At 39.2% G+C, this 53,095-nt stretch overlaps 1 protein-coding gene across 2 annotated transcripts; it reads left to right on the top strand.

The window, feature by feature from the left end:
• The first annotated feature begins 16,445 nt into the window (after positions 1-16,445).
• Positions 16,446-36,720, top strand: LOC140212517 (interferon regulatory factor 4-like). 2 transcript variants are annotated; one of them, XM_072283410.1, is made up of 9 exons: positions 16,446-16,482; positions 27,443-27,645; positions 29,148-29,334; positions 29,547-29,632; positions 29,731-29,866; positions 31,113-31,220; positions 33,638-34,000; positions 34,373-34,488; positions 36,063-36,720. In XM_072283410.1, exons 2-9 carry the CDS (start codon positions 27,445-27,447, stop codon positions 36,201-36,203), a joined length of 1,338 nt encoding a protein of 445 aa, XP_072139511.1. In that variant the 5' UTR covers positions 16,446-16,482; positions 27,443-27,444; the 3' UTR covers positions 36,204-36,720. The 2 variants fall into 2 exon arrangements, with proteins under 2 accessions (XP_072139511.1, XP_072139510.1); XM_072283409.1 differs by lacking the exon at positions 16,446-16,482 and adding an exon at positions 26,897-26,988.
• Positions 36,721-53,095: the final 16,375 nt, after the last annotated feature.

Below are 53,095 nucleotides of genomic sequence, written 5' to 3'. Positions count from 1 at the left end.
TATACCTACATAATGTCCATATCCTTCCATTCCCTCCACATTCATGTGCTTCTTGAAAACTCCTGTTGTACTTGCCTCCACCACCACCCCGGGCAGCCACAACTTTTTGTGTAAGAAACTTGCCCTGCATATTTCCTTTGAACTTATCTCTTCTTACCTTAAATGATACTTAGTTCTTAAATAACAACAGAAAATGCTGGTCGGGGCATGAAGGGATACGGGGAGAAGGCAGGTTTGGTGCTGAGAGGAAAATTGGATCAGCCATGATGATATGGTTCTATATCTTATGGCCCTATGGAAATACTCAGTGGATTGGGCTGCATCTATAGGAAGAGAAATAGTCAATGTTTCAGATTGAGATCTTTTATCAGACAGATAATTGAATTTAAAAATTTGTCTTCCTACAGATGAGGTCTGACCTGTTGAGTATTTCCAGTATTTTTTCTATTTATATTGTAAGTTTGTAATGTTTACAGTTGTTTATCTTGATTTTCAGTTGGGAGTTCTGTAAGTAGAAATGTACAAGGTAGTGTTTTGTGGAAGAGAAACATAAAAAAGCATGCAGCATGTTGGTCCTCTCCCACATTTACTCATTCCCGATACTCGACATATGCAATGCACCTAGATGACATGCATGTTATGCCTGATTAGCTGGCAACATGTGGAAGATATGATATGTGGAACTGAAGGTTGGAGTAGCGGAAGATTATCAGGGGGTGTTGGATGTACATATTTGATCAGAATCCAGATGGATAGAGATAGTTTTTAAGCCAAGATAAAAGTTATAGTGAAGTAGGTATAGTGGTAGAACATTGAACATAGAAAACCTACAGCACAAAACAGGCCCTTTGGCCCACAATGCTGTGCCGAACATGTACTTTAGAAATTACCTAGGGTTACCCATAGCCCTCTATTTTTCTAAGCTCCATGTACCTATTCAGGAATCTCTTAAAAGACCCTATCGTATCCACCTCCACTACCATCACTGCAGCCCATTCCAGGCACTCACCACTCCCTGCGTAAAAAACTTACCCCTGATATCTCCTCTGTACCTACTTCCAAGCACCTTAAAAAGGTGCCCTCTCGTGTTAGCCATTTCAGCCCTGGGAGAAAGCCTCTGGCTATCCACATGATTAATGCCTCTCATCATCCTATACACCTCTATCAGGTCACCTCTCATCCTCCACTGCTCCAAGGAGAAAAGGCCAAGTTCACTCAACCTATTCTCATAAGGCATGCTCCCCAATCCAGGCAACATCCTTGTAAATCCTTGGTGATGGGGAGTAGTGGTTGATTTATGGCCGGGGGATAGCTTGGATTAGCGTACCTCTGTAAAAGTGGGTATTGGTGGAGCTGTATTCACTATTTAGGATTAGGGACAGTGTGTGGGGGAACTCAAGGAAGACCCAGATTGCACTGTACTACTACTACTACTAGTACTACTACTACTACTACTACTACTAATACTACTACTACTACAACTTCAACTCAAGCTTAGGAGGCCAGCGTCGGCACGATAACGGACTCTCCACTTCTCCCTCTCCCTCAGCAGTGTGTTCAGTTCATCTACACACAGTTCACCTAGCACTGACTGTAGTCTGTTCAGGTAAGATGCAATGAGAAATGCCATTATTAAGGACCACCAGCACCCAGGGCATGCCCTTTTCTCACTGTTATCATTCAGTAGGAGGTACAGGAGCCTGAAGGCACACACTCAGCGATTCAGGAACAGCTTCTTCCCCTCTGCCATCCGATTCCTAAATCGACATTGAAACTTTGGACACCACCTCACTTTTTTTAATATACATTATTTCTGTTTTTGTATGTTTTTTAAATATATTCAATGTATGTAATTGATTGATTGATTGATTTATTTATTTATTTCTCTCTCTGCTAGATTATGTATTGCATTGAACTGTTGCTGTTAAGTTAACCAGTTTCACGTCACATGCTGGTGATAATAAACCTGATTCTGAATCTAATTCTGATTCTGAAAGTCAGCCTGCAAGGCTGTAGAAGCTGCAGGAAAAAGATGCATTAAAGAAAATTACAGAAATGGCTGTGTGTCACATGTGGGACTGAAGGTTAGGTAGCAGGATCTGGATTTTCTACTATATTAGCACACTGGTTCAGAAGGAAAATGGTGGACGTCTACCTTAGGCCTAAGACCTGATTTTCATTTGTGTTTTGTTTCTTACAGAACCTAAAACATGTAACATGCATAAATATGGCAATCCATTCCCTGAGCAGCATCAACTAAAATAAAAAAATACAGATCCTGAAATGTTGAAATAAAAACTGAAAGTGCATATAACTCAGCAGGGCAGGCAACATTATGTGCAAAGATAAAGAAAGGTTAACTTTCAGGTTGATCAATACTGAAGAAACAAGAAAGTAAGTGTCCTTTCAGGTTCAAGAGGGGGAAAAGAGGAGAAAGTAAAACAAAAATATGCAATAGGATGGAAACCAAACTTATCCTGGTGGCATCATGCATTTGAAACTATCTACAAAATAGACTGAATCAAAGAAAGTTCTGTTTTCCACTGATGAAAATATCACGATTTTAGTGTACAACTATTTTTGAAGCCCATGACTATATTTTCTTCTTCACTCATCTGAGTGTAAAAATAGTGAATGTAAATTAAAGTTAAAGTGACATTAAGTATAAAATGTCTACTAATGCTCTTTCTTTCATAAAGTTTCCAGTGTCTCCAGGACTTAATATGTAGTTTTACAACTTGCATTTGATTCCTTTCTCACAAACTTTCTAATCCAGAGGTAAATGAACTATTTTTTCAACATGTCTGCTCATCAACACTGCACTCCACAATTCTGCATCCTTAGTCCCCTGCTCTACTCCCTGTACACTCATGACTGCATGGCCAGATTCTGCTCTAACTCCATCTACTAGTTTGCAGATGACGCCATTGTAGTGGGCTGAAACTCAGATAATAATGAGTCAGAGTCCAGAAAGGAGATCGAGATCGTGGTGGCATCCTATCCCTCAATGTCAGCACAGGAGGAAAAAAAATGGTCACTGACTTTAGAAAGGGGATTGGCACACACACAAACCTGCTTAAAGTAATGGTGCTGAGATTAAGAGGGTTGAAAGATTCAGTTTCCACAGAGCGAACATCTCCAATAGCCTGTTATGGTAAAACATAAGAACACATTATCAAGAAAGCATACCAATGTCTTTAATTCCTCAGGAAGCGAAACAAAGTCAGCAAGTCCATGTTGACCCAAATAATCTTTTATAGCTGCACCAAAGAGAGCGTCTTATCTCAGTGTATCATGGCCAAGAAAGGCAACTGCTCTGCCTGTGACCACAAGAAAGTGCAGAGTCATGGTCACAGCTCAGAACTTCACAGAAGTCAGCCTGCCCTCCATGGGCTCTACTGTACTTCTCTATGCCTTAGAAAAACAGTCAAGGACCCCACTCACCCTGAAGATTCTGTCTTCTTCCTCCTTCTCATCAGGCGAAAGATACAAAAGTTTTGAAAGTACTTACAACCACACTCAACTACAGCTCCTATCTCACTATTGGAAATTATTGAACAGTCCCCTTGGTTCATAAGATAGACTCCTGACCTCACAATCTTCCTTGTCAAGGCTTTGCACTTTATTATCCCGCCTGCGCTTTCTCTAAAGTATAGCACTTTATTCTGCATTCAGTTTTTGCTTTTTCTTGCACAGTTTCTAAGTACTCTTATGATGAAATTAGATGTATCAATGGCAAACAGAAAAGAAGATTTTCACTGTAGTTTGTTACATGTGACAATAACAAACAAATTTAAATTTAATAAGTGGCTCTGGAAACAATTCAGGATTGTAGATAAGTTGCAATCAGTTAGGTTTTTTTGAACACATCTACATTTGCAAGTGCAGATTTTAAGTATCCTTATATTCCTTTAGAATAAAATGTTTCATCTTCCTTAAATAAAGAACAAATCCCAAACACTTAACATTGCCACCTCAAATTGCAGCATGCCACAGATCTTCTCTCAGTTCATCAATGGAGTTGCAATCACATACTGGTCCTCCCAAGTTTATGCTTGTCCAACCTATGTACTGTCCATACGTATGAACTTACATTAGGGAGAATGGCAGGATGGATTTACCATCTGCTGAGAGGCTGCAGGTATCTCCAGCTGCCTGGGACCTCTGCTCAAGGCCACATTTTCGACTTGCAAACTGTTCAAGAAATCCTGAAATAGTCCAGGGACAACCTTTAATATCAATACCAAAGGTATTACCTATTTAGATGCACTTGCCTTATTTATAACTTCAATCATATCACCAAACTCTGAAATAAATACATGAATACTTCTGTTGAAACATAATGCTAGGATTTAATTTTCAAGAATGGACACTAAATGGACACTTACAAAATATTAGCAATTTGCATTATATATCTAACTAGTTGATAACCAGTACGTAGTAATATGTTCTAAATTAATTCCTTCCAGTAACTGAACTGTGTCCAATAGACAGTTTACCTAGAACCACAACGATCACCAGCATGAATTCTTTTCAGTTCTATTTGTGGTTATTCTAAATAAGATACAAAGGAAAGACTATTCAAATCCTCTATATTATTTAGTTACAGAGTTTTATTCCTTCTAAAGAGAGACCAGTCATTGTTTTATAATCAATCAGATGTTCATAGCCTTGACTGGCAAAGTTTTTCGTTTATGTAGAAAAGACTGAAGGAAGATATGGTGTGAAGTCATTTACAGATGAAGAGATCTTCATGGCCTGATAAATTATGACAGAAACGGGAGGCAAAACTGATTACAGAAATATGACAATTCTCTGAAACTCTACAGATCTCTAAACACAATCTGAACAGCATAACTGCAGCTAATGAAGACCGGTCTATTTATTATTTAAACTGGGTGGTAATACCCTCCATTGTGGGTTATGGGATAAATTGATGGCATAAACTATGGATTCCCAAGATCGCTGGAAAAGCAAGGTTTCATAGATTTTTTTCCTATTCTATACATCAAAACTACTTATAACTTAGAATGAAATATTGGCCATCAATTTTTAATCGAAACACCTCACAAAAAAAGTAATAAAGTATTACCTGAGGTTCTTAATGTAAGCTTATTTCCAAGTTCTGTTGATTGGTACGAAGTTTCTACATTGTTATCTGTTGGTAGAACATTAAAAATTTCACCCTCTTTGTCTTCAGTCTTTAGACCTAGCAGACCATGACGGATGTATGTTAAAGATGTTAAAGCTTTATTGTAAAAGAGATTTTGCAGCAATTTCACAATGTAATTGCAAACAAGTATTATAATCATTCTCAACGTTTACCTGAATGATCTGGACCTTAGATGAAAAATAAAATTAAATATTCTGGAAATATATTGTACTGATTAATATTTTATCTTTATAGATTGATAGTGGAGTACAGCTTTTTCCTGTGAGTTTGCAGTTTAATTATGGCATGCTTCTGAAGTTTTCATGTTTGCTTATGAAAAAGAATTAAGTCATGAGGTTAATTGAACCTTAAGCATCTAATGCAATGAACACAGCTATAATGCCAAGAATGTTAATAACTGGTTTCAATATAATTGATTAGTTTTATTATATAAGTATTTGTAGAAACAAATGGAGAAGAGAAAAACCACATAAGAACATTAGCAAGAATCTAGAGCTGTCCAAAAAAAAACAGTAAACCACTCAAGAATAAAAGTTTCACTTCACTGCTCCTTGACTTTACTGCAGGGCAATGAGAAATTAGAAATAAAGTAATTATTTGTGCAAGTGGAACACAATTATTTCAAAGTTATAGGTCAGAACAAGCTAACTTTCAGAACGTACCGATGGCTGGCAATGATGGTGGATAAATAAATCCCCCACACCCAGCATCTCTTCCAGGGGCACTGAGCTCAGTAATTATAGTGACTCGTTAACCTGACTGACATAAGCTATTATGAAATACACAATAACTAAGTTAGTACTTTTTTTTGCTCCCGGATGATTAAACAATCCCTCTGCTGTTAGAAAAATTGCAGCTTTTGGATAAAGGTCATTACGTAGTGCATGTACAAAATTGTCCCAACTGTTCATATCTAGGTTATCTTCACTGATGAAAACAGCTTGAATCGATACTTGGTTGAGGATCACGAATTGGTATATCTGCATGCACACTTTTAGCTCTATACCCAGATCATACTTGTTTAAGAAAATAAAATTGCACAAACATGTATGTTTCATTACATGAATTCTGGCTCATTGCCTGCCTATGGTAGAATCATTTCTTCGAATCTCCAATGTTTTCCATTAAACGCGCTATTTCTGGGGCCTATGTGTCTACAATTTCTCTCAAAGCAAAGTTGCACAGAGATAAAGAATCTTTCAACGTGGTATCTATTTGATTTATTTGATTTAAAACTTGGAGCAAAATGGCATCTTAATGTCAGGATTCTCTACAGGATCGCTTCTTTCAAAGAGTTTGAAGTGAGGGCAGGCCCAAGTGATACAATGTTAATCATTTATTACAGGTAGTGGAAGATTACATTTAAATGTCATGGGGAGTTTGTATTTCCTTGCATAGGTTTCCTCTGGGTGCTCTAGTTTCCTGCCGCGTTCCAAAGATGTACAGGTCAGGGTTAGTAAGTTACCGATTTGCTACGTTGGTTCGGAAGCATGGAGACACTTGCAAGCTGCCCACAGCACATGCCTGGACACATTCCACTGGCCATTTCGATGTACATGTATCAAATAAAGCTCACCTTCAAATGTAACATCATTTCTTTCACTTACATGAATTAGTTTGCAGTATAATGCCTTATTTTAAAAGGAACCACGGCTGTCAGTGGGCTCAGATGGACCCAGAAAACAGACAAATATGAAAGAGCACTCAATTTGTTTTTATTTGTTATTGTATGGCTGAAGGAGAAAAGTTACGCAGAAATAATAGAAGAGCTCTGGGAGACTCAGAATGGATTTGGACTACTTTAGTAGCCAAGTTAATGAATAAGCAAATTGATTAGCATTGTTAATAATATAATGGAACATTAAATGAAGGTGTTACATCTGGTCCTTCATTTATAATCAATGGCATCGCCTTGATTAATAATGCACATTCTATTTTCTGTTTACTCTTTGAACCCATTTCATTCAAAGGATTTATTTGGAAATGAGACATTCAGGACTGTGGTAGCAACGGACAACAGTTTGGTGCCTTTTCTCTCAGTAAAACAGTTTAAGCAGTTAACATTCACTACTGATCTGAATGTAAGGTGCTCTATTCAGCACTCAAGTGCTCCTGTAGTTACCTTAAAATAGAAAAAAAATCATGTCTCTGCACGTCTATAACATCTGGTGGTTCAGGGTTAACATTTAAATTTGTTCTGTTCATGCAAATTAAAGCTTTCAAAGGGTTAATGGCACATGCTTGCAAAATTACACACCAAAAATGCGTTGTGAGTCTGCAAATTTTTTCAATGCATGTTGCCACAGAAATACTTTGTAGTTGTTAATAGTAATCATTAAACAAAACTCAAAGCTTATTTATACCTTCCTAGAATGAACAATTATTGTAAATGACATCTTTTGTGAGTACTGATACCACCCCCACCCCCCCTTATTTACATTTTCAGTATAGATTAGCAGCATAATATTTCATATCTTTCAAAGCCTCTAGTAAATTACTGCTTTGATTTTTTTTGAAGGTTCAACCACATCTCCTCCCACCAGGGTATTATCCTTCATCTGAGACAGATTGGTTAGTTAAGGTTTTCCATATCACAATCCAATAATAGGGCAGCAAAATAAAAATCCTCAGCAGAATCTAGGTTGTTTTTTCCCTCCAAAGAGGAGCAGCAGAAAACATGAACAAGACTGTCTCAGAATCAGTTAAACTGCATTAGAAAAAACCTGCATACATGTACCATATCTACACCCCTCATTATTTAGTATACAGTACCTTTGTAAGAACTGCCTTCATTTTTTCTATGCTCCAGGGAATAATCTTCCAACCTATTCAACCTTTTTCTATAACTTAGGTCCTAAAATTCTGGCAACATTCTTCTAAATTTTCTCTGCACTCTTTCAAAATAAGTTTTATTATCAAAGTACATCTATGTCACCATATACAACCCTGAGATTTAATTTTCCTGTGGGCATACTCAGCAAATCTATAGAATATTGACTATAACAGGATCAATGAAAGATCAACCAGAATGCAGAAGACAACAAACCATGCAAATGCAAATATAAATAAATAGCAAGGAGATAATGAGATAAGTAGTCATTAAAGTGAGAACATGGCTTGTGGGAAGCATCTCAATGATGGGACAAGTGAGTGTAGTTATCCCCTTTTATTCAAGAGCCTGATGGCTGAGGGGTAGTTAACTGTTCATGAAGCTGGTGGTGCGAGTCCTGAAGCTCTTGTACCTTCTACCTGATGGCAGCTGCGAGAAGAGGGCATGGATTGAGTAGTGGGATCTCTGATGACGCTTGCTGCTTTTCCATATAAATGTGCCCAGTGGCTGGGAGGGCTTTACCATGACATACTGGGCCGAATCCACTACCTTTTGTAGGATTTTCCATTCAAAGACATTGGTGTTTCTATAGCAGGTCATGATGCAACTAGTCAAAACACTCTCCACTACACATCTATAGTAGATTGTCTATGTTTTAGATGTCATGCTGAATCTCCACAGAGTCCTAAGGAAGTAGAGGTGCTGCCATGCTTTCTTTGCATTTGCACTTATATACCGGGACCACGACAGATCCTCTGAAATAGTAATACCTGGGAATTTAAAGTTACTATCGCTCACCACCTCTGATGAGCACTGGTTCATTGACCTCTGGTTTCCCCCTTTCTGAAGCTCATCAATGTCTTTCCTGAAGCTATTGTAACCAGAACTGCACATTATACTCCAAATTTGGCCTCACTAGTATCTTGAACAACTTCAACATATCACCTCAACTCCCATACTCAATGCTCTGATTTATAAAGGCCAATGTGCCAAAAGCTCTCTTTTTGACTGTACCTACCCAAGATGCCTCTTTTAAAGAATTACAGATCTGTATTCCCAAGTCCCTTTGTTCAACAGCACACCTCAGAGCCTTATGATTCACCGTGCAAGTCTCCCCCTGGTTTGTTCTCTCAAAGTGCAAAACCTCACAACCACTGCATTATGTTTCACCTGCTATTTTTGAAACCGTTTTTCAAGCTGGTCAAGATCAGTCAATCTTGATTAGTCAGTAATTCAACATCAGACAAAATTCGGTTTATTTTAATTAACAAGTAACTGTAGTATTTGAAATTATCTTGAGTTGCTCAATACAACTTAGTCAGCAGGGATAATATGCAAGCCATTATACCAGCCACCTCCTATCCAACTGAAATGAATGTCAGGAAGTCAGGAGATGCCAAGAATGTCAATCAACACTACCTGATCACCACTATGTCCAAAACGGGCCTTTTCTTCCCCAGTCTTTCTTCCACATCAATTCTTACATTCAGATCGCACTGCCAACTGATACAGAAACCTCGAATGCCAACAGCGACACAGAAGAAAGTGTAAAAACAGAAAGAGGTTGATCGGCATTGAGCAAAGACAATAAACGGCTCCACAAATGGGATAGCATTAATAAATGTGAAATTTTTAAAAAAATATGAGAAATGTGGCGAAAGAAGACAGTGAAAGAGAAGGGGAAAGGTCTGTTATGATAGAGGTTATAGGGATAAATTATATAATGACAACTATCAGCAGAAGGGATGCAAGTGCAAAGCAAAAACGGACAGTAGTGGGTTTTCTGGGGGGGGGGTAAAAATGGGTACAGCAGATTTAGTACCTGTGACAAAAAAGCAAGATACTGACAATACGAGAAATCTGAAAACAGAAAATGTTGGAAATGTTTGATGTCCAAAATTGTTGAACACACTGGGCTGAATCACCTAACCTGCTGAAAGCTTTCGTTTCTGGTCAGAAGGTGGCCAGGTCAAATGGGTGACTTCACTCACTCTTGAAGCCAGTCCCTGTTTTCCACAATGTGAGATTTGGGTTTTCGTTTCTCAGGTGCTTTCTATCACACACTCTTACCCACCTGCCATACATTTGGAGCTATTTTTAGTTGAGAATAGATTAACAGATAGTGGAAGGTTCCTGGATAGGTGAGACCCTGGTAAGGATTAGAGTCTCTGAGTCAGATAAGGGAGTCATGGGGAACAGTGAATTTTTTTTTGTGCAGCATGCTCATGTAATTGTTTGCCGACAGTAGCTGACAAATTATTCATGGGATCTTGTGCAAACAAGTAAATGGAGACAGAAGCATATCCTAATTTAATTCTGACAGTTTCTCAGATGCGTATTTTCTTTTGGAATTGGGTAAGGAAGGCGCAAAGCTCCTCCCCACCTCAGAAAGGGATCAAGGGATTTCAGGCCATCTCCACTTGCCAACACAAAACAGCATGAAGCAAAATTTACCATAGATTTGGCCTGACAGAATATCAGGAATCTCAAGACCACTGATGTTTCCTGAGTAGCACACAAAAAGAGGAGTAGAAGACAACAGTTAGGATGTACTTTTGTTCTCCCCTTCCACTTTTATCTGGATCCTAAAGGCCTATTTGAATGATGTAGTACTGTTCCTGAAGCTTATGTTGAACTTCTGTGGTAAAACATAGGATGTCCTGGACAGGAAAGTCAGAATGGAAGAGGGATGAAAAATTAGAGTGAGAGGTAAATGGAAGTTCAAAGTGACAACTTCGAATTTAATCAACTTGCTGTGTAAAAAGCAATCCAACCTGTATCTGTGTTTGACCTCTCCCATATTGAGGAGATGAAGAAGAATGTGAAGCCAGGTGACTTTCAATAATTTCATGGATGCATTTCTTATAATGTGGCTTGACTATATTAATGCAAACAAAATGGTAGCAGGTTCTACATGGAAAACCACCACCCCCTGCCTCTCCACAGTACATCACTGTTCCCCCAGTCCCCACCACCTCGCTCCATCATCCTCTGACTCACTGTCAACCACCATCCCCAAACTCTCCACAATAAACCAACACTCCTGACTCCACTTCCCTCCACCAACCAATTCCCCACTGAAAAACCATCACTACTGACTCCCCGCTGAAATCCACCAAACCCCAACGCCCCACGGAAAACCACCAAACCCCAATTCCCCACTGAAATCACCACCCCCTGACTCCCCACTGAAAAACCATCACCACCGACTCCCCCCTGAAATCCACCAAACCCCGATTCCCCACCACTGACTCCCCCCTGAAGACCACCAAACTCCAACTCCCCACTGAAAACCATCACCTCCTGACTCCCCACTGAAAAACCACCACCACCCCATCTCCCCACTGTAAACCACCACCACTCCCGAATCCCCACTTAAAACCACCACTCCCGAATCCCCAACACAAACCACCATGCCCCCCCAACTCCCCACCGTAAGCCACCGTGCCCCCCCAACTCCCCACCGTAAGCCACCGTGCCCCCCCAACTCCCCACCATAAGCCACTGTGCCCCAACTCCCCACCGTAAGCCACTGTGCCCCCCCAACTCCCCACCGTAAGCCACTGTGCCCCAACTCCCCACCGTAAGCCACTGTGCCCCCCCAACTCCCCACCGTAAGCCACTGTGCCCCAACTCCCCACCGTAAGCCACTGTGCCCCAACTCCCCACCGTAAGCCACCGTGCCCCCGACTCTCCACCCCCCACTGAAAATAAATCATTTTCTTACTTTGTATTTATTCTATTTTCATTGATAATCCTCTTTATTGTGCTTTGGCATACTACAAAGTTAAGGGGCAATATAAATTTTTTTTTAGTTACATCATAATCACTGCTCATGGATGGAAAGGTAGAATGTAATCATCTCTGAATCGTCTAACACTGGAAAGAGATGAGTGTGGTTCAGCAATATTTCTGGAAGCAGTTGATAGAATCACTGGTATCTGACGGACTCCCATACTATTCAGGAAGCATTGACTAACCTGGCGAAAATAGAGATGGTACATCAAAGGCACCACTGCCTGTGCAACCAATAATCTTCTGTCACTATTTTATATCCAACATTTTTTAGTGACAAGGAAACATAATTTTTATCTTGTTAAGCACACATGAGGCTGCTTAACAAGATAAGAGCCCATGGAATTAGGGGGAAGTTACATACGTGGATAGAGCGTTGGCTGATTGGCAGGAAACAGAGAGTGGGAATAAAGGGATCCTATTCTGGTTGGCTGCCAGTTACCAGTGGTGTTCCACAGGGGTCCGTGTTGGGGCCGCTTCTTTTTACATTGTACATCAACGATTTGGATTATGTAATAGATGGCTTTGTGGCTGAGTTTGCTGATGATACAAAGATAGGTGGAGGGGCCAGTAGTGCTGAGGAAACAGACAGTCTGCAGAGAGACTTGGATAGATTGGAAGAATGGGCAAAGAAGTGGCAAATGAAATACAATGTTGGAAAGTGTATGGTTATGCACTTTGGCAGAAGAAATAAACGGGCAGACTATTGTTTAAATGGGGAGAGAAATTCAAAGTTCTGAGATGCAACGGGACTGGGAGTCCTCGTACAGGATACCCTTAAGGTTAACCTCCAGGTTGAGTCGATGGTGAAGAAGGCGAATGCATTAATTTCTAGAGGAATAGAGTATAGGAGCAGGGATGTGATGTTGAGGCTCTATAAGGCACTGGTGAGACCTCACTTGGAGTACTGTGGGCAGTTTTGGGCTCCTTATTTAAGAAAGGATGTGCTGACGTTGGAGAGGGTACAGAGAAGATTCACTAGAATGATTCTGGGAATGAGAGGGTTAACATATGAGGAACGTTTGTCCGCTCTTGGATAAAGAGGTCCTTCTGCAGCTGTACAGGGCCCTGGTGAGACCACACCTGGAGTATTGTGTGCAGTTTTGGTCTCCAAATTTGAGGAAGGACATTCTTGCTATTGAGGGAGTGCAGCATAGGTTCGCAAGGTTAATTCCCAGGATGGCGGGACTGTCACATGTCGAAAGATTAGAGCGACTGGGCTTGTATACTCTGGAATTTAGAAGGCTGAGAGGGGATCTTATTGAAACATATAAGATTATTAAGGGATTGGACACGCTGCAGGCAGGAAGCATGTTCCCGCTGATGGGTGAGTCCAGAACCAGAGGTCACAGTTTAAGAATTAGGGGTAGGCCATTTAGAACGGAATTGAGGAAAAACTTGTTCACCCAGAGAGTGGTGGATATATGGAATGCTGTGCCCCAGAAGGCTGTGGAGGCCAAGTCTCTAGATGCTTTCAAAAAAGAGATGGATAGAGCTCTTAAAGATAGTGGAATCAAAGGTTATGGGGATAAGGCAGGAACTGGATACTGATAGTGGATGACCAGCCATGAACACAGTGAATGGCGGTGCTGGCCCGAAGGGCCGAATGGCCTACTCCTACACCTATTGTCTATTGTCTATTGTACTCCTTGGAGCTTAGAAGAATGAGGGGGTCCTCAGAGAAACATTTTGAATGTTGAAAGGCATGGACAGAGTGGATGTGGCAAAGTTGTCTCCTATGATGGGGGAGTCTAGTACGAGGGGGCATGACTTAAGGATTGAAGGACGCCCATTCAGAACAGAGATGCGAAGAAATCTTTTTAGCCAAAGGATGGTGAATCTATGGAATTTGTTGCCACCGGCGGCAGTGGAGGCCAAGTCATTGGGTGTATTTAAGGCAGAGATTGATAGGTATCTGAGTAGCCAGGGCATCAAAGGTTATGGTGAAAATGCGGGGGAGTGGGACTAAATGGGAGAATGGATCAGCTCATGATAAAATGGCGCAGCAGACTCAATGGGCCAAATGGCTGACTTCTGCTCCTTTGTCTTATGGTCTCTTATAATTCTGGAAAGGGGAAACTATGCAGCATACTCAAGAACTGTCTGACTCCATGACTACATTGCCCACACAGAAGGTTTGTCAAAGGATATGAATATAAAGTCTTTAAAAACAATTCATGTTAAGGATAAAAACACGAGAGATTCTGCAGATGCTGGAAATCCAGAGCAACACACACAACATGCTGGAGGAGCTCAGCAGGTCAGGCAGCAGCTCTGGAGGGGGAATAAGCAGCTAATGTTTCCGGCCAAGACCCTTCATCAGGCGTGGGTAGAAGCCAGAATAAGGAGGGGCGATGAGTTAAAGGATTACAAGTTGGTGAGTGACAGGTGAGGTGAGGGGTGGTGGGCGAGAGGAATAAAGTAAGAAGCGTGGAGGGATATGTGGAGGAAGTAAAATGCTGAAGAAAAGTTCAAAGTAAATATACAGTATGTCATATTATACAACACTGAGATTGGTTTTCTTGTAGGCATGCTCAATAAATCAAATAAACATGATAGTCGATGAAAGATAGCCTCCAACCAGTGTGTAAAATACAACAAACTACAAATACAAAATAAAAAATAAAAAATAAATAAGCAATAAATATTGAAAACATGAGATGAATAGTCCATGAAAGTGAGGCCACAGATTGCGGGGACAGTTCAGAAATGCGGCAAGTGAAGTTGAGATAAGTTATACCCTCTGGTTCAAACAACACACACAAAATTCTGGAGAAACTCAGCAGGCCAGGCAGCATCGATGGGAAAAAAGTACAGTCGACATTTCAGGCCGAAACCCTTCAGCAGGATTGGAGAAATAAAAGCTGAGCAGTAGACTTGAAAGGTGGGGGGAGGGGAGAGAGAAACGCCAGGCGATAGGTGAAACTTGGAGGGGGAAGGTTGAAATAAGGAGCTAGGAAGTTGATTGGTGAAAGAGACAGAAGGCCATGGAATAAAGAAGAAAGGAGTATCAGAGGGAGTCAATGGAAGACAAGGAGATAACATGAGAGAGGGAAATGTTGAAGGGGGATGTCTCAAGTGCACAATTGAGCTATCTCTTTCAAAAAGGCAATAAATACCAATTGTTTAACTGTGGTCTTACAGTGGTCCGTTTGCAATAGTTAGGTCAGTTGGGGTGACATGGTAGCGTAGTGCTCAGCACGACACTTTACAGTTGCAGCAAGCCAGGTTCAATTCCCACTCACAACACGCTGGAGGAACTCAGCAGGTCGGGCAGCATCTGTGGAAATGATCAGTGGACGTTTTGGGTTCCAGCCCGAAACGTCGACTGGTCATTTCCACGGATGCTGCCCGACCTGCTGAGTTCCTCCAGCGTGTTGTGAGTGTTGCTTTGACCCCAGCATCTGCAGATTATTTTGTGTTTTCAATTCCCACTGCTGCCTGTAGGGCATTTGTACATTCTCCCCGTGACTACGTGGGTTTTCTCTGGGTGCTCTGGTTTCCTCCTACAGTTCAAAGACACACCAGTCGGTAGGTTGATTGGTTATTGTAAATTGTCCCGTGATTAGGCTAGGATTAAAATCAGGGGGTTGCTGGGTGCACAGGTTGAAGGGCCGGAAGGGCCTATTCTCCAGAGTATGCCATAAATAAATAAATTATAGAAACAAATCATAGATATTCAATTGAAGCAGACTCTTTTTTTATGGATAAGCCTTGAATCTTCATATTCCGGATGCCTAATTAAGAGACTGACTTGACAATCCTACTAACGAAACCACAAATTACCTTTCATCTATATGAGAAGATTAAGGCATTGTGCTGATCATAGCACTTGCATGTTTGTAGTGAAACAGTAAACAGTATTCAGAAAGTAGAATGCACTTTCCCTGACATGGTTTTTGGTGTTTCATTCTACTGTGAATGCACCATGTTCTACTAAAGGTAGCATCTAAATTGCTGATTGTTGTTTAATTTTGCAATTGTTGTTCATCACTACTGTCTCTCAGATTTTCTTTTAAGTACATTAAAAACTTGCCTGTAAACCTAGCTACGTTCCTGATTATAGATGCACATATTCACCACATAACTGAATAATAAAATGAATAACAGCTAAAAAAAATTAAACTGTTTTTCTCAGTGTTTTATACTAAGTTCCGACAATAGAATTGGCAACGGAGCATTTATGAGAAAAGAACATGGCAATGCATGAACTTTTTAAGATATTCGTTATGAGGAATTTTCTAGCTACTGCTTATGCAAAAATATTAGATTTTTATGTCATTGAGAAGGCGTTGGAAATTCTGGGTGTTTTCTATCATGCTGTGATTTACCCCTATCAAGCATCAGTGAATTTACATCATGAGGACACTGAAGATCTCTGTTCTACTATAAACAAAAAGCATTTGCCTTTCTTCTTGATTCTGGCCCAACCTTCAGAATATCCTTCCTGTTAATATGTCAGACAAGAGTAGCCATGCATATTAAACAAACTATATTTTACCAACTGAACGCATGTGAAATATAAGATCACATCGTTCCTTTTATTCTATCAGCTGCCAACAGATTCTACAGCTGCTCTGAGTGAACGCATTAAAACCTATAAAAGCCATATTGCGCTGCAGTATTTTCAATGCGGAGATTGGATCACAGCCATATACACTCTTGGTGTGAATACATTGCAAAAGTAAGTTTGTAGCATTTCAGTATATGTATTTATTTGTTTTGTATGACCATTGCTGTAGCAGAAAGAGCCAAGTTGCTGAAACCGAAATCATGGAGCTAGGTACAGAGAAATAATAAAATGTGGTTTGCGTTTCACTTCACCTAGAACCATCTTTATTTTAAAGTACAAAATGTTGTTTATGCTGTTTATTCCAGTCTCTGACCTGTCTCTATCTGGTATAATGTACATGTATAGGACCACAAGGAAAGAGCTTTGAATTTGTCTTCAACTGCGTTCATATCTAACACATGATAATTGTTTGCCAGTTAACGGTTCATAATTCTTAGAATAGTTGTTCAATTCTACCAATACCATTCATAAAAACTGAGAGCATATAACACTTATGCTACATTTTAGACATTGAACTTTGAGTACAGTCTGGAAAAAACTAAGTATGTGCTTCTCATTTACAGGAGATAGATCTGATGTCTTTATATACTTGATTCTGGGGACAATACAGAAATTTAAGTACACTTTCTGACTTTTGTGAAAATAGCATTAAATATCAGAACAGAAAAGTTCAGTCAAAATTTGCTGAATTTAATAACATGTGAGTGGTGGTTGTGGGGAGGGGTTGGTTGGGTGGCTGATGTTTACACTGGTTGTGTGGCAAACATTTGTAAGTGAATGTGCGAGAAAGAGTATTAACTGCGAGCAGACATCACCTTTCAAAACTGCCATGAAGTCAAAGTCAAATTCAAGTCAATTGATTTTATTTGATCTTAATCAAATCAACCATAAACACCGGTTCTAACACTGAAAATAGCTTGGCTTAAATGTGTTTGAATTGCACAGTGATTTGTTTCAGTTAAGTACTGACAAGTATTTTCCTAATTATAATCACTCAGAGTGAAGCAAACTATACAATATAAGTTAGGTTCATATACCAATGAAAATGGCTACACAGATTGGTTGCCTTTTCAAATATACATCCGAGAATTCCTTGAAATTACTGATGAATTTGCATCCATTCCCGTCTAGCAGATTATGTGAAATTGCAACTCTCAAAATTCTCATCTCCCGACATGTAACTGAAATTTAAAAATTCAAAATTTTAATTGGCTGAGAACACTGTTGAAGGTGCTTCTTACAAAAACGTGATTTTACATCACGTTCCATGCCTCTCTTCTTATTGTGCTGAATCATGTACCATAACATGCTGTTCTTTCCTTCACCTCTCTCCCAGGAGCAAAATTAGTGTGTACTGTGACATAGTTAATGAACAACTGTAATAGTGTTAAACAAAATCCTCACCTATTACCATAAATTCACATTTTACCATGAATACTAGCTCTATTTTCAGCACTTTTGTCCACTCATGGAGCACTCTTATTTTTCCCCCACTTTATTTCACTAGTTCCAAAGTTTTTTAAAGATGCATGTAGTAATATTAATTTACTAATTGCTGATAAAGATTAAAAATACTATCTGTATGTGTAAACTTATTACAATTTGTTCTACTATTACACTATTCTGATGTCAAAGGCCTTAATGGAAATAAGACCAATAGTTAGCCAGTTGAACAACAGGAAGAATTTATTTTTAAATAAATGTCGCTTAAGAGACTTATATATTTAATTTACATTTACAATAATGCAAAAATATCTTTTTTAGTCTCAATATTACCAATGGAAAGAAGATATTGGTGCTATTATTTACTACTTATATGGAAAAAAGTCTCCAAGGATTCTTTCCTCACCTCCCATATTTGCTTTCACTTTACATGGCAAATTCCTGCTGATCACAAGATCACAAGACAAAGGAGCAGAAGTAGGACATTCAGCCCATCGAGTCTGCTCCGCCACTCCACCATGAGCTAAACTATTCTCCCATCTAGTTCCAATTTCCGGCTTTTTCCCCATATCCTTTGATACCCTGACTAATTAGATACCTATCAATCTCCTCCTTAAACACTCTCAATGATTGGGCCTCCACAGCAACAAATTCCATAAATCCACGACCCTCTAGCTAAAAAAATTTCTCCTCATCTCTGTTTTAAATGGGTACCCTCTAATTCTAAGACTGTGGCCTCTTGTCCTGCACTCACCCAACAAGGGAAATAGCCTTTCCACATCTACTCTGTCCAACCCTTTCAACATTTGAAATGTTTCTATGAGATCCCCTCTCATTCTTCTATACTCTAACGAATACAGTCCAAGAGCTGACAAACGCTCCTCATATGTTAGCCCCTGCATTCCAGGAATCATCCTTGTAAATCTTCTCTGATAGGATGATTTACTAATTTATTATTATGCCTTACAATGGTACCATCTGGAGATGGAAATTTAGTTACTTTCTACAAGGAAGCTTGTCAGCCTTTGTTGGCCCGAACCATTAACTGTGTATTCATTTCCATAGATGCTGCATAACCTGCTGAGTTCCTAAAGCATTTCATGTGTTACCAGGATATACACCATATCTTGCACAGATCTTAAAAATTACACCTCATTCGGGCCAGGACATCTGTACCAATGACAATTCATCAATATGAGCTTGTTTCGTTAAAATGTAGGACACAGTTTTTTATAGCAACCAGCCAGTTTGGTCAGACATACACACTTTCATCTGGTTCAAGCAATCAAATAAGGTTTCACATACATAAATCAAACTTATAAGCTAATATTAAAGTCCAAGGTAGATTTAATGTTTAACCCATGTTCATGTTATTTGCTTTCAGCTTTTCAAGAGCAACTTCAGTCTTAGAAGTAGCATGGCTGGACGAAATACACTTTGAGATTAATATGTTATTAAACTCAATCTTCAAATTGGCATTATGATTTGTAATGGAGCAATGTGAATATATTCAAGGAGATTTTATTTGCATGCCCATTTAACAGTTGCGTTGAATTTAATCAAACTTGGCAAGGTCAATTATGAAAAACAACATTTCCAAAATCCATTCCCTATAGTTATAAGGAAGAATGCAGTGAGGCATCCGCTGCCAGTTGAGCTGGGGTTCGTGCAGATAACGAAGTTTATTTTCACTTCTTTTTGGAAAGCATGGGAATTGGAATGGGTGACATTAAACGCCATAAGCTGCTCATGAACGAGCTATTTAAACCACACAATAACTTCTCCTGATTCCAGGGAACATTTGACCCACTGGCTACACACTCACCATTTCCAAGGATGTCAGAGCGTACAGTACCGATGTAAACGTGGGTTGCTATTGGATAATTAGGTAGCGCCTCCTGACTCGCTTCACTGCTCGCTATTGGAAGCCGTGTCAGGTGAACATGACCGACGCCTCTTTTTTCTGTTGATAGGGCGGAGAGTGGCAGCTGCTATTTGCTGCGGCTTTCCCTCCAAAAGAGGTGGCCGTCGTTAAGGTGTGGTTGCTGATCCCTGGAGCTTCTGGGCTCAATTTGGGTTCACTTCATGTTAGTGTGGTTTCTCTATATGCCGCCCAAATCTCTGAGGACCTCGAGATCAAGGGTGCTGGCGTGCGTTGGCCGATTATCCTCCACACATAACGTGAAGACGTTTTTGTTGGGTTCACGCTTCTCTGTTGAGCGTTAATGCTCAGGTCCCTGTCTAATCAAGCTCGACGTGCGGTTATATAAAAAAAAACATGCGAATCATTCTGAATAACTGCAAGGTTAAATAATTTAGAAAGAAATTCTTAGTCATTTCGTTGCAGTGATGATTCTGCATTACGTGGACATATGAGAGAAAATTGATTGAGAAAATTTGGCATGCAAAACACATTTGTTTGTCTTTAGCTGTCATGTGTGAGTGTTCTGATGGCTGACAACGTCTCTGTGTCCTTTTTATCGTGCACCCGCCAGTTAGTGAACAACTGGACCAAGGTTTGATAACTGCCTGGTACATATTTCGTGCCAGACCTGACGCAGTAGTACTATTCACTTTTGGGTATAACTTCTGAAAGTAATATCCCGCTCTAGAGATTCAAGCTCAGAACTCCATCCACACTGAGAGATGCAGAAAAATAGTGAAATCTGTGGATTAATGAAAATAACCTGAACTGAAGCTCCCTCTGCTCCTTAGAGTGGAATTAATAAAATATTCCTTCAAAGTAGTGCTGAAGAGTGGTCTCAGATGTAGTGGCCAATATTCATTATTCACTTCCCATGACCAAACAAAATCGTTGAACATTAGAACACAGTTTATGAGAGCTTGCTTTGTACAGATCCCATAATTTTCCTACAGCATGACTACCCTTGAATGGTAGTCTGTTTATAACTTACTGTAGAAAATCCTAAATGGGATGTGAACGGTCCTAGTTATGTGATATTGGATCCATTCCTAAGTGCATATAAAAGACAGCAAGGCAACTATGCTGGTATTTATATTCCATAGAAGCTTCCTGACATCCAACTTCACCAAATCATACGTATTATTCCTCACAATTGTTTGCTCCTTCCTGTAACTAGCTATATTTCCATGCCCTCCTCAATTGCTTCATATGGCAATAAGTTTCACATTGCAACAACTCTGAGGGTGATAGATGTTCTCCGGAAATCTTTATTGGATCTATTGATCTCTATTATTTGTATGGCCGTTACTGTACTGCACACACACAACACTCAAGAATGAGTGCTTAGCCCACTGCTTTATACATGCACAACTGTTAAACTAGGCACAGTTCAAGCACTAATTGTAAATTCGCTGATGACACCACCATTGTTGGCAGAATCTCAGATGGCAATTAGAAGGAATATGGGAGACAGAACAGGTGGATGAGTGGTTTTGCAACAACAACCATGCACTCAATGTCAGCAAGACCAAAGGATTGAATATGGACTTCACACCAGTTCTCATCGAGGGGGTCAGCAGTGGGAAGGATGAGCAGCGACAGCTCAGGGGATCTATCCTCGGCCCAAAGAAGACATGCCAACAGTAATACATCATTAGGAGTTTGAAGAAATTTGGTATGTCACATAAGTCTTTAGCAAATTTCTACAAATGTACTGTGGAATTCTGGCTGGTTACACCATCAACTGGTATGGAGGCTCCAATGCATGTGATCAAATAAGCTGCAGAGGGTTATGGACTCAGCTCTATCGCAGGCACAAGTCTGCCCGTGACCAAGGACATCTCAAATGGCAGAGCCTAAAGAAGGCAGCGTCCATAGTTAAGGACCCTCACCGTCCAGGGCATGCCCTGTTCTCATTATTACCATAAGGGATGAGGTACGGGAGACTGAAGATGCACACTGAAAGTTTTAGAAACAGCTTCTTCCCCTGCACCATCACATTGCTGAACAATTAATGAATGCCAGCTCACTTCTCCTCCTTTGCAGTATATTATTTTTTATTGTAACATAGAGTAATTCTTTTATGTCTTGCACTGTACTGCTATCACAAAACAACACATTTCATAACATATGTCAATGATAATAAGCCTGATTCTGTTTCTGCAGAACCTCCTGTGTTTCTGATTCTGATTCTTGTCAATCCCACAACTTGAAATGCTTTTACTTGGCAATTCCCTTCTAAATTTTGAAGAGGTTAAGTGGATCAATTCTTTTTTCCTGGAGGAAAGATATCCACCCTGTTCAATTTTTCCTGACAGACATAATTTCTCTGTTCTCTCATGTTCCCTTTTTCAGTGCCTCTTATTTTTACAATTCTGTGCCATATTCACACTTTGAATATAGATTCAGATATAATAGTTTGAATATATGGTGAATAACATTAGTTCCAGCACTGATCTCAATTGGTGATTTTTCTACTTTGTCTGTCAGAATTTAGTCACTACATTTAATTTCTTTCCCTTTTTTCAGTTTTTTTTTCTCAGTCACTGTGCTGGCTAATCTGCTACATATCCTTTGATCCCATATGTCCTGAACTTGATCAACAATCTAAACATTTTCCTTAAAAATGAAAAAGGAAAAATAACCACAAATATAGAAATATTGTTGGATTTTCATAAGACATTGAATGTTTGGATATCCCAAAGGACTACACTTAATTATAAATTTACTTGAAAAATAATTTTTTATTTAATCATTGATTCCACTGTCTCTTCAATTACCGACAATGAGTCAACTGGTCCATGGTTCAGATAATTGAGGGCCATGTCTCATTTTAAATATATGAATTACATATGATGTCCTTCACCTCAATAGCCCTATGTATGTGTAGGTCGGCAATGGTGTCTCCATTATATCCTCCTTGACTATCATAATACATGTAATATATTTCCAATTATACATATGTGTCAAATACAAGATTTTGAAATAGATGCAAGCCTTAGTTGATGAGCCACTGAATATATCTAGGTGTATTTTATGGATTCTGAAATTCATACAAGTATCAGACAGTGGCCTTCTGAGTATATACAAATCGAATCTGATAGACCTCTGTGAGTTTGTTCATGTGGTCTTTCGTAGATATTCAAATACACGCCAATGGACCAGATATGGATATAAAAGTTCTAGCAGTTAACCATCTGCCTATATGTGATAAATGGTGGAGTACCTTAACTTGTTTTAAGTTGTAGTGATAAGTTTTTAAAAGGACAAACACGGTGGCGATTTATGAGAATGGTGACTAACATGACCATAAGTTCAAAGAAAAACGATGAGCAATTTTTAAAGAAATACCCTTTTAAGCTGGGACATCTATAACCTTTAAGAATGAGTATTTTGCAGACAGATAGGAAATCCAGTCACAGCCACCAGCAAATGTAGATCTAGCACGCAGATAGATTTAGTTCTTTTATATTCCTGACCTAAAACTACTTGTATTCCCCATTCTGCCATAAGAAATTGTAGTGACAAGTCGTTGTACAGTTATCTGCGAGGAGATGAAGCAATACTGCTGCCTGTGGTAAGTAAAAAAGAAACAACTCTACCTCACCCGTTTTAATAGTAATGGGATACGTATTTACAAAGTCAACCACAGCAAATGCTTCTGCACGTAGCTTTAAAATATTTCTGTAGAGGTATATTCTTTTGATTTGTGCAGCAAATCATGCATGACAATTATTTCAAGATGCAAGATGAAAAATCCCTGAGGAAATAATCTCGCCTTGTTGTCAGATCGTTTTGAAACGTTGCCTATTTTATAAATCGTGATTTATCCTACCAACGGAACTGCGAAGAATTGTCTAAATGTTGGAAGTAAAACTCTTACAAACTTGAACATACTCTATCCCACATTTTCATGAAACTGCACAGCACTCCATGTTAACTTCTCAAACTCGGTAAAATTATTCCATTGAAATTTACCAACTGGTCAATTTGAGAAATTAACCTTTGGAAGATTTTCCTGCCTTCCTTTGGCCTAAGGCCAGAAATAACCTTGGAATGAAACGACAAACCCCAAACACCAAAACGCAACCGAGATTACGGGACTGGAAAAAAAGAGGTTGTTGCTTAAAATAGGCCACCCGTGTTATTTTATAGAGCAATGCCAGGTGTGTTTATTTGCACGGTTATATCTTTTCCTGTTTTTGTCTGTACTTTTTTGTGATGTCACGTCAGGAATTGTCGATGCAAAGGTGGGCGCCCAAACCTTCTCTCTTCTTCTCAATAACAATGGAAAATAAAATATATGAAAGAAAAACAGAAAATGCTGGAAACATTCAGAAAGTCAGGCAGTAACTGTGGAAAGAAAAACAGTTATCTTTTCGGGCCGAAGACCTTTTGTCAAAACCGTTCAGACGAAGGGTCATCTTCCGAAACTTAAACTCTGATTTTTCCCATCGGCTCTCCCTGACCCGTTGTGTGTTTCCAGTATTTTCAATTTTTTCAGCATCTGCAGTTCTTTTGATTTTCATTTCCCGAAAGTAATGTGTGTGTTTGTGCGCGCGTGTTTGAGCGCGCGAGCTATTCTCTTTTGAGTTACTTTTTAGGAAAATAAAAGAAATGTGTAGAAAATTCTTCTTTAAAAATTTCTCGCCATTCATTATCGAACGCTTCTGTCCCCCTTAGCAATGAGCACAAGGCATTTTATCAGCTCGTGCAAAAATTGCTTGTACTTTTCATAATACGTAGAAACAGATTTGGAAAGCAAAGAGAGTGTATAAAACACCAAATGCCTCTTATTTACAGTGAAGTTTGTTATTGGAAAGACGTCTAGCAATAGTAACCATTTTAGGTCCAAACCAACATCAGCCCACGATATTTTGCGTTTCTTGTCTCCTGTCATTTTATCTTATCTGTTAGTCAAGAAGATCAGCATTGAATGCTAACATGTTCTGAGGATTCCTTAGTTACACACAATGGAACCATGAGAAAGTGACGGCTCTTTCAGAACTCCCACTCTAACCACTTTTGATAACAAATTGGTCTCCTTACGTAACTTGGACATCTCAGACACTATTAATGTTTTCCCAGATTTTTGCACTTCATATTGTAGCAGTGCTATTGTGTGGATTTTGGAGGTAGATGTCACGCTCGGCAATCTCACCAAATTCCAGTGTACTCATATGAATTAAAGGACAAATTAATTAAGAAAGATGTGCTGGTTTCCAAATCGTTTCCACATTCCCTTTGAATGCCCTTCGGTATAAAATGCATAATGGGCATTTTCAGGCTGCATTCTGTTATGCAGGTACAACATTTCAATTCTAAAACATATGATAGAATCATGTGTATTAAACTGACCATTAAGAAACCATTTCCCTTTGTATTCTCACTCTGCAACTATTTATCAGATTAGAAGATTATCTATTGGTACAAATTTTCCATTTAATAAAATCAGGCGATTTGAAACCAATATGCGAAGTTTCTCAAGTGTGTACCATCTCAGGACACGTCCTCAAATCTGGAATTCTTGCAAGTGAAAAGAGCATAAAAATGACATTCCACTGGAACCCAGCCTATTATAACAGATCCAGTGACTGAGAGATCCAGATAATTAAAGCGGAAGATAACACAATCAGACGTGGATATATGGAATTTTTATCTTCCCCATTACTATTCCCCTCCCACCACTCATTACATTCTAAAACAAGGAAATACTGTTGCTTTTCAATGAAATCGGAGAAATTTGGCAAATAAAAAAAACACCTTACACACCTAACTAAAACCAGTAGAGTTTGGGACACATAAAATGAAAAACCATATAGTTATTCCTTGCTTAGAATTTCTGACACGAAACATCTTCTTCCCTGTAACCATTTGAGAAGCCAACGTAAGAACTTCATGTTATTTTCTTTTATTTCGCGTTTGTATTTCATCAAGAACGGAGGTCGGTTGTGACTGAACAAGAATGGTCACTACGGCTACTCCGGGGGTTTTGTTTAGCTTTTGGATGGCAAGTGTATTTCACCGTTTTGCGGAAGGACACCAGTAAAGAGGTGCCCAGGAGATGGCGGTACAAAATTAGTAATAATGCAATTGAAAACCGATAGGCAAGTGGTTGCATTGCGTTTTTACGTAAATACACGTCTACAACGATGAAACAGAAGCAATTTATACATTAGCAGTCATATGTCAAAAGTACATCATTAGGCAAATTTGAGCTGCTATAAATGTTTTTACTGAAACAGAATTACGTGTTTTCATTTTATGATGTACTTTAATCCGCTTTCCCACTCCCCTTTTCTTTCCCCGCTGAGACATGTTGCATGTCCAGTTATATTTCGGCCAAGTGGACATTATTGCAGTGACAACAGTCATTACTATGTTGCTTGGCCGCTTGGCAATGGGAAACATTACAGCAGAGTGCGATCCTTCATCCACGAGTATGCTGACGCAGAAATGAGACTTGGTCTGATTTTTGTCTCCAAATCGTACAGAGCTGATGCTTATAACAGTGTCAGTGTTATTTCGTGACTGACTTAGGGGAACTAACCTGGTATACATCTGTGTTGTTCAGTTAAACAATCAAAAACTACACCAGAAGTAGAGTTTAGCTGGAAAAAAATATTTAGCAACTATTGCGCTGAAATGTGTTTACAGTAATAATTAGTACTGTAGGTAGTTAACGTCCAGTGATAGAAAAGATAAATGACTACTCTGCGAGAAGATCCAACATTTCAAAAATGTTTAAGACACTGTCAGGTCGTTTTTGGTCCGCTCCCTTCAAATTTATAGAGGGTACGGCGAAAACTTCATTTTGAAACTAATCATGTTATGTTTAACTGAGAGCCAAAAAAAATTCAAATTGTGGGTGACTTGTTCTGAGTCCCAAGGAAGTGTTTTCGCCAATTTATTTTCCGTTCTATGTTCAGATTAATTTTGCCATTTCACCTGCTCCGATCTAAGGGTCTGAATTTCTTTCGATGCAGATCTGTCAATTATTCTGGTAAACAAACACGTTGGTAAATGTTTCGTACTTTGAATTGTTGTACGTCGCTGGGTTTTTTCCCCACTTCCGAACAGTTCTGCAAAAACAGAGGTTAGGATGTGATTGACATGCAGCGAGAGACCCGCCTCCCAAAAGGGTTTGCATATAAGGGAACCATACTTTCACGTTTAGTGCCCAGTAGATCTGTTACACCGTAACTAGTTAACACAGGTTATTCATATAGAAGTTAGACATCACGCGTAAGGTAAGAGAACTGGTACTTTACCCTCTCACTTTATTGGCAACTTCTTTTGAATCATTATAGACTTTCATATCGGACACTGATTAGATGACTCAGTCTGTAAAAGTAGCTTGCCACAAATTTTAAGCGATAATTTTTAAGTCGTGCCTTTACCAGGATGACAGAGCCTGACTTTGTATGTATTGGCTGCATATTTTATTTACAATTTAACTTTTAATGTGTTATTTGTGTTCGAATTGAAATTAGAAATGCTTTTTGTTTGTGAATACGGAGTGAAACTGCCCAGGAGTCCAAGTGATTTCCGATGCTCTGCATACCGGGGACAAATTTGTTCCATAGCTCGCATCCCTTTCCCCGAGTAGTGTTAGCAACAAGTCGTGAATATTTAGCTCATCGTTTCAGCCGCATGCCCCTTCTCTTTATGCACTGTTTCACACACTCACGTTGTATTCAATAGAAATGAATATGGATTCAGAGTGCAACATGGCTCCAGTGACTTCCGGAAACGGCAAACTTCGCCAATGGTTGATCGACCAGATTGACAGTGGTAAATATCCCGGTCTGGTCTGGGAGAACGAAGATAAAACGATTTTTCGGATTCCTTGGAAACATGCCGGCAAACAGGATTATAACCGAGACGAGGACGCGGCGCTTTTCAAGGTAGAAAGACTTTCTCTCACCTCACTTGGTATATCGCGTGTTTCTTCGATTGCTGTACTTCTGACAAGTGATTCGCTCTCATGGGGGAAGGTCTTAATTTCCTCTTTTGTTTCATTTAGTTTCTGTATCGCCTTGTTTTATTTAACTTCTGAGCTTTTTTTTTCTTAATTTTTTTTCAATGCGGCCGTGACAGCCCACTGCCAATTCCCAGCAACCGAGAGCTGAGGTGTTTCCACTGCCGCCCCCAGACTCCGTACAGTTCCTTCTATTCCCGATGGTATTAAAAAAATGCTCCTGTCATGTGACATTGCATATAACAAACTCAATAGGACTGGGGATGAGTTTCTCAGGCACTTAATGTGTGGAACTGTTAGGCAGTTGCATGGAGTACTATAGCCTGCTGCATCGCAGTAGGAGGTGATGAAGATGTTGGGCTGTGGGACAGTCTCCCCCAAGCGAGCGCCGCCCGCACTGGTGGGAGTAACATAGCTGCTTTCTATTACATGTGTCTTGCATGGCACTTGCCTGCATTTCAGGAAAACACTTTTTCTGTGTAGGTGTGTATGAATAATTGTGGTCTAAGCTTAGCAAAATTGGTCAGCGACTCCGATAGGGTTGGTTCTGTTGTTTCAGGGAAATTGAATCATGTATTGCCAAGAAATTGTTTTAATTTCTCAAGGCGCTAACCAGTCAATAAAAAAATGTCGCTGATGTGACTCACTGCATATCCCCATGCGAGATATGAGTTACTGGTACAGTTTACTGCTCGTTTCTTGCAAACGGGGTGACAGGAAAAACAAGTTTAACTTCCAGAAACGTACACCACCTAAAAGCATTATTGCAGAGCATGTGCATTCATACATGCATGGTGTCTATAAATAGAATGCTATTATCTACTGTAAGTAACTCAGATGTATTATTGGAAAAGGTTTCTTTTCAGTGAAATGGTTATGCTTCACCACGAATTTGCTCAAGTATGCTAATAAATTGTCCAATGCTAAATGACAAGTCATAGTGAATTCAAATATGTACATTCCCTTAATTGTTCTGGTTGCACTATTATGTTATTAGGGTGGTGATCTCAGGCTTGTTTTCAAAGAACATTAGTAGCTTTTTCCCCTCTGGAATAAGTAAATCCTTTTTAATCTCACATGAGGACATAAAATTATAATCAAGGACTTAACCTGAAAGCAGATAATGATTGGTAGAGCTTAAATTTATCTATTTCCTGGGAGGATGAAGGAGGAAGTAGGACAGTGAAAGGAACAATTTTTGATGAAAATTTACATTATACAGTTTTTAAATACTTAAGATATTCATAGTCTTGATAATTTTGGCTACTCTAAGGTAATTTCAGTCTTGAAGGTTGGAATGCATGCAAGATGTATAATGTTTAATGTTCATTATTCAAGATATACATCTCAAATCCCAACATATTACACAGTAATTTTGCAATATGGAGTAACAATTGTTTTGCTGAACTATAATACTTTTTCCCCTAGGCTTGGGCACTTTTCAAAGGAAAGTTCCGTGAAGGAATTGACAAACCAGATCCACCAACATGGAAGACTAGACTACGATGCGCTTTAAACAAGAGCAATGACTTTGACGAGTTGGTTGATCGCAGTCAACTTGATATTTCAGATCCATACAAAGTGTACAAAATTATACCAGAGGGGGCCAAAAAAGGTACATAATCAGACTATGTGACGACTTCATTTGAAACATTTTCCCTTCTTGATTAGTCTAGAATGGGGAGGGTAAAAAAATTGAACAGGTTTTGAATCATAATATCTTTTGATATAGAGGCTTCCGTCATCAGGAGGAATTAAATTATTCTTTATATCTGTACGCATTCATAATACTGTACTCACAGTATCATCTTTTCCGTTTACTCTAAGGAGGATCAAAACAAGTAAGCATGGAAGATCAACAGATACTAGTCAACCATCATTCTTACCCTCCATACTCATCTCTACCACCTCAGGTAAGTGAGACCCTAGAGTTGATGCATTTCAGCTAGCAATGAATAACACAACTCTTTAGGCAATTAAGTTGAAAAATAATTAGTATTTTGTCTTTTAGTTACCAAACTACATTGTACCACATGAACGCAGCTGGAGAGAATATGAACAGCCACACCCAGAACTCTCCTATCCATGTTCGCCAGTGCCATTTGCTCCACGAAATCATCATTGGCAAGGCCCTGGATGTGAAAATGGTAAGGCTTCCCATTAGGGTAATAAGATTTGGGTGCCACAGTAGTGTAGTGGTTTAGCGTAACACTATTATGATGGCAACAACCTGAATTCAATTCCCACCGCAGTCTCTAAGGAGTTTGCACATTCTCCCTGTGACCACATACATTTCTTCCCGCTGCTCCTGTTTCCTCCCAAATTCCAAAGATGTATGGGTTAGTAGGTTAAGTGGTCTTATGGTTGTAATTGGGCGGTATGGGCTTGTGGGCTGGAAAGACCTGTTACTGTGCTATATCTCTAAATAAATAAAAACATGAGCCTGTGTAGTGAAAGTTCATGAGGCATTAACTATATTAGCTATTTACAGGGAAAAAAACTGTATTTTTTTCATAATAGAGTAACTTGGTTGTTAATCCTAAATGCAGAAGATAGTTTAGCTTCATCCTGAGAGCTATACCATTCATTCGAAACTACAGAGGAAAATTCATGCTGATGCACTTTAGCTTCAAACATTGCCTCAAAATTATATTCTGTATAAAGTACTACCACTCTGCCTGCATGCAATATTCCAGTCATAATAATACGAGAAAGTTCAAAGGAAAGAGGAACTAAGGCACAGGTTTGGACATGATCCATAAATAGCCTTAGTAAGTTATTCACAGATCTCAACATGGTCAAATTTGGACCAAATTACTTAAAAGCACTTTGCCACATATGTAAAATTATATAATGGTCATTTTCAGAAGGATTTTGTTAAAGTATTTAGTGAATTAAAGTGAAAAAATAAATAATAATCATGTCAATTGAATTGTATTGCTAACAAATCAATGCCATTTCAAAACAGATTGTAGTCTGTTAACACACAAAATGCTGGAGGAACTCAGCAGGTCAGGTAGCATCTATGGAGAGGATTAAACAGTTAGAATTTCGGGCCTCATCGGCACTTGGTGACACAATCCTGATGAAGGGTCTCAGCCTGAAATGGCAACTGTTTATTCTTCTCCATAGATGCTGCTCGATCTGCTGAGTTCCTCTATCATTTTGTGTGTGTTCCTGGATTTCCAGCATCTGCAGAATCACTTGTGTTTATGATCTGCAGTCTAAGTTACATGCAAGTGCTAATGTCAATGTATAATAAATTGGTGAAATATATTAGTTAACATGAGTATGACATTTTTGAATAGATTATTAAGGCTGATCATATTATACAGTTAATTTCTAATATTAGTTTTAAACTAGCATGTCATTTCAGTTTTATTCTCTTTACAGGTTATCAGGTAACAGGGTCATTTTATGCTTGCGCTCCTGCTGAATCACAAGCACCTGGTATCCCCATTGAAGCTAGTATGAGGTCTGGTGAAGCACTGGCCCTTTCAGGTAAGTCTACAGCTCTAGCATTTGCAATGTATCAGAACAGATCTATGAACAACACAAAAGTACCTAACTGTGCCTTGTCAATTATTTGGCTCTTGTTCAATACTTTACTGGTTACTTTCTAATTTCCACTGTCCATAATTCATTCAAAGCTCTGCTGCCCAGGTATACCAAATATATTTAGCTTGCATCCCAACGTACATTGTGTCACACTGGGTTTCAAAGTGGCTGTGACACAGTCTTAAAAATTCAACTTTATCTTCCACATCTGTTCCCAGTCTCCCACTGGCATGCCTGATATTTTCTCCAATCTGTCAAACCTCCAAGGTTTGCTGTCCTGCATTTTTAGCCACTTGGTCCATAATTAGTGTCTATTCCTTCAAAGAGCATGCTCTTAATCTTTCAATTTATTCTTTAAACCTCTTCACTTCTCTAACTCTTTTTCTCCTCTTTAGAGCATTTCTTTGAACCTATTGTATTTGTGTTTATGCTCCTGTTTCAATTTTGTTTGATAACAATTCTATAAAGCACATTGGAACGTTTTTCTGCCTTTTTAAAGGCAGTCACATATTTTGGTGGACCATAACAGAATAAAACATGGGAGCAAAAGCAGGCCATTTGGCCCATCAGGTCTGCTCTGTCAATTGACTACGGCTGATTTATTTTCCCTTTCAAACCCATTCTCCTGCCTTCTCTCTGTAACCTTTATGCTCTTACCAATCAAAAACCTATACTGTAATCCTCAACCTGAAATATATTCAATGGCTTGGTCTCCACAGCTGTCTGTGGCAATAAATTCCACAGATTCACCCTCTGACTAAAGAAATTCCTCCTCTTCTCTGTTCTAAAGGGCCATTCTTCTATTCTGAGGCTGTGCCCTCTGGTCCTAAAATCCTCCACTATTGGCCACATCCTCTCCATGTCCATTCTATCCAGGCCTTTCCATGTTCAAAAGGTTTTAATGGGAACCTTTCATTCTTCTAAACTCCAGTGAGTAAAGAACCAGAGCCATCAAATAGTTCTCGCATGTTAACCCTTTCATTCCCAGGATCATTCTCATAAATCCCCTCGAGACCCTTTCCAATGCTAGCTCATCCTTTATGAGATATTTGGGTCTGGAACAGCTCACAATTCTTCAAATTTGGTCTGACCAATGCCTTATAAAGTCTCAGCTTTATTTAGGACTTCTCTAATTGCAATGTCATGTTAGGGAACAAATTTATGGATTAACTCCAAATTTTAAGATAATATATTTCCAGATTGTTCAGCATGACATTGCATAACACAAGTAACACATTTGTGTTATTTAAGTGGGATTGGGTTATTTATTGTGAAATGTAGAATGTGGTGGGTGGCTTTTTCATCAGCAGCAGATATTCCTTTGGTATTCATCTTATTCAATTTTAAGTTTGTTAACCAGATATAGTCTGCTTAACCCCATACAACAACAGAACACTTCTCATTATTAATCTGACTAGCTTCCTAGTTGTTTTTCTTGCTGCATTGGTACAATGATTCTTTCTATTGCTTCACAAGTAGTTAATTGCATTTGATTTTGGCCTTTGTTAATATGGATCAGCAAAGTCAGACAAATAAGAATATAGCCACTGACCTTGTATCCACTGTTAAATCTAGCCATGCGTCCAACCATACAGTGGATGGCAGACTCTTCAGTTGGGTGCAGAAAAAGGGATGAAGGATTTCTAAATTGGACAACTGTGACCCCTGATCCTGCCTGGTATTTCTAAGACTGCATTTCAGCCAACTCCATTCCCCTGACCATCCCTCCCTTCCCCAACCTTGGCCGTATGATTGGCTTGAAGAAAAAAAATAGAAGATAAAAGAAGAAGGGAAGAATAATTTAATTCATGAATGAAGACAAGAAATTGAAAATTGAATGAAAGCATCAAGATGTTATTAAAATCAAGTGTTGTGAGTAAACAGCCCACTTAAGAATGAGGGCAAATAAGAAAAAGGGAAGAAAGAAAACTTAAGAGAAAGAGAAAAAAACAATACAAGATGACCATGAGGAAGACAAGTGATGAGAGAACCTGCCAAATGTAACTACAGAACTGGAAGTCCAAATTTGGACTCCTTGAATTACAAATGTAGCCCTAATCTGCCCATGCCGAAGCGTGGCTATGATGGTATTAAATGTTACCAAGATCTTCTCAATTTCAGACTGTGAGTTCTACCTTGTGAAGTTAGAAAATCTACTTGCCATCACTTGACCCTGCAGAAGCTTCATATTTATCTTAACTGATTGATTCTGTCAGTTTGTGTCGAAAGAATATTTGGACCTGACAATGGAATAGCCCAAACATCTTACAATTCCATGTTTTCTTTATTTACTGAAAATTATGTCAATGACTTTCAGCTTGCTGATATACTGAAAACGACAATTTGATTTGCTTTTACAGACTGTCGGCTACACATTTGTTTGTTTTATCGAGATATCCTGGTGAGAGATGTGACAACTACAAGCCCTGAAGGTTGTAGAATAGCCCATGTCCATGATGATAAGCCATTTGCAGCCAGCAACATAGATCAGGTGCTGTTTCCTTATCCAGACAGCAATGCACAGCGCAAAGGTATTGACAAGCTTCTCAGTCATTTGGAGAAGGGAGTCTTACTGTGGATGGCACCTGATGGTCTCTATGCCAAACGATTGTGTCAGAGCAGAATCTACTGGGAAGGACCGTTGGCACCATACAGTGACAGGCCCAACAAGCTGGAGAGAGACCAAATTACAAAACTATTTGACACACAACAATTTCTAATAGGTACTTATTTTTGTTTCTTATCTATAAATATATTTCTATTATATATCCTAAGCATATGTACATTTTCTAATAATATACTCTTTTCGATCATTAATGTGAATATGAATGTGAATAGAAAAAGTTTAGTAAATGGATGCCACAATATGTGATCATCTAATCTTTTTGACTATTTAAGCTCAAATCTGTAAGTGTTCAATTTACAGTTAGAATATTCCATCTGAAGATTACTGATGAGATGAATTACTGATATTATTCTTAATTATACTCAGATGGAGAAAGTAGATATTTGAACAGCTAGCCATTTCTTTATCATGTTTGAACTAAGTTGTTTAAAGTAGATTAATTGTAACAGACTTGTTTTGTTGCCTCCAGAGCTGCAAAGCTGTGCAAATCATGGGCGTACATTCATGCCAAGATACCAAATTGTATTTTGTTTTGGAGAAGAATTTCCTGATCCACAAAGATCACGAAAACTTATCACTGCACATGTAAGTTGATATTAACTGTATGGTGTGGGGAAATACTCGATCTATTTAGATGTTTTTTTACCATAAGAATGTTTGTACTGAGAAGTAGAGCACTTGTAAACAATTTAAATATGCACTCAATACTCTGTGTGAGTTAATAATTGGTACCTAATTTCAAACTCAGATCTACAATCATTATTATTTTGTTTGCTTCCACTTTTTTATTTGAAACATGAGTTTGTACCGAAAGGGCCATGCAGCCCAATGGGGGCTATGCTGGCTTCTAGAATAGTCCATTCAGTCCCATTCTCCTCCGTTTTTCCACATAACATTGCAACATATTCTTACATGCCCATTTACCATGCTAAAGGTCGTTGTCTATCCGGTTACCTTCACCTATCTCTCCCATCTTCCTGACTGAACCTGGCATCGGATGTGAATTGTAGGTGGTACAGCTGACTATTCTAAAGATGCGTCAAACCTCGTCAACTGATAGCTGCTGGAATCTCTGGAAACATGAATGATACTTGATCAAATATTAAATTGGCAAATTTCCCTTAGAGGTATTTTGTAGTGGGGCAAAAGCATCAATAATACACTTACTCCTACAATTTGTAAAATATTAGAGAGACCACAAAATATTTGCATTTTACTTGTTGTTCTAGTAAAGTATTTTCAATATTTTCCTTAGTGCATGTCTTCTCATTTCTGATTTCTCACCTATTGCACAAACCTGTACGGCTACAATTGAATCTAGCTGGTGTTCTTTTATAAAGAGCAGTTCAAGATGGTTGGGCATTAAATCTTTAACAGACTGCATAGATCTCATTACAGCAATATTTTTGGCTAATTTGTATCCTTAATAAAACATATTCCTTCTCCTCCTCATCCCACCTCCACCATTTTGCTCTCCCTTCTCATTATGCATCTCATGCAGATCACCATGCACTCTTTCAGCTGGCTAATCTAAAGGAAGTAAGGTGTTCAGGTGAAGCAACTGCATTCACTTTGCTTGCTACGGTCATTAAGGAAATGTTTGGTCTTGTTAGAGATATCTTTCCCAAACAATGACTGAGATTGAAAAAACAGTCATTTGAGAGATCTTAATCTGGCCTGACACTAGTTATTGCTGATCTTTTGTATCTATTATTATGGATCCAAATCCTAAATTGGCTGCATTTAAGATTAATCAGATACAACACAAAATTGTGAGAAGCCTAGAGCATTATTACACTTCATAATATCAACAAAGAGAGTATAATCATTAATAAATGGCACAAATGTGTTGTCTTCCATTCTTTGAAATTCTCCTGGTTCACCTTTCATCCAGTATCCTCAAGCCATCCCAGATATGAGATGCTGTCAATTTACCTGCTATGTGGTGAGAACTTCCTCTCACTTTGACTTTGGTCTGTATTTCTTAAAAAATTACTCGGAGCAGTTCTGCAAAAGCGGTTTTCAACTGCTTTAAATGATTGTGGGATTTCTGTTTCAGCGTGTGATGAAAATTTTAGAAAATGCTGTGCAGTTTTTGGTTTGAGAATCAAATTAAACCAAATATAGGTAATATAAATTGACTTTTTGTTTGTCTTTAGATCGAGCCAGTGTTTGCCAGGCAGCTTTACTACTTCACTCAGCAGAACAGTGGACATCTGCTTCGAGGGTATGAAATGCCTGATCACGTGAACAGTGCGGAGGATTATCATAGATCTATTCGACATTCGATGCAAGACTGAAAGTTTGAAGACCCATTGATTTTATTGTTATACTCAGGAAAACCCCGTCCAGCAACTTCTTCAACTTCAATAAAGAGAATTGTCCTTTCTGTTTTCTTTCATCTTGCGAAAGTACAGATACAAGGAGTAACTCAGCCAGCCGCTGAAGAAAGCCTGTCAATATTACATTGTGAGTGATGATACACTGTGACAGAGACTCTCCAGAGATGATTGCTGTGGTCATTTTACTGTCTCGGAATGAAACCTGATGATTTGGCTAGTTTTTATATAGGAGCACTTTGTGCAGGGCAATGATATTCTTGTAGGGAAATGTATTTATTTTGGAGTTGTGATTCTCAGGGAAGTTCATATTTTTTCAATTTTACATCTGAGATGTGGAAGAGACTACTGGGATATAATATCCCAAATTAGCATGCAATGTAAATTTCTCAGAAATGTTTCAATATATGTTTAGTTTTTTAAGCTGTTAAACAGATTTTTTTCTAATAAAAATAAAGTTTTTAAGAAGTAAATTCAGAGGTGAAAATTTTAACATTTGGTATATTTGTTATTCATTTTAACTCCAAATCTCTTAAGCACAATAATGGGCAAGCTTTTTAAAAGGCGAAAGAAATGCATGATTACTCAGAGTTCTGAATTCTGTCATAATAGTTAATAACAGAATATAATTGCTGCTAAGACAATGATTTAAATTAACATAAGGCCATTATTCCAAGGCTTCCTGTTTTCATGTTAGTCAAATGACCTGCAAGTCCCATGTTTACCAGCTGTCATTTAGTCACAGGGTAATTCCAAGCATGATCTATACAGTATGTTTCTTTCTGGTACACATTGTTCTTTTGTTAAAGATCTTATTACAGCATAGCCATTGTACAGTTACATATACTGGTGCTAAGCATATAAGTATTAAGATTACAGGTATACAGTATAATTGCATTTATTTAAGTTGTAGTATCCCAGGACTTGTAGTTTCATCTTTATGGACAGTGTAGAACAAGCAATACAATTAAATTGACTGCAGGACCAGTTTAGTGTAGATATGTTCATGCTGCTCTTGAATTTAATGTTTACCAGAGTTTATGTTTAATTGGAATAATGTCACCTAAGAATGATTTGCTCATTCATTCGTTATGTACCATGTCTCATAACATGGGCAAACGTGGTCCTTTCATGACCATGATGGTTCTTGGTAAATTTTTCTACAGATGTGGTTTGCCATTGCCGCCTTCTGGGTGGTGATTTTACAAGACCCCAGCCATTATCAATACTCTTCAGAGATTGTCTGCCCGGTGTCAGTGGTCGCATAACTAGGACTTGTGATAGGCGCCTGCTGCTCTTACCTGTTCCCATGGCTTCACATGATCCTGATTGGGAGGGCTAAGCAGGTGCTACACCTTGCCCAAGGGTGACCTGAAGGCTAGTGGAGGGAAGGAGTCCCTTACACCTCTGTTGGTAGAGACATATCTCCACCTGGCCACCCAACAAGAATAAATAATAATTCTAAAAACATTGCTGCCTTTTCTAAATGATCTTAGTGCAACCACTGTATTGTTCCTTTGGTTTGTATTGGGATCAAACTTACTATTGCAGTTGATACACGATCAGATTTAAGAGCTCTAAAGTTAATTGAGAGTGAAAGGTGCCCAGAAGGAGAATGAAAAACAGATTTAGAGTGAGATTAAGCAAAATGATATTTCACTCATTTAATGCTTAATTTTAAACCCCAGTATTACTGGATACTGGGACTGCAATAGACAAGATTTGGCTGTCTTTTGTGACTTTAGTTTATATTAATACGAGTAAACCAACTTTACTTCATTTGATGTTAGGAAGAGGCTGCTTCACAATGGATCACAATTGTGCATCTACCTTCATTTGAAGGTACTTATTGTTTGTGCCTAAATAACAGCATGTGCTATTTGGCCTCATCATTATTTTGAAAGAAAAATTTTGGCCATTGGAGCTAATACTACACTGTCCATAATTTAACAGTGATTATTAATTTGTAGTTGGAAAGATAAGACAGCCCTTTACAAGAAAAAATAACAAGATCATCTTTGAGCTTGTTTTTAGTATTTAGCTGAGCCAGTTAGGCATTCAGTCAGTTTGATAATCAAGACCAATTTACCAAATGACTACACAAAATACACCATTTTGGATTGACCAGCCCTTTATATATCACCACTCATATTCAGTTCTACTTTGGTAAAACAAGTTTTTTCTGAAATTACTAATTAAGTGCACCTTGATCAGTCAAAGTGCATTCCTACTCCAAGGGCCCCATTGATTAAAGACAATTTTAATTGTCACATGGTACAAGTCTATATGTAAATGGTTATGCAGTAAGATATATGGTAGATGGACTTCTTTGCACATATGTGCTACTTACTTTTTAAATTCAAAGTTAAAGCAAAGGTTCCTGATTTGCAAGAAATTAGTCTGTCTTAGGAGAAACGTACTGAAACATTTGAGATGTGTTGGCAGGACCATAAGTTCTATCAAAGGTAAGGTTAAGTTGCTGAAAGTATACAGATTATTGATGCAGTGATGTTATTGATAAATTGGAATGAGCTTTGGAAACATCACTACTATATAACTATTTAGGTCTAAGATTTTTGTTTCTTTCCATTAAGTCACCTAAGAACATAAAATGCTTTCCATATATCGATAAACTGGAATTATATTAAAGTAAAATAATTTACTCTTATTTAAACTGAAAATTTGGATTCATTTGAAATGCAGAAATGAAATTTTTCACTTAATTTTGCAACTAGTTGCAGGGGTTATCAAATTTAACAGTTAACTATAGAAATACATGTTCTCTGGAGAAGATGAATCATTTGAAAATTCCTGCTAATGTACACATAAATGTGTATCCAATTGGTAGTAGAAACACAAAGGCAATTATTCTCCTCCCACTCCTGTCAGCATGAAGCACTCATTGTTCAGAAAATATGAGTACAGTTTCTCCCCATTCCCCTGACCAAGTGCTTCTTCTCAGTTGCCTTAATGTTATAGAAAATATGCGTCTTCCTTTTACAGGGAAGTATTCAAAAGTGAATGGACAAATCCCCACTTCCATATGGAGCAAAGCTGGGGGGAAATAAAAGCCCATATCTTAGTGAAACTGTGCACAATGTACATAGTAGATAACTGCATTGCATTGCTTTTATTTTCCTTTTGTGCAGGCATTTTTGGTACTGCTGCAAGTTACATCAATTTCTATGGGAAGAAGCTTTGATTTACAACTAGGACACTCTTCATTCCAGCACACCTTTAAAACATCACCTTGCATGGGGACTCCTAGAAGCACTGATTCCTATTACTATCAACTAATAATCGCAAGCCAGAATCCTCAGTTAGCCACTGCATTCTTTACCATAATTAAGAGATTATTTGAACTACCTAGCAGTTAAGCTATTTGACTAATTTACATTCTGTAATACATAATGAGTTGTTTACCTGTGACACAATAGTCTGATTTTATTATTTTAGAACAATACATGATGAGAATGTAAAGAATTATAAATATAGGATTATGTTACATAGAAAAGGAACAGGCCCTTCTGCCCACAATGGCATTTAGGATATTAAACAATTATATTTGATTCTATTTATCGAATTAAGTGAATGTTCAAATTGCATTTTGTTCAAAAGTTCAAAGTTCAAAGTAAATTTATTATCAAAGTACGTATATGTCTCTATATACAACCCTGAGATTCACCTTCTTGTGGACTTATTCGATAAATCCATAATAGAATCAATGAAAGACCATACCAAAGGTTCAAAGGTTCAATTTAATGTCAGAGAAATGTATACAATATACATCCTGAAATGCTTTTTATTCGCAAACCATCCACGAAAACAAAGAAGTGCCCCAAAGAATAAACGACAGTTAAACGTGAGAACCCCAAAGTAGCCCCACCCCCCGCTCCCCCCTGCTGCGCGTAAGCGGCAGCGAGCCACAATCCCCTTTCCCTCCCTACCAACTTCCAACTTGGGAATTTGCCAATGTACAAAGTCAACAAACTGTGGAAATCCATTCAATCAACCAACCAACGAACGAATAAATAAATAGATAAGCAATAAATATCAAGAACATGAGATGAAGAGTTCTTGAAAGGTGAGTCTATGAGTTCATAGGTTATGGGAACATTTCAATGATGGGACATGTGAAGTTGAATGAAGTTATCCCTACTGGTTTGAGAGCCTGATGTTCTTTTAGTGATTCATATAATATTTAATTCTACAGGTGAATAGTTTTGATATGATTGAAATGAAAAAATATACTAATTTCATAATACTATTGCTCTTTTAAAATACAATCCTCCCCTTTAAGGAAAATGAGGTTTAATTAACTGTGTGCTTGCATGTGCTGTGTAATTTTACAAGTGGAATCACTGGGAATTAACAAACTTTGTTATTACACTCTGTTATTCTCTCCAAATTTTTCCTTTTCAAAATGGAAATTTGATCAACTCCCTGATCACACTGAACTGCTGCAATTTACGATAAACTCTAACCACAAATGTTATTACACGGCAGGGTATATTTTAACATAGAGGAAAACAGGATAGAGGTTTTCATGCCCTTTGATGGCCTGGTTCTCAGAGACGATGTTTACATCATTACATGTAGGAGCCAGTGGAGGTGGGGAAACACCATACACATCCTGTACGTACAATGCAGAGAACAGGAAGCTTCCACCATTCACAAAATTAACAGTAGTAACGTCTCTTTTATATTGGTCTTATTCTCCACATCCGACATCAACCCAGTTTTTTTTGTAGCAGTGGTTTTTAATATTTTGTTGAACGAGGGACTTACTTGGTTACTTTTAAGTTTTTTCTTTCACTTTGCAGAGCTGTAACCACTATGCATTCTCTTAGAACCAAGACGGTAAGGGATTTCATTAGGCCTCAGTACTTCACTGTGTAATGCTAAAATGTTCAAAGACTTCTATATTTTGCGTGAAAAGTGTTTGGTTTGCACACAGGAAGGAAGGTAACAGAATCAGCTGTATATTCAAGGCCTCTTTCAAATCATTACACAGCAGTTACCCTATATGTTGAAAAGGTAAAGGTTTGAATTGCTTGCACCACCTAAAATACTAATGAAGAGTCTAACCGCAGTCTGAAAGTAGTACAAGGAGGCAGTTTAACAGGCAAAGTCACAGGAGAAAAATATCTAACAGGTCTCAGCATCTTCCTTCCCTTGAGGGAAAGTCAGTTGAGATGTTGACTTTAGACTTTTCTTTGAAAGTCTACATTTGTGGACAGGATCAGATAGAACTTTATGGAATGATTAGGTTAAACATTGTTTAGACTCACATGAACAATGGTCACTTGATCAAGATTGACTGGCAAGGAAGCAGGGAGAAAATTAGAAAGAGAGCAGACTTCAAACAAGTGGACCAATATCATTTTTTACTTTACCAAAGATGGAATACTTCACATTCAGACAGTTCTGCATTAGGAAGTCTAATCATTATTAGCTAACTCTTCTTTTGTTTCTTAGAAGCAAATGCATTGAAACTGTTATTTAATTTTTAAGTGGGCCTGTAAAGATATTTACTATCTTTTTCTTACTCCACATCATGGAATTTCCTCATGACTTGGGATTAACACTTGCAGTTTAGAGAAATTGGTCTGTAACGATCTAAAGGGAGATGGAGCATCTATACCAAATCTTTCTTGTGACCACGTTATTGCTGTTAATTGAAAATGGCCTTCTTGGCATTTTAGAACATGAGTATCAAAACATTTGTTATCTTAAATGTTTTTGTAAACTTTTCAGCCTGTACGTACAGTCATTATCTTAGACAAATGGGAACTTTGCACCAATGTTTTCCATTGAAGTCTGGATACTAAGTGGTTTTATGCATGGTAGGCTTTAAGCTTTACATTAAACTGTTTCATGTGCTGCAGTGAAGATTAAGGGAAGGACACATGTAAATCTTCACGAAATAAACTGATGAGTAGATGTAAAAGACAAGTCAAGTACATGAGTTTTGATAGGTTCCTGGAGAAAACTATGGGCCAAATTTGGGGTCATTAGCACTGAAATGCCCATGCCCTGTATGCAGTATTCCGCCAGGTGTCTTGCTGGCTGCCAATTGAAAACTTCTTCCTTAAAAGGAAATTAATCTGCTTTTATTTTATGATCTGCATACAGAGCATGCAGATCATAACTTCAAGCACCAGGCAAAACTGATTTGATGCCAATATTGATCTTTCAGGGGTCAATACTGCAATCTGCAATAACTCTTAGCCAAAAGGGCAAACACCTATAAAAGTGCAGAAAGGACCCACTTCCATTGCTAAAGCTTGATCCCCAATTCCTTCTGATTGACGATATGATTCTCCCAACATGTCGTCACTTAAATTGGAATAGGTGACAAATGTTTGCGGAATATTTTATTGACTTCAAATCCTCTGTGCAAGCCGGTTATTTCCAGACGTGTATTTTTGTTCTGGACTGCAGCATGGAGCAGAAGCCACATAAGATAGAATAAGCATTTCTCAGGGTGCTAAGGTAACAATTCTCCAGCATGAACTTCTGCAAGGAACAATATCTGAATTATCTGCACTTTGGTAAGTCCTCAGTGAAAGCTGGTAATTGATGCAGACAAACAACCCAACTTTAATGCCCTGTATAATCACAAGAGATTCTGCCGATGCTGGAAATCCAGCATAACACACTGTACATGCTGGAGGAACTCAGCAGGTCAGGCAGCATCTATCAACGTTTTGGCCTGAGACCCTTCATCAGGACTTGATGAGAAACGTTGACTGTTTATTCCTCTCCACAGATGCTGCCCGATCTGCCAAGTTCCTCCAGCATTTTGTGTGTGTTGCTCTTAATGACCTGTGTACAGACTGATTTTGCACTCAATCTATGGGACATTGAATGCAGGCTTTCTGACTCTTACAATGTACCAAGTATTTTGTTACGCTGCCCATCATCTTGCCGATAGGCTTAACATTTGAAGTCATAATTTGTTAGAGAAGCCAACAGACTTCCACCTATCACCTTCCAGTTTCTAACATCATTGCCACCCACCTCCCTCATTTGCATATCAGCCCCTCTCCTGGTTCCACCTATCACCTGCCAGCTTTTCTCCTCCCCTTTTATTTATACAGCTCTTCCCTCTTTCTTTTCAGTCCAGAGCGGTGTTGGGCCCTTTACCTAAGAAAGGATGTGCTGGCACTGGAGAAGGTCCAGTGGAGGTTCACCAGAGTGATCCTGGGAATGAAGGAGTTAACATACACTATGAGGCACGTTTAATACCTCTGTGTCTGTATCTGCTGGAATGTAGAATAATGAGAGCAGGATCTCATTGAAACCTATCAAATATTGAAAGGCCTACATAGAGTGGATGTGGAGAAAATGGTTCCTATATTGCGGGAGTCTTAGATCAGAGGGCCCAGCCTCAGAATACAAGGACATTCCTTTAGAATCAGGATGAGAAGAAATTTCTTGAGCCAGAGAGTGGTGAATCTGTGGAATTCATTACCACAGAAGGTGATAGAAGGCAAGTCATTGGGGATATTTAAAACAGATGTTGATAAGTTTATGAGGTGGAGGTAGAAGAATGGATTTGAGCAAGGTATTAAGTCAGCCATGATGGAATGACAGAGCAGACTCGATGGACCGGATGGTCTAGTTCTGCTCATATGTTTTATCATCCTATGGTTTATGGTCAGAGGACGGACCTCGACCTGAAATGTCAATTGTCCATTTCACTCCATACATGCTGCATAACCTACTAAGTTCCTCTAGCACTTTGTGTGTTGCTACAACGTCTGTAGTCTGGTGTCACAACTATAATCTAAAACCTTTAGAGGAGATAGAGAAGGAGGAAAATAGTACCTGACTGAAAAATCACCAATTGCCCTGATTAATATTGAATAGCAGAACAGGCTGGAAGAGACAAATAGCCTACTTCTGCTCCTATTGTCTATCTTTCTGGTTAAAATTGATGTGTTTTACTTACAGGATATCTTCCAAATTAGAACATTTATTCATTTATCCACCTGCCTGTAAGGCCAAACAGGATATTATTAGAGTTAAACTCAGGGGCATGTTATCGGATGTGATGCTTGATTAATCTGCACTTGAAGTGTGCAATGCAAACATCATGCGAACAAGTATAGATAGCATAAATGTGCATCCTTTACTTCAGCTACCTCATTCACCTTTTTTCCTTTTACATACAGTAACTAACAAGTGTAATTTGGCCAGACATTAGTGAAATAATATTATAATGTAAGCTCACTATTAGTGATTCCCACCAGCTTGATTTGGAGGATAGAGAAGTTCTGTCCAATTTTTCGCTTGATCTGTGCCCTACTATATCTTTATTCAACTTTCTTTGCTATCAATCACTCCACTAATATTCATGTCAGGCAGGTAGTGCATGACCATTTTCCTCTCAAGAAGGTATTCTATTTTGGATACTGTTGGAGACCTAGCACCTTAGATGAAAGCAGGAACAGTCAATTCTGCGGCACCACAATTGGCTTTGCTCAACAGCAGGGGATGAAATAGACCAGGAAAGATATAGTGGCAGGTGACTCATAGCAAAGCATTTCTGTGGCTGGGATCAACACTACCAGATCACATTATGCCTACCTGGAGCCAGGGTCAGGGACATCTCAGAGCAGGTGCAGGGAGTTCTGAAAGGGAGGGTGATTCATCCAGAGGTTGCAGTGTACCTCTGCACTGATTATATATGGAGAGAAACAAGGTCCAACAACATGGATTTAGGGAGTTGGTTAGAAGGTTAAAGAGCACAACTTCCAGGATTGAAATCTTTGGATTACTTCTGGTGCCACTTGCTAGGTTGTTTAGAAATAAGAAGATAGGTCAAATGAATTTTTGGCTAAGAGATGGTGAAGGAGGAAGGGCTTTAGATATCATTAGGACCACTTCTGGGTCAGGTGGGCCTATGCAAGCAGTACAGGGTGCACCTGAACTGAATGGAGACCCATCTCCTTTCTGGTGCTGCTGGAGAGGATTTAATTAATTTTGCAGAAGGATGGGGTGCAGAATAGTAGTACATTAGATGATGAGTCAAATATACAAGCCAGTCCAGCAGGCAGAGCAGATGGGGGTGTGATAAGGCATTTGGGAGGATTGGTAGGCCCAACTGCATGTACTTCATTGCAAAGAGTCTAACAAACAAAACTAATAATATTTGAGCATAAATACAAGAAAAGCTGTAGGTGCTGGAAGTGCACAGCAACACACGCAAAATGCTGGAGGAACTCAGCAGGCCAGGCAACATCTATGGAAAAGGGTAGACAGTCGACATTTCATGACAAGACCCTTCATCAGCCCTGATGAAGGGTCTCGGCCCAAAACTTCAACTGTTTACTCTTTTTCATAGATGCTGCCTGGTCTGCTGAGTTCCTCCAGCATTTTGTGAGGTTTGGGTCCTGATCGGCATGTTGGAGCACAATCTAAGAAATGTAGATGAAAGAAGATAGAACTTGCAGCTCAGTGTTCCAGGATACAGAAGGTTCAGGTGTGATAGAGGATGAAGTAAAACGAGGAAGGAGTAATGTACTATTAGTTAAGGAGATAATCACTGCAGTACTCTGGAAGGCTCTTCAGATGAGGCCATGTAACTATAAGAAGAAATAAAAAATGAGTAATTACTTTGCTAAGGTTATACTACAGGTCCCCCAACAGTCAGTGGGAAATAAAAGTGCAGATATATATACAAATCTCAGAAAGGTGGAAGAATGATATGGTTACAGTACTGGGGGGTTTTAACTTCCCTATATTGAGTGAGATTGCCTTAGTGTCAGGAGATTAGAAGGGGTGCAATTTGTAAAGGGCACCGAGAGAGTCTTTTTATGCTGATACATAGACCAGCGGTCCCCAACCACCGGGCCGCAAAGCATGTGCTACTGGGCTGCGAAGAAACGATATGATTTGGCGCTATGAGTCAGCTGCACCTTTCCTCATTCCCTGTCACGCACTGTTGAACTTGAAATAACCTACCAAATCATACCAAATAACACATAAAACCTAAAATAACACTAACATATAGTAAAAGCAGGAATGATATGATCAATACACAGCCTATATAAAGTAGAATATAAAGTACAAATAATGTATGTACAGTGTAGTTTCACTAAACAGAATCGGGAAGACTAAGCCAAAACTGATTTGTAGAAAATAAATCAGCACGTACATACATGTGCACGTCATGTATGCGCACATCACGCATGCGCACACAGGTGCCCGCGCAAGGCTTCATGGTCATGGTAGTCTTTCTCGGGGTAAACACAAGTGTCCCGTATTTGACTGCTACTTTTGTCCCTTATTTGGGAGTGAGAAAGTTGGCAACCCTACTTGAACACCAACCCCCCCCCCCCCCCACCGTCGGCCGGTCCGCAAGAATATTGGCAATATTAAGACGGTCCGCGGTGCAAAAGAGGTTGGGGACCCCTGACATAGATAGTCCGACAAGAAGTAAAGCTGCACTGAACCTAATCTTGGCAAGTGGGTCCGTACAAGTGTTGAAATTGTTAGTGAGGTATGTGAGGGTGTAGGGGAACATAAACAATTAGGAGGCAAACAGCGCCCATGCAATATCACTTGAATGAAAATAAGGGTTGGTAAATTCATTGACAATACAAAGATAAATGACACTGCGAATAGTGAAGAGGATTGCCAAAGGATAGAGATAAATTGCAGGTATGGTCGGACAAGTGGCAGATGGAGTTTAATCCAGGTGTGAGGGAGATCTAATGTAAAGGACAATACACTGTTAATGGCAAGACACTGACAGGTTGACGTACAGAAGGATCAGCTCAGCTTCACAGATTGATAGGGTGGTAAAGAAGGCATATGACATGCTTGCCTTTATTATTCAAGGCATTAAGCTTAAGAGTCAGAATGCTATATTACAGCTTTATAAAACTCTGGTTAGGCTGATTCTGAAGTATTGCATTCATTTCTGGTGGCCCCATTATAGGAAGGAGGCCTTGGAGTGGGTGCAGAAAAGGTTTAGTAGGATGCCGCCTGGATTTGAGGGTGTGTGTTAGGAGGAGCAGTTTGAAAATTAGGTTGTTTTCTCCGAGATGGCAAAGGCCAAGGGAAGACCAGATGGTAGTTTATAATATTTTGAGAAGTATAGATAGAGAGCCAACATCCTTTTCCCAGAGTCAAGGGAACTCGAGGTAAAGGAGCCATTAGGAGGTAGTGACCATAATATGTTAAGTTTTAATCTACAATTTGAGAGGGAGAAGGGAAGATTGGAAGTGTCAGTATTACAGTTGAACAAAGGGGCCGAGGGACCCATGAGGGAGGAGCTGGCCAAAGTTGACTGGAAAGATACCCTAGCAGAGATGACAGTGGAAAAACAATGGCAGGTATTTCTGGGAATAATACAGAAGGTGCAGGATTAGTTCATTCCAAAGAGGAAGAAAGGTTCTAAGGGGAGTAAGGGGCAACCGTGGATTACAAGGGAAGTCAAGGACAGTATAAAAATAAAAGAGAGGAAGTATAAAATAGCAAGGAAAGCCAGAGGATTAGGAGACTTTTAAGGAGCAACAGAAGATAACTAAAAAGGCAATACGGGGGGAAAAGATGAGGTACGAAAGCAAGCTAGCTAAGAATATAAAGGAGGATAGTAAAAGCTTCTTTAGGTATGTGAAGAGGAAAAAAATTAGTTAAAACCAAAGTTGGGCCCTTGAAGACAGAAATGGGTGAAATTATTATGGGGAACAAGGAAATGGCAGATGAGCTGAACAGGTACTTTGGATCTGTCTTCACTAGGGAAGACACAAACAATCTCCTAGATGTAATAGTGGCCAGAGGACCTAGGGTAACAGAGGAAATGAAGGAAATTCACATTAAGCAGAAAATGGTGTTGGGTAAACTGATGGGACTGAAGGCTGATAAATCCCCAGGGCCTGATGGTCTGCATCCCAAGGAGATGGCTCTAGAAATCGTGGACGCATTGGTAATAATTTTCCAATGTTCTATAGATTCAGGATCAGTTCCTGCAGATTGGAGGGTAGCTAATGTTATCCCACTTTTTAAGAAAGGAGGGAGAGAGAAAACAGGGAATTATAGACCAGTTAGTCTGACATCAGTGGTGGGGAAGATGCTGGAATCAATTATAAAAGATGAAATAGCGGCATATTTGGATAGCAGTGGCAGGATAGGTCCGAGTCAGCATGGATTTACAAAGGGGAAATCATGCTTGACTAATCCTCTGGAATTTTTTGAGAATGTATGAAAATGGACATGGGAAAGCCAGTGGATGTAGTGTACCTGGACTTTCGGAAAGCCTTTGATAAGGTCCCACATAGGAGGTTAGTGTGCAAAATTAGAGCAAATGGTTTTGGGGGTAGGGTACTGACATGGATGGAAAATTGGTTGGCAGACAGGAAACAAAGAGTAGGGATTAATGGGTCCTTTTCAGAATGGCAGGCAGTAACTAGTGGGGTACCACAAGTTTTGGTGCTGGGACTGCAGCTATTTACAATATACATTAATGATTTAGATGAAGGGATTAAAAGTAACATTAGCAAATTTGCAGATGACACAAAGCTGGGTGGTAGTGTGAAATGTGAGGAGGATGTTATGAGAATGCGGGTGAATTGGATAGATTGGATGAGTGGGCAGATGCATGGCAGATGCAGTTTAATGTGGATAAATGTGAGGTTATTCACTTTGGTGGCAAGAACAGGAAGGCAGATAACTACCTGAATGGTGTCAAGTTAGGAAAAGGGGAAGTACAATGAGATCTAGGTGTCCTTGTTCATCAGTCACTGAAAGTAATCATGCAGGTACAGCAGGCAGTGAAGAAAGCTAATGGCATATTGGCCTTCATAACAAGGGGAGTTGAGTATAGGAGCAAAGAGGTCCTTCTGCAGTTGTACAGGGCCCTGGTGAGACCACACCTGGAGTATTGTGTACAGTTTTGGTCTCCAAATTTGAGGAAGAGCATTCTAGCTATTGAGGGAGTGCAGCGTAGGTTCACGAGGTTAATTCCTGGGATGGCAGGACTGTCATATGTTGAAAGATTGGAGCGACTGGGGTTGTGTACACTGGAATTTAGAAGGATGAGAGGGGATTTGATTGGAACATATAAGATTATTAAGGGATTGGACAGGCTAGAGGCAGGAAACATGTTCCCGATGTTGGGGGAGACAAGAACCAGAGGCCACAGTTTAAGCATAAGGGGTAGACAATTTAAAACGGAGTTGAGGAAAAACTTTTTCACACAGAGGGTTGTGGTTCTGCGGAATGCTCTGCCTCAGAAGGCAGTGGAGGCCAATTCTCTGGATTCTTTCAAGAAAGAGTTAGATAGAGCTCTTAAAGTTAGCAGAGTGAAGGGATATGAGGAGACGACAGGAACTGGATACTGATAGTGGATGATCAGCCATGATCACAGTGAATGGTGGTGCTGGCTTGAAGGGCTGAATGGCCTACTCCTGCACCTATTGTCTATTGCCTATTGTCAAGGTGTGTAATACATGCATGCATCTAAGGTGAGAGGGCATGCACTTAAGGTGAGAGAGGGTATGTTCAAAGATGTGCAGGCAAGTGTCTTTTTAACAGAGTTGAGGGTGCCTGGAATGCACTGCCAGAGATGGCAAATATGACAAGGGCAGTTAGGAGGCTCTTAGAAAGGAGGGTGTGGACATTGTGTAGGCATAACAAATCAGTTTAATTAGGTCAGCCTAATTTGTGGGCCAAAGGTCTTGTACCTATGCTGTAGTGTTCTATGTTAAAAGGTTGGTGCAATTTGGTTTAAACAACCATCTATTGACACAGCAGGATTCTGCAGAATTCACAAGGGACCACATTATTAACACCCCCCCACCCCCTGGCTCTAAGGATGGCTATAGAATGCTTGCGCTGATATCAATTTAAGTTTATTGGTATGTGCACAAATATAGTGAACTACAGGTGCCATGAAAAACTTGCTTGTAGCATCCTCACAGGTACTTGATATAACACATCGAACAAAATTGTTCATAAAATATACACGGCAAAAATAGACACAATAGGAGATAAATCCGTGGTAGCGCAAGATATGGCATTTCACTCACATCTACCATCCTCTGGTATGTAACACTGACTTCTATATTCAGCCTTGTGTCCATTTAGGATATTGAAAATGAGCAAAATGTCTGTAAATAAAATTGCAGATTTATAGAGGTGATGGCCACGATACGTTTTGTCTTCGGCAAAATCAATCGTTGAACAAGTTAGGTCTTTATTCTTTATTCTTTGGAGCATAGAAAGTTGAGGGGGGACTTGATAGAGGTGTTTAAAATTATGAGGGGGATTGATAGAGTTGACATGGATGGGCTTTTTCCATTGAGAATGGGGGAGATTAAAACAAGAGGACATGAGTTGAGAGTTAAAGGGCAAAAGTTTAGGGGTAACATAAGAGGGAACTTCTTTACTCAGAGAGTGGTAGCTGAGTGGAACGAGCTTCAAGCAGAAGTGGTTGAGGCAGGTTTGATGTTGTCCTTTAAAGTTAAATTGGATAGATATATGGACAGGAAAGGAATGGAGGGTTATGGGCTGAGTGCAGGTCGGTGGGATGAGGTGAGTGTAAGCATTCGGCACGGACTAGAAGGGCCGAGATGGCCTGTTTCCGTGCTGTAATTGTTATATGGTTATATGGTTATATGGGAGAGTGGAAAGAAAAACGCATGTTAGGAAAAAGGGCAATCCCACTGCAAAGGGGGTAGTTTAGACTGGCCATTTCCTGAAATAGTCCTGTCTGAAAATTCCATTTTAAAGTTATTTCTATTATTGCCTAGGGAAATTAATGTTATAACAAGTGTCACATAAACGTCACTTCAGTGCAGCTGTCTATTTTGAAACCCAGATCTTAATGACGATTGAAAGAAATTTCACTGAAATACAGGATATTGCATTAATTTTTATGATATTCCTTACTTCTCTATACTACAAAAAGTCACCCTAAGCTCCTTGATAGATGTCAAGGGCATGGAGAAAATGAAGGAGGTTAAAGTTAGCTACCTCCCTGAACTAATAGTTCCCCTCTGTATCATCACCAGCTGTGATCCCTCATTCTCACACAGGCAAGTATTCAAACAGTAAAAGCATGACACACTTATTCCAAAAAAACAGTTTTGTTGAAAGTACCTGAAGGGGTGGTTTGTAAAACCATTGCATTCTAGTGCCCCAGAACTGAGTAGGAGCTTGCTGCATTGTGTGACTCACTGCACTGCTCACAAGCAGCACAAATTTGTACAAACAATGCTATAAAGGCCATGGTACACCAGGGACAATTCAGCTCCAGGACTGCTCTGGCTACACTGTTGATCCAAGATCGCACAAGAGATTTATAATATCTTTCCAAGTGTCATATTTGTAGGTATTAAACTCAGAGAAGCATGGTGAAAGAGGAAAACGATCAAAATACTGGACAAAATATGTAATCAGCCATTTACTGCTAAAGTAAGTGCGGACATATATTCACATAGGAAGGAAAAATAAGAAACTTGTATCGATCCTGATTGGGTTGAAAATGATCTGAGGCCTGACACTCAACATGAACATCTTAGGTTTATGAAACAACAGCATATTTCAATGGGAGATAGAAAATGCATACCAAAAAGGAAATGTTACAGTAGTCATGGGGACTTCAATATGCATGTAGATTGGAAAAATCAGGTTGGTGCTGGGTTCCAGGAGGGGGAATTTCTGGAGTGCGTATGAGATGGCTATTTAGAGCAGCTCATGTCTGAGCTCACGAGAGGATCAGCTATTCTGGATTGGGGGTTGTGCAATGAGCCGGAATTGATTAGAGAGCTTAAGGTAAAAGAACCCAAATGGGAAAGTGATCACAATATCATCAAATTCACCCAGAAATTTGAGAAGGAGAAGCTAATGTAAGATGTATCAGTATTACAGTGGAATAAAGTGAATTACAGAGGCATGAGAGAGGAATTGACCAGAGTCGATTGGAAAAGTATGATGGCAGAGATGATGGCACAGCAGCAATGGCTGTAATTTCTAGAAGCAATGCAGAAGGCACAGTATATACATCCCAAAGAGGAGAAAGTATTCTAAAGGCAACATGATACAACCATGGCTAACAAGAGAAGTCAAAGCCAGTATAAAAGCCAAAGAGAGGGCATATAATAGAGCAAAAATTAGTGGAATATTAGCGGATTGGGAAGCTTTAAAAACCAACAGAAGGCAAATAAAAAAGTCACTAAGAAGGTAACCTAGCCAATAACTTGAGAGACAGCAATATTTTCTTCAGATACATAAAGTGTAAAAGAGAGGGGAGAATGGATATCAGACTGCTAGAAAACAATGCTGGAGAGGCAGTAATGGGGGACAATGGAATGGCAGATGAACTGAATAAGTATTTTGCATCAGTCTTCACTGTGGAAGACACTAGCAGTATGGGGGAAGTTCCAGGTGTCAGGGGGGCATAAAGTGTGTAAAGTTACCATTACTATAGAGAAGGCTCTTGGGAAACTGGAAGTTCTGAAGGTAAGTCACCTGGACCAGATGGTGTATACCTCAGAGTGCAGAAAGAGGTGGCTGAGGAGATCATGCAGGCATTAGTAATGATCTTTCAAGAACCACTAGATTCTGGAATGGTTCCATAAGACTGGAATATTACAAATGTCACTCCACTCTTCAAGAAGAGAGAGAGGCAGAAGAGAAGAAACTATAGGCCAGTTAGTCTAACCTCAGTGACTGGGAAGATGTTAGAGTTGATTAATAAGGATGAGGTCTCAGGGTACTTGGAGGCACATGATAAAATAGGCTACAGTCAGTATGGTTTCCTCAAGAGAAAATCTTGCCTGAAAATCTGTTGGAATTCTTTAAAGAAATAACAAGCAGGATAGACAAAGTACAATCAG

Source organism: Mobula birostris, chromosome 19 (assembly GCF_030028105.1).
Source record: "Mobula birostris isolate sMobBir1 chromosome 19, sMobBir1.hap1, whole genome shotgun sequence".
NCBI lineage: Eukaryota > Metazoa > Chordata > Chondrichthyes > Myliobatiformes > Myliobatidae > Mobula > Mobula birostris.
The sequence above is the reverse complement of the archived record's forward strand: the minus strand, read 5'-3'. Positions and strand labels throughout refer to the sequence as shown.

What these genes read in the sequence shown, in the direction of transcription:
- LOC140212517 (XM_072283410.1), top strand. Translation starts at nt 27,445, where the DNA reads ATGAATATGGATTCAGAGTGCAACATGGCTCCAGTGACTTCCGGAAAC. An exon ending in TGAAGCACTGGCCCTTTCAG is followed by an intron (nt 31,221 to 33,637) that starts GTAAGTCTACAG and finishes TTGCTTTTACAG; the next exon opens with ACTGTCGGCTACACATTTGT. An exon ending in CACACAACAATTTCTAATAG is followed by an intron (nt 34,001 to 34,372) that starts GTACTTATTTTT and finishes TGTTGCCTCCAG; the next exon opens with AGCTGCAAAGCTGTGCAAAT.